The sequence below is a fragment of the Rhinopithecus roxellana genome, chromosome 14 (genome assembly GCF_007565055.1).
Source record: "Rhinopithecus roxellana isolate Shanxi Qingling chromosome 14, ASM756505v1, whole genome shotgun sequence".
NCBI classification, from domain to species: domain Eukaryota; kingdom Metazoa; phylum Chordata; class Mammalia; order Primates; family Cercopithecidae; genus Rhinopithecus; species Rhinopithecus roxellana.
The window spans coordinates 65,713,804-65,785,318 of NC_044562.1; the positions used below are offsets into that span (position 1 = coordinate 65,713,804).

General features: G+C 48.3%; 1 protein-coding gene across 1 annotated transcript; it reads left to right on the forward strand.

Moving 5' to 3' along the window:
• The first annotated feature begins 375 nt into the window (after positions 1-375).
• On the forward strand, positions 376-48,845 carry LOC104655184 (ephexin-1-like). The gene is made up of 3 exons (XM_030917061.1): positions 376-548; positions 43,285-43,638; positions 48,663-48,845. Exons 2-3 carry the CDS (start codon positions 43,359-43,361, stop codon positions 48,779-48,781), a joined length of 399 nt encoding a protein of 132 aa, XP_030772921.1. The 5' UTR covers positions 376-548; positions 43,285-43,358; the 3' UTR covers positions 48,782-48,845.
• The last annotated feature ends 22,670 nt before the right edge of the window (positions 48,846-71,515 follow it).

The following is a 71,515-nucleotide window of genomic DNA, read 5'->3' on the forward strand; positions in this document are numbered from 1 at the left end:
CCAGATGACCATGGCAGGAAATGACTAGAACCCTGGAGGACCCCAAAGCCTTTCCCAAATCTCAGATTTGAGGGCTGTGCAGCTGGCCTGGCCAACGCTTGAAGTTGGTGGGCCAGGTGTGCCATGGGCCCCTCTTGGTGTGACAATAAGCATTACCTAGCACTGGGTGGGCGGCGGGTATTCCAGCTATGCCCAGCCTTCCCCTCAGATAGCCCTTCCCTCCTGCACCACTTTTGTGTCAGGTGTGTGGCTGCCACCCTGGCTCAGCCCATGGGGCCCAGGAAGGTAAACACCCAGCCAGGAAGTGATCGTTATGGGCTCGTGGCCAGCTATGGGCCGAGGCAGGTCTAAAGGTCAGAAATGCTTCCCAGTGAGGCTTTTCCAGGAGAGAACAAAGTTTTTGACTGTGGGCTGTCTGGGACAGAATGGAGCACCTGTGGATTTAGCCGGGGACACACCAGCCTGCTTGCAGGTGCCTGGACACGACAGGGGACGAGAGAGGAGCACTCTCTGAGGAAGCCCAACCCCTGTGAGCTCCTCGCTGGCAGGTGAGAGAATGGTTTTGGTATTTTTAAAAAAAAATAAAATGAGATAAAACAGGAGATGGAAGAGAGGTTACTGCTAGGACAGTTAGGAGAGGAGATCGCCACCCATCCGTTCATTGAGAGGAGCCCCCAAGAGAAACAGCAGCCCTGGATTTCACCCGAGGGATCCTGTCTGCTCTCGGCTTTAGCACTGCCCCTCCTGGCACTCAGTTTCACCATCTGGGAATCAGGGTAAGAACTCCTTCCCCGCCCTCTTCCATTACGGCTGTGGGGCAAGTGAGATCAAAAACAGGAATGGCTGCATAATTGCAGGCCCTATGCAATATAAAAATGCAGGGCCCTTGTTAAAATAGTAAGACTTTCGAAATGACAACAGCAGCATTAAAGCAAGCCAGGGCACCTTCCAAGAACAGGGCCCTGTGACTGCACAGGCCCCACACCTCCGACGCCAGTCCTGATAATAAGTGTATATGTAAACGGAAGTGCCCTGATTCCTGTGGGCCATGGCTCAAATCTCAGGGTCAGGAAGTGCACTTGGGAAACAGAAGTCATAGCCGTGAAGTGACAGCCCACTGCACTTTAGCTCCCCCAGCACTGCCCCCTCCTGCTCAGGGGCCCCTTTCAGAAAGACAGAAGGCCCTACCCCTCAGAACTTTCCTGATCTGTGCACCTAGCTGGCCTCAAGCCACAGCACAGTGTGACTGAAATGTGTGGGGACACAGTTTTCTTGGATGTGAAGGTGGTAGGTTCTTATTGTCTATCTTGATTTAAAATTTGGGACAGTCACACAGTCTCTGGCTGCGTAGAAGTGGGACTTGTGATTCCTGTGCTTGTGACAGCTCTGCTAGCTATGTTCCATTTATTATCAATGTATTTCTGCTTTTTGGGAAAATCCTTAATGCAATAAGGTCACTGGTGGGAATGCTCCGGCTGGAACACTTGCCATGTGTCTTTGTCCTCCCCGCCCCTTCTCTCTCTCTCTCTCTCCCTCCCCCACCCCACCCCTCTTTCTCTCTTTTTCCACTTAGGCTTCCCCTTTGCCTGTGTCTCAGGCTGCCCCTTGGGACTGCTTAGCTTTGAGGAAGCAGAAGCCAGGATCCTCTTAGGGGTCAAGCTTTCTGGTCCATGAAGGGAGACCACAGACCACCTCTCTCCACCACACTTTCCTCCCACATCCCTTTCTGGAGCCCAAATTGCCATGGAACCCCTCCCAGGGAGGGGCTCCCCACAGGAAAGCCAGGGGTTGATACCAATGACCGTGTGAGTAACGTTCCACAGCTTTCCACCCCAGTAGGGCTGGGGACACAAATGAGGCTGGAGACAGGGGAAGGTAAATTGCTTTAAGAAGAGCTGATGCATGCCTGTAGCCTCAGCCACTCAGGAGGCAGAGGCAGGAGGGCCGCTTGAGCCCGGAAGTTTAAGACTGCAGTGAGCTATGATCATGTCACTGCATTCCAACCTGGGCAACCTGGCAAGACTGTCTCTGTTCCTTTTTTTTTTTTTTTTTTTTTTCATTGCTTTAAGAACTTCTCTTGGCCTGTGGGAGATCCGAAGTTTGTACCAGTAACAAAATAGCCCATAAGTTGTGGGGCCACCCAGAGCCTCTCAGAGGAGACCAAATCTAACCACCCAAGCCTGCTGGCTCTCCCAGGGGCACAGGAGCCACCAGCACCAAGTCAGACATCCCATCTCCCAAGACGATGTCCCTTCCCCATCTGCATGGGCCCATTGCCTCCTGAGTAAGGAGTCAGCTCTGATGCTCTGAACTCACCCCCCAGCATGACCCCAATGGTAAAAATTCCTTTATTCCTTCACAGATAATTGCTGTGCACCATGTATGTGTGAGGCTTTGAAGTGGGGCTGGGGACACAGATGGGAAAATGGTGGCCCTCAGGCTAGTGGAAATGAAGCAATGCTGTGTCCCACACCCCCGAGGCCAGGCTAGAAGCCCCGCTCTGTGAAATGAACACAACACCCCTCTCACCCCAACAACGGTGATAGGATCTTGAGGCTGAGAGGTGCCGTGGCCCGGCTAAGCAGGGGGTTCCATCTCTGAGCCTGGATGGACTGCCTCTTTTCAGACCCCCCTTCTCCCCGCCCCTAAGCCCCTCTGCCACCACGATGGCATCTTCAGGAGGCTGCTGGGCCTCAGGAAAAATTCCTTCCCTTGGCCTGGGACCACGTCTCCCCACCTCGGGAGAGGTCGGACCAGGGGGTGCAATTCTGCCTCCAGACTGGAGGACCCGCCCCAGGATGCTGAGGCCTTCAGCCTTACTCCTCCTCCCTTTGCTTGGCAGCCGTCCTAGAGGCCAGCGCCCTGGGAGACCACACAGGGTCTGAGCACTGAGGAGGGGCTATTTGCTGGAGCTCCCTCTGTGGGCTGCTTTTGGGAAACTAGCTCAGGTGGTTGATTAAGGACCTGGGAGCCTGGGTGAGGCCATCTCTCAATCTTTCTGTCTCAACTCACTTTGCCTGTGGACAAGGAAAAAAAAATCACATGTTCAAATGAGGAAGATGGAGACCATCAAAGGGATGGATGATCACCAAGGCCTGCATGGAGGAGGTGGCCTCTGAGCTGGGCATCATTCAACAATCTTCCATCCCTTATTAATGATTTTCCAGGAGGGGGAGAAGAACTGAGGGTGTGGTTTGATGTATTATAAAGCAAGACTCTCTACCTTGAAAATACGGTAGTAATTTTTTTCACACTCGCTCGAATTGGATGCTGCAAGTTCTTTAAACAGCATACATTCACAGATAGCACATTCCAGGTGAAGGCACCGCAGTGTTTTAGCAAGAGGGAGGAAACCCTGCAGGTAGGGGGCTGACCCAGTGGAGGCAGAGGCAGGGGAGACATGAGATCTGTTTAAAAGATGCCGGCCAGGCGTGCTGGCTCACACCTGTAATCCCAGCACTTTGGGAGGCTGAGGCAGGTGGATTACCTGAGGTCAGGAGTTCAAGACCAGTCTGGTCAACATAGTGAAACCCCATCTGTGTTAAAAATACAAAAATTGGCATGGTGGTGGGTCCCCTGTAATCCCAACTACTCGGGAGGCTAAGGCAGGAGAATCACTTGAACCCAGGAGGCAGAGGCTGCAGTGAGCCAAGATCACGCCACTGCACTACAGGCTAGGCGACAAGAGCAAGACTCCAACTCAAAAAAAAAAAAAAAAAAGAGAGAGAGAGAGACAGGACAGGTGGAGCAGAGGGAAGGTGGAGGGGATGGCCCAACCCAAGATGCCAGGACCCCAGAAGTCCACAGAGATGAAAGTGAGGGTCTGGGTGGCCAACACGTCCCACGGGAAATTCATCCCTCATTTCTACACCCTGCACCTGCTGGCTGTGCCTCAGTTGCCTTCACTTTGGGCTGCAGCTTCATGCACCAGTACCATGTCTCCCATAGCTAGAAGCTCTGACTGCCAATCATCCAGGAGTTTTACTTTTTTTTTCCATAGAGATGTGGTCTCACCATCTTGCCCAGGCTCATCCCAAACTCTTACGCTCCAGCAGTCCTCCCACCTCGGCCTCCCAAAGTGCTGGGATTAGAAGGGTGAGCCACTGCACCTGGCACTAAGTTGCTGATGAGTTTTAAAATGGATATATGAACTGGGTGCAGTGGTGTGTCCTGTAGTCCCAGCTACTCTGGAGGCTGAGGTGGGAGGATCACAAATTCAGATCCAGCCTGGGCAAAATAGCAAGATCCCCACCTCTAAAAATAAATAAATAAATAAATAAAAAGGATCTTTTGGCAGCAACATGGATAGAAGTAGAGACCATTATGTCAAATTAGATAAACCAAACATCGAAAGACAAATATCTCGTGTTCTCACTCATATGTGGGAGCTAAAAATGTGAAGTGGGTCTCATGATGACAAAGAGTAGATTGGTGGTTACTGGAGGCCAGCAAGTGGAGCAGGGATGCAGGGATGAAGGAGTGATAAAGGATATAAAGATACTTATTATCACTGAACTGCACACTTAAAAATGATGAAGATGGGCCGGGTGTGGTGGCTTATACCTGTCATCCTAGCATTTTGGGAGGCCAAGGTGGGCAGATCACTTGAGGCCAGGAGTTCAAGACCAGCCTGGCTAACATGGCGAAACCCTGTCTCTACTAAACATACAAAAATTAACTGGGCATGGTGGTGCCTGTAATCCCAGCTACTCGGGAGGCTGAGGTGGGAGAACTGCTCGAACCGAGGAGGTGTAGGTTGCAGTAAGCCGAGATCAAACCACTGCACTAAGCTGGGTCACAGAGTGAGACTCTTTCAAAAAAAAAAAACAGATGCAGATGGTAAAGTTTTTTAAAAAAAGGAAAAAGAAATATCTATTGAAAAACTAAAAAGAAACAGAGGTGCCAATTCATTATTATTTAATAAGTATGTTTCCTACCAGAGACAAATCCTTCAAAATATAAGCTCTCCAGAAGGACAAGCAACTTGGACAGTGCCTTTCAAGGGACGAGAGAACCTTTGGAACCACAGGGGCAGCAACAGGGGATAAGGAAGGCAAGCTGGGCCTAAGGCCCTTGACCCCCAGGTCCCACCCCAAAGTGGCCAGGTTCAGTCCCAAGGTGCTGACTTGGGGAGTGTTGCTCCATCTGATGTACAAGTTAGTGCAACCTGCTTGTATTGGTCTTTCAGGCTACATGGCAGTGAACTCCATGAAGGCCAAATCCCTCTGCGGCCTGTCAACAAGCAATTGGTGGGTGCAATTGCTCTCTGGGCCTAAAGTGAAAAGATGGCAAAATTCCCTGCTCCTCTCCCAAGCTCTCCACCATCGTTTCAGGCCTCTGCAGCTGCCTCCACACCCTTTACCACAACCCACATAAGCAGATTAAGAAAACTCAATTTCCTACTCTCAGCCGATACGCTCAGCATTGCTGAGCCAAAATAGATTCCCATTAAATCCCACCAATGCGCTGAAAATTTTCCAAGTATTTGAAGTTTTTAGAACCCTCGCATGTGGGCTTTATTTTTCAGGATGCTCTCAAGTCATAAATCTGCTCACGAGAGTGAGGACAAAGATCAAGACAGTTTTGCTCTCATCTGAGTGAGAAAAACATGCCTCGGTGGATTCTTGAGCGTTGGAGGAAAGCCTTCCTTTCTGCCAAGTTCCTTTTTAGGAAATTAGCTTTGGACTTTAAAAGGATTTTAAAGTTGTTTCTGGACTGAAAAGGGCATCTGGCACCTGGACAACTTTTCCTAGTGCCTGAGATATCAGAGCAGTCACTTGCAGCTTTCTACAGTTTTCTGGCCTCTTTGGAACCATTCCTAAATCAAGAGCAGAGTCATTCGCCATTGGCCACCTTGGGTTCCAAGTCAAGGGTAAGAAATGGAGCTCAGGGTCATAACGAAGCCATTTGGATGCTCAATCTAAAATCAACAGGCTCATCTAAGCTGTGTTTGGGAAAACATTATTACAGCTGATTTGTGTATTCATTGGAGAAATATCACAGAAATTGCCAAAATTAAGCAGCATGCACAGACAGCCAGCATCTTCTCATGTGAGCAGTGCTGGGGTCCTGCCAGGTTAAAGCCCCCGGTGTGCATCCTCCTCCCTTTCTCAGCCTTCACTAGGTACCAGTTTGCGCTGCTCTTCCCTATGAACTGTCCCCACTGGAGACCCATGACCAGCCTGAGCAGGGCTCAGACACTGAGCTACTTGGCGGCTACCTGGCGGGCCAAGGGGTTCTTCCTAGAAACCTAGGCTGGGCCATTATCTACCTTTGCTCCCGCTCCAAATTCCCTGGGAGATTTGAGGGTTGTAGAGGCTTCTGGGCTGATGACAGGTAAGCTTGAATGGCATCATCAAAAGAAGGAGTCACCTCCAAATAGCTGAGACCACAGATGTGTGCCATCAGGCCTGGCTAATTTTTGTATTTTTTGTAGAAATGGGGTTTCACCATGTTGACCAGGCTGGTCTCGAACTCCTGGGCTCAAGTGATCAGCCCATCTTAGGCCCTAAAGTGCTGGGATTACAAGCGTGAGCTACCATGCCTGGCCCAACATGTTTTAAATTAAAGGTGGTGAGAAACAGTTTAGAATTCATGCTCTTAAGCACTTTGCTGGAGCTGGACTGCCTGGGTTTGAATCCAGCCTCCATCACCTGCTGACTGTGTGACCTAGGATGAGCTGGTTAACCTCTCTGACTCACCATGCTCCCTGTCCTCCTCTGTCAAAGTGAAAGAAATAGGACAAGGACAGTAAAGATCATACAGGGTCGCCATGAGTGTTCAATGAGATGGTGCATAGAACGCTCTTGGCCCTTGCAAAATTTTAGCTATTATTATCCTGATATGCCATGAGAAAGAAAACGGATCACTTTTTCCAATGCAAAAGTTAACTTTCAGCAGCACTTATCTGTGAATGTATCAGTGCACACAGTTAGAGGATTGAGCACTAAACAGGAATGTGTACACAAGAACCCTCAAATATAAAGAGAATCGGCTGTCTGGGAAGATTTCACCAAACCAGCTCCACGTGCTCTGTACTTGGCTAAGTTGGAGGTGACTCCTTCTTTTGATGATGCCATTCAAGCTTACCTGTCATCAGCCCAGAAGCCTCTACAGTCCCCAAATCTCCCTTGAGGCGCCAGCACATTAGACCCAATGATGACTTCCCTCCAGTGAATAATATTGCTTGAGAAGTAAAGGCATTTTTTTCCAGCGAAACCCTGATGCTCCAATTTTTTCAAAAACTGGCTTGGTAAATGCTGGTGTGGAAAGAGTTTTAGGGAACGCAATAATGGTGAACCCCACAGAGCTAGAGTTCCATCAGTAAGAAGGGTGTGTTAGCTTTCAATTGCTGCTGTCACAAATTACCACAAACTGTGGCTTAAAACAATGCAGGCCAGGCTCAGTGGCTCACGCCTGTAATCCCAGATTTTGGGAGGCCAAGGTGGGTGGATCACTTGAGGTCACCAGTTAGAGACCAGCCTGACCAACACTGCAAAATCCCGTCACTACAAAAAATACAAAAATTAGCCAGATGTGGTGGCGAGCGCCTGTAATTCCAGCTACTTGGGAGACTGAGGCAGGAGAATCACTTGAACCCAGGAGGCAGAGGTTGCAGTGGGCTGAGATCGTGCCACTGCCCTCCAGCCTGGTTGACAAAGCAAGACTCTGTCTCAAAAAACCAAAACAAAACAACACAAAAAACAATGCGAATCTTACAACTCTAGAAGACAAGAAGCCTAACATGGCTGTCACTGGGCTGAACCTATGGTGCTGGCAGGACTGTTTCCTTCTGAAGGCTCTGGGAGAGGATCTGTTTCTTGCTTTTTCCAGCCTCCAGAGGCTGCCTGTACTCCTTGGCTTCTGGCCTCTTCCTTCATCCTCAAATCCAGCAGCATAGCATCTTCAAACCTCTCTCTGACTCTTCTGCCTTCCTATTATAAGGAGCCTTGTGAATATACTGCGTCCACCTGGATAGTCTGGGATAATCTCACCATCTCAAGATGCTGAACTTTTTGCCCCAGAAAGTGGCCTGTAAGCACACAGGCATCCACGCTGGAAGCAGTGGTCCTGCGGGTCAGGAAAGCCTCACCTTCCCAGCTGAGAATCTGGGCAGAAGTGTTTGGTAGGGTGGCTGCTTCCTACTGGTGCTCAGGGCCTGTGTTTTGGGGTTGTAGAGACAGCCCCAAGGGCACTGCTCCCCCACTGCACTCTCCGTGTGGGAACACATCTGAGGGGCGGCCTGGCCAGCTCCAGCCCTCCGGATTGTAACCATGGGGCACTCAGAGCCCCATAGCTGCTCAGACTGGGAACTTGCCAGTCAATATCCCAGAAATGGCACATTGGGGGCATCTATGTATTAGTGGTGATTCATGCTAATGGCTGCCTGCAGAATCTGTTGAGGACAACGAGACCCAATCTGTGTTGGAAGGGAAAGTGTGCTGTAATAGATTAGCAATGTCTGTCATGATGAAGGAGTAGAGAAAGGTGGTTCGTGTGTATCTGATCTGCCATTCACACTAGGAAGAAAGTCTTTTTTTTTTTTTTTTTTTAGTATAAATGTAGGGGGTACAAGTGCAGTTTCATCGCATGAATATGGCACAGTGGCAAAGTCTGGGCTTTTGGTGTAACCATCAACCAAATTTTGTACATTATATCCATCAAGCAATTTCTCACTCCTCACCCCGCTCCCAGCCTCCCACCCTTCGGAATCCTCAGTGTCTGTCAGTCCATACTCGACATCCATGTGTACACATTATTTAGCTCCCACTTATAAGGAAGAACGTGCAGTATTTGACTTTCTGTTTCTGAGTTATTTCACTTAAGATAATGGCTTCCAGTTCTACCCATGTTGCTGCAAAAGACATTATTTCATTCTTTTTATGGCTGCATAGTATTCCATTGTGTCTATAGACCACATTTTCTTTTTTTCTTTTTTATTTTTTATTTATTTATTTTTTTTTTTGAGACCGAGTCTCGCTGTCGCCCAGGCTGGAGTGCAGTGGCCAGATCTCAGCTCACTGCAAGCTCCGCCTCCCGGGTTTACGCCATTCTCCTGCCTCAGCCTCCCGAGTAGCTGGGACTACAGGCGCTCGCCACCTCGCCCGGCTAGTGTTTTGTATTTTTTAGTAGAGACGGGGTTTCACAGTGTTAGCCAGGATGGTCTCGATCTCCTGACCTCGTGATCCACCCGTCTCGGCCTCCCAAAGTGCTGGGATTACAGGCTTGAGCCACCGCGCCCGGCCTATTTATTTATTTATTGAGAAGGAGTCTCACTCTGTCGCCCAGGCTGGAGTGCAGTGGCGCTATCTCAGCTCACTGCAAGCTCTGCCTCCTGAGTTCACGTCATTCTCCTGCCTCAGCCTCCCGAGTAGCTGGGACTACAGGTGCCCGCCACAATGCCTGGCTAATTTTTTGTACTTTTAGTGTAGACAGGGTTTCACCGTGTTAGCCAGGATGGTCTCAATCTCCTGACCTCGTGATCCACCCACCCGCCTCAGCTTCCCAAAGTGCTGGGATTACAGGTGTGAGGCACCGCGCCCGGCCAGACCACATTTTCTGTATCCAGTCATCCAGGGATGGACACAGGTTGATTCCTTTATTGTGGATAGTGCTGTGAGGAACATGCAAGTGCAGGTTCTTTCTGATACGATGATTTCCTTTCCTTTGGGTAGATATCCAGTAGTGGGATTACTGGATCAAATGGTCGTTCTATTTTAGGTCCTTTGAGAAATCCTCATATTGTTTTCCATAGAGGTTGTGCTAATTTACATTCCCACCAGTCATGTATACGTGTCTGGGTAGCGAGGAAGATTTTATTAGCAGTCAGGTCCTTGGGAACCCGGGGGACAAGCTGTGCCTTATCTGTGTGACTCTGAGCAGGTGCACTGGTGGAGGCTCTGCTTCATCTTTAAAATGAGAGACACTGATCAAGTCCTTCCCAGACCCCTGAGTGGATGACAGGGTTGCAGATGGGAAGGGGTGCCACTTGCCACCTGTCACAAGCTGCCTGCATCTGTGGGTCAGAGGTCCAAGTGCCCTGGCCCTGAGAGGGTCCTTGTTTTAGTCACCCCTGCCATGGTGAGCAGTCCTGGACATCCTTCCACCTGGAGCAGGCCTGAACCTGCTTCCCCAACGGGCTCTGTTCTGCCTGGAGAGGATTCATCCACTTGTGTGGGGGAAGGGAGCGGGGAAAGGCTGGAAGAAAGTGACCAGGCTAGAGAGACCCCATGTGAAAGGGGCAGGTGGTGGCCACCCCAGTCCTGGGAGCAGGTATGGGGGAGGCGGAGCCTCTGGGATGGGACTCAGAGTGAGGGTCTGGGCTCTGGGGGTGGGAGGCAGCTATCAGTGGCACCCTAGGTACATTCATGGGTGAAAGCTGACAGCCCAGCACCCAGCACGCAGCTCACTCAAAATCACTGAACCAGTGACTTCAGGCCTGGAGGAAGGGGCCAGGAGAAAGCCTTTGCCTCAACCAAATGCCCATGCAGCCCCGAAGAAAGGCCCCCAGCAGGATGAGGAAGGGAAACTGAGGCAAATCCCAGCCTGATCCTCAGCGATGAGGGGTTGAGGGGAGAGGGAGCAGGAGGAAGGGGAAGGGAAGGTAGGGGCCAGTAAGGGAAGGGAAGGCCTTTTGCGCGGCTTCCTAAACACCTTAAGGAGTGCTGTGAGCATGGGTGTGACAGGACGCACTATGTGGTTTTCCACAAAGGACCAGGTTTGGGTGTTTTCTGGGGTTCCCAGCAGTCACCTCATCTTTCTGCCCTGATGGCCTTGACAAGCACCCCGCACTAGAATCTAGACGGGAAGAGGACCCTGGAGGGCAGTGCAGATTCCAGGGGCTGAAGAGCAGCTCCTAGCCCAGGTCAGCCTGGAGTTAAGGCCAAGAAGTGCTCCTGCTGTGACCAGGGGTTGGAGAACGGCTGGAGGAGGCCGTGAGAAGGCTGTAGCTGTCCCAATGACACACTCAGGTGTGCAGGTGCAGGTGGAAAGCGGGGAGCATGGGAGGGGTCATTGGGAAGCAAAGCAGAGGGAGGAGTCCCCAGAAGAAGGAAAGGGGTGGGAGAAGCCAGGCGGGCGCCTGCAGGGCTGCAGGGTCAGGGGCTGCTGGAAAGTTCCTCTCTCCAGCCTCCAGCTTTCTCAAGGACCTTGAGTACAAGGACAGTGAGGCAGGCGAGGTGGGAGGCTGCGGGTCCTGGAGAAGTTATGACGTGATTGTGGCAGAAAGCAAGGGGGTGCTTGCTGCGGAAATGAAGTCGGCTTGCTGGCCTGTCTTGCACAGTGACTGAATCGCTGTGACACCTGTCTGCCCTCACCCAGGCAAGGTCAGAAAATTCCACACGCATTAAATGCTGGGTCTGTTGGTTAAAAGGGCAATTCAGGGGCCACACAACAAGGACCAAGTTGGAGCAACAAGCTAGGGCTGGGGGCACAACCACCAATATCGGGTACGTGTGATTTGAATATCTGCAGTGTGCGCCAAGTTCTGGAACATCTAGGATCCCCATGGCTGGGACTCAGGGGGCCTCCTGGATGGCCTCAGCTTGGCACTTTTATGTTGTATTGCGACCATCTGGCCTGTTGGGCTGGGCCTTCGAGTCTTTGTTTCCCCAGGGCCTGGCCCCGGGCAGGTGGACGTTCAGTGAACATTTACTAGAAGAGAAAGGAGCCGATGGGTGAACAGACATCTCCATGGGCTTCAGTGGGGGTGGGAGGGCAGGGTGGTGGGTGTGTGGGTGGGAGGGCAGGGTGGTGGGTGTGTGAGTGGGAGGGCAGGGTGGTGAGTGGTGTGGGTGGGAGGGCAGGGTGGTGGGTGTGTGGGTGGGAGGGCAGGGTGGTGGGTGTGTGGGTGGGAGGGCAGGGTGGTGGGTGTGTGAGTGGGAGGGCAGGGTGGTGGGTGTGTGGGTTGGGAGGGCAGGGTGGTGAGTGTGTGGGTGGGAGGGCAGGGTGGTGAGTGTGTGGGTGGGAGGGCAGGGTGGTGGGTGTGGGGGTGGCAGGGCAGGGTGGTGAGTGTGTGGGTGGGAGGGCAGGTTGTGAGTGTGGTGAGTGGGAGGGCAGGGTGGTGGGTGGTGGGGGTGGGGAGGGCAGGGGTGGGGGGTGTGTGGGTGGGGAGGGCAGGGTGGTGGGTGTGTGGGTGGGAGGGCAGGTGGTGGGTGTGTGGGTGGGAGGGCAGGGTGGTGGTGGTGGGTGGGAGGGCAGGGTGGTGAGTGTGTGGGTGGGAAGGGCAGGGTGGTGAGTGTGTGCGTGGGAGGGCAGGGTGGTGGGTGTGTGGGGGGGAGGGCAGGGTGGTGAGTGTGTGGGTGGGAGGGCAGGGTGGTGAGTGTGTGAGTGGGAGGGCAGGGTGGTGGGTGTGTGGGTGGGAGGGCAGGGTGGTGAGTGTGTGGGTGGGAGGGCAGGGTGGTGAGTGTGAGTGGGAGGGCAGGGTGGTGGGTGTGGGGGTAGGAGGGCAGGGTGGTGAGTGTGTGAGTGGAGGGCAGGGTGGTGGGTGTGGGGGTAGGAGGGCAGGGTGGTGAGTGTGTGAGTGGGAGGGCAGGTGGTGGGTGTGGGGTGGGAGGGCAGGGTGGTGAGTGTGTGAGTGGGAGGGCAGGGTGGTGGGTGTGGGGGTGGGAGGGGGTGGTGAGTGTGTGAGTGGGAGGGCAGGGTGGTGAGTGTGTGAGTGGGAGGGCAGGGTGGTGGGTGTGCGAGTGGGAGGGCAGGGTGGTGGGGTGTGCGAGTGGGAGGGCAGGGTGGTGGGTGTGCGAGTGGGAGGCAGGGTGGTGGGGTGCGAGTGGGAGGGCAGGGTGGTGGGTGTGCGGGTGGTAGGGCAGGGTGGTGGGTGTGTGGGTGGGAGGGCAGGGTGGTGAGTGTGTGCGTGGGAGGGCAGGGTGGTGGGTGTGGGGTGGGAGGGCAGGGTGGTGATGTGTGGGTGGGAGGGCAGGGTGGTGAGTGTGTGAGTGGGAGGGCAGGGTGGTGGGTGTGGGGGTGGGAGGGCAGGGTGGTGAGTGTGCGGGTGGGAGGGCAGGGTGGTGGGTGTGGGGGTGGGAGGGCAGGGTGGTGGGTGTGCGGGTGGGAGGGCAGGGTGGTGGGGTGCGGGTGGGAGGGCAGGGTGGTGGGTGTGCGGTGGGAGGGCAGGGTGGTGGGTGTGCGGGTGGGAGGGCAGGGTGGTGAGTGTGCGGGTGGTAGGGCAGGGTGGTGAGTGTGTGGGTGGGAGGGCAGGGTGGTGAGTGTGTGCGTGGGAGGGCAGGGTGGGTGTGGGGGTGGGAGGGCAGGGTGGTGAGTGTGTGTGGGTGGAGGGCAGGGTGGTGAGTGTGTGAGTGGGAGGGCAGGGTGGTGGGTGTGGGGGTGGGAGGGCAGGTGGTGGGTGTGGGGGTGGGAGGGCAGGGTGGTGGGTGTGTGGGTGGGAGGGCAGGGTGGTGGGTGTGTGGGTGGGAGGGCAGGGTGGTGGGTGTGTGGGTGGGAGGGCAGGGTGGTGGGTGTGTGGGTGGGAGGGCAGGGTGGTGGGTGTGGGGTGGGAGGGCAGGGTGGTGGGTGTGGGGGTGGGAGGGCAGGGTGGTGGGTGTGGGGTGGGAGGGCAGGGTGGTGTGTGGTGGGTGGGAGGGCAGGGTGGTGGGTGTGTGGGTGGGAGGGCAGGGTGGTGGGTGTGTGGGTGGGAGGGCAGGGTGGTGGGTGTGGGGGTGGGAGGGCAGGGTGGTGGGTGTGTGGGTGGGAGGGCAGGGTGGTGGTGTGTGGGGTGGGAGGGCAGGGTGGTGGGTGTGTGGGTGGGAGGGCAGGGTGGTGGTGTGGGTGGGAGGGCAGGGTGGTGGGTGTGAGTGGGAGGGCAGGGTGGTGAGTGTGTGGGTGGAGGGCAGGGTGGTGGGTGTGGGGGTGGGGGCAGGGTGGTGAGTGTGTGAGTGGGAGGGCAGGGTGGTGAGTGTGTGGTGGGAGGGCAGGGTGGTGAGTGTGCGAGTGGGAGGGCAGGGTGGTGAGTGTGTGAGTGGGAGGGCAGGGTGGTGAGTGTGCGGGTGGTAGGGCAGGGTGGTGAGTGTGTGGGTGGGAGGGCAGGGTGGTGAGTGTGTGGGTGGGAGGGCAGGGTGGTGAGTGTGTGAGTGGGAGGGCAGGGTGGTGGGTGTGGGGGTAGGAGGGCAGGGTGGTGAGGTGTGAGTGGGAGGGCAGGGTGGTGGGTGTGGGGGTGGGAGGGCAGGGTGGTGAGTGTGTGAGTGGGAGGGCAGGGTGGTGGGTGTGTGGGTGGGAGGGCAGGGTGGTGGGTGTGGGGGTGGGAGGGCAGGGTGGTGGGTGTGTGGGTGGGAGGGCAGGGTGGTGGGTGTGGTGGGTGGGAGGGCAGGTGGTGGGTGTGTGAGTGGGAGGGCAGGGTGGTGAGTGTGTGGGGGGAGGGCAGGGTGGTGGGTGTGCGAGTGGGAGGGCAGGGTGGTGAGTGTGTGAGTGGGAGGGCAGGGTGGTGAGTGTGCGAGTGGGAGGGCAGGGTGGTGAGTGTGTGAGTGGGAGGGCAGGGGTGAGTGTGCGGTGGTAGGGCAGGGTGGTGAGTGTGTGGGTGGGAGGGCAGGGTGGTGAGTGTGTGGGTGGAGGGCAGGGGGTGAGTGTGTGAGTGGGAGGGCAGGGTGGTGGGTGTGGGGGTAGGAGGGCAGGGTGGTGAGTGTGTGAGTGGGAGGGCAGGGTGGTGGGTGTGGGGGTGGGGGGCAGGGTGGTGAGTGTGTGAGTGGGAGGGCAGGGTGGTGGGTGTGGGGGTGGGAGGGCAGTGGTGAGTGTGTGAGTGGGAGGGCAGGGTGTGGGTGTGGGGGTGGGAGGGCAGGGTGGTGGTGTGTGGGGTGGGGAGGGCATGGGGTGGTGAGTGTGTGAGTGGAGGGCAGGGTGGTGAGTGTGTGAGATTGGGAGGGCAGGGTTGTGAGGTGTGTGAGTGGGCGGGCATTGGTGGTGGAGTGTGTGAGTGGTAGGGCAGAGGTGGTGGGTGTGGGGTGAGTTGGGAGGGCAGGGTGGTGCAGTGTGCTGAGTGGGGGTCAGGGCAGGGTGGGGGTGTGTGCAGTGGGAGGGCAGGGTGGGTGAGGTGTGCTGGGTGGGACGGGCAGGGTGGTGAGTGTGTGGGTGGGAGGGCAGGGTGGTGAGTGTGTGGGTAGGAGGGCAGGGTGGTGAGTGTGTGGAGTGGCTTCTCAGGCCAGCCGAGGAACAAATGGGGCTGAGTCCTCCAGGAAAGAGCCTTAGAGGATATTAGCAAGGAGGGGGAAGGGGAAGGTGCAGGCAGGGCTGCTCCACACGGACAGCCGAGGGTCTGTCTAAGCTGCAAACCATCGCCAGAACCTAGTCAGGAGACGTTTGAAGGGAAAAGCCAAGAGAGGGAAACGGAGAATTCAGGAGGGATCAGAAACAGGCTGGGATCGACATTGGGGGAAAGAACACCCGGTGCTGCTATAGATCTGGGAGCAGAGGCCAGTGGCATGGAGGCTGGGCAGCCCCACCTGGGGCAGCCACCAGGCAGTCCCAGAGGCCTTCCTTGAGGTGGGGAGACCTCAAACACTCGTCAGAGCTGTCTTGTATGCACCAGGAATGCTCTGCCACCTCCCGGGAGGGTTTGGGTTATTCACGATTAATGCACATGGATTCCTGGGCATGGGCAATCATGTGTCAGCTAAACAGGACTGCAGGAACCTTAAGGAGCCGAGACCCTCTTGGGATTCGGTGAAAGGCGTGCACTCTCCCCCTGGACCTGAACAAACACACACTCTGCACCCGCTTTCCGTAGATGTGCAGACTCACTGAGGTCAGTGTAAGAAGGGTCCAGGCTTCTCAGAGTCCCCCAGGGGGCTTGTCACAATGATGCCTGGGCCCCACCCTCCAGGCCTCTAGGTATAGCCCAAGAATCTGTATTTCTTTAAAGTTCACAAATGCTGTTGCTGCCACTCACAGTGGACTAGTCTGGCATGAAGAGAGGAGGGAAGCCTTGGCTCAGAACAGAAACATGCTCTGGTGTCTGGCTCACCCAGGTCATTTCAGTCTAGTGTTTCCCGAACATCAATCAATTGCTTTCCACATTTACAATATTGTGTGTGTGTGTGACAGGGTCTCTCCCTGTTGTCCAAGCTGGAGTGCAGTGATGTGATCATAACTCACTGCAACCTCCTGGGCTCCAGGAATTCTCCAGCCTCAGCCTTCCAAGTAGCTGGGACTACATGCGTGCACCACCACCCCTGGCTACTTTTTTATTTTTGGTAGAGACAGGGTCTTGCTATGTTGCCCAGGCTGGTCTCGAACTCCCGGCCTGAGGTGATCCTCCTGCCTCAGCTTCCCAACGTGCTGGGATTACAGGCATGAGCCACCACATCTGGCCACATTTACAATTTTTAACATGTCCATGTACTGCCTGTCCTATTAATATTTTCTACAGATGGCCTTGAAATTAAATTTCTTACTTCATTTATTTTCATCCTAAGCTTTAATATCTGTGAAATCACAGGTTTGATGCGCAATTGGGTTTTTTTCTAGAATACATAAAATATTAAACTATTGATTTTTTGAACGTTTGACTCATGTCCCTCCTAAAATTACCTCACAGTCACTGGTTCAACTCCCATGCAGCTGGAAGGAAGACAGGAGGATCTAGGGTATACCAAAATCCTATGACTACTTTAGACGAGAGACGGATGGAAAAAACCACAGCCCCCAATGTCCCTGCCATTACTGCTTTCTTTCATTTTTTAATTTTATTTTATTTTTAAGACAGAGTCTCTCTTTCTGTTGCCCAGGCTGGAGTGTAATGGTTCAGTGCAACCTCCGCCTCCCAGGTTCAAGCAATTATCCTGCCTCAGCCTCCCAAGTAGCTAGAATTACAGGTGCACGCCACCACACCTGGCTCACTTTTGTATTTTTAGTAGAGACAGGGTTTCACCATGCTTGCCAGGCTGGTCTCAAACTTTTGACCTCAGGTGATCCACCTGCTTTGGCCTCCCAAAGTAGCTGGGATTACAGGCACACGCCACCACACCTGGCTAACTATTGTATTTTTAGTAGAGTCGGGGTTTCACCATGTTGGCCAGGCTACTGCTCATTTTTAAAAACACATCTCCCTCTTAAATAACTCACTCTCCCAAGCCAGCATAGAAATCCTGGCCTTTCTGCTTCATGGTCCACACGGCCTTGTCACCCTCTGCCTCCCTCTCACCTTCCGTTCTTGCTGGCTGTTCCCATTCTCCTCTCTGCCCCCCACCAAGGCCCCAGCACCCCCTACATGACTGAATCCCTGCAGCCCACCCCTGGGCTCACCTTACATCCTCAGGAAACCTTCCTCAGGTCTGAGTCACCTCCCCGCTACGTAGGGGCCCGTGGGGAGACTCACAGGCTCACATGAGGGTGTGCAAAGGTGCTTTTGATGCTTCTAGCACTGCACACCTGAGAGAAGTTTCCAGAAGGGAGAGGCCAAAGAGCCTATGTTGGAGGTGATGAGAGATGTTAGGAGTTGCCTCCTGCCTCCTCTGCTGGGCCTGAGCGAGAGGTCTGTCTCATGCCTGGGACCTGCCATGGCTGCACTCGCCACTCTTATCCTCATCTCTGGAAGGGGGAATCTGGTTAGTTCTGCCCAGCCTCTGGGTTGATTCCTCCTGGGCCAAAGCTCCACCCTGCTCTGGTCAGCTGTGGCCAGCGGGGTGGGGGGAAGTGGCATTCAGGGTGCCCCCTCCGGGGCTAAGGACAAGCCAGCTCCCAAGGAAGGGGCCCAGGAACAGGAAGGTGGGATGGCTGCCTCTGGTATAGCACTGGTTCATGGCGCCGTTTTGAGAAATCAGGTTAAACTGAAACTTTCCCAACCAAAAATCCAAGTGTTCCCTTCATTGCTTCTCCAGTTGTTACGGGCTAAATGTTTGTCTCCCCCTAGAATTCAGCCGTTGACGTCCTAACCCCCAGTGATGGTGTTGGAGATGGGGCCTCTGGGAGGCATGTAGGTTTAAACCAGGTCATGAGGGTGGGGCCCCATGAGGGAATCAGTACCCTCATGAAAAGAGGAAGAGGCTGGGCACGGTGGCTCACACCTGCAATCCCAGTACTTTGGGAGTGCTGCTCAAAGCAGGAGGATCGCTTGAGCCCAGGAGTTCAAGATCAGCCTGGCAACATGGCAAAACCCCATCTCTACAAAAAATACAAAAAATTAACCAAGCATGGCAGTGTATGCCTGTAGTCCCAGCTACTCAGGAGACCAAGGTGGGAAGATCGCTTGAGTCTGGGTGGTGGAGGTTGCAGTGAGCTATGATGGCACCACTGTCCTCTAGCCTGAGTGAAAGGCCCAGTTAGGTCCACAGAGAGAAGGCAGCCTCTGCAAGCCAGGATGGGGCCCTCACCAGAGCCCGGCCATGCTGGCTACCTGATCTTGGACTTACAGTTCCAAAACTGTTGGAAAATACATTTCTGTTCTTTACACCACCTAGTCTACAGTATTTTGTTATGGCAGCGTTAGCAGACTAAGACACCAATATTAGTCTTGTCATTTTTAGCCAACCTTTTTATAAATCTCCCTGACTGTGGGTTAATAAAGGACTTCACAGCAACCCCGACATGCAAATGACTCAATTACTAGAATTCAACAAAGAACCAGTGTGTCATGCAGGCCCCCGCACATAAATATCCCCACTGGGCTTTGGAAATGACGTTCGCCACTTTTACGTAGCGTCTGCCTTGTGCTGGGCCTGGGAGCTCAGCAGCCCTGGCCCCTCTCCCTCTGGCTGGGGTGGTAGACCTTGCCCACAGGCGGGAGCTTGCCAAGGGCGGAGGCTCACTGAGCCGCTCACCCTAGAAGGCGCAGTCCTTGTCCCCAGCTCTCTCCCTCTGGCTCATGCCCTGTCTGATGGCAAGGAAATGTGAGAGACACAGTCACAAATGGAGGCAGCTTCTGGACTTTACTTGAATAAAATAGGTGCTCCTCTCCTCTCCCACCTGGCTGAGAGTGGCTGCTGTCACCGGCATGCTGCAGAGGGGGCAGGACTCAGCAGTTCCGCCCACCAGTCCCCGACACAATGCAGCATCGATGTCACTTACTGGGTCAGAGACAACGGGAGGACTCTGACGGACGCTCAATTTTTTTTTAACTCTATATCCAATTTTTATATTGAGCATTATATACATTTTACAACCGTTGATTCTTTATACACCAAAAAGTAAAAACTATTTTAAAAAGTGGATCATTCACTTAGTTGCAAATAATAAAAACAGCAGCCTGGGAGGACTGCCATGGTGAGTGTCTGCAATGCCCAGCATCATAATCTCATTTAATCCCTGCAGTATCACTGCTCAGATGTGGGAAGTTTCCAGAAGGGAAAGAGGCCAGAGGAGAGGCAAGCTCAGGTTTGGAAAGATGGGGGATGTAGAAAATTCCCTTCTGCCTGCTGTTCGGGTTCCCAAACCAGGAGACCATGTCTGTCTCACGACCAGAGGCCTTGCAAGGTGCTGCACACAGTCAGGCTCATTGTGTGAGTGGGCAGAACCCACACCCTGAGAACCCCATATTGAACCTCATACCGTGAACTAGGAATGCAGCATCACCCTACAGATAGGACCAGAGGCTCCTGGTGTGTGTCGAGTGCACAGGGAGACCTGGCCTCGAGTCCTGCTAGGACATGCTGGGAGGGAACACCTTCCTGGGGTCTTAGACATTAGAAGAAGAGAGATGACTGGCCCAGCACCTACAGGGCTGCACAAGAAGCAGGAGACATCCACCCATCCGCCACCACAGCCACTGTGGGAAAGACACCTGCTCCTGCTTTGAGCCCCTGTCCCCAAACTGCCCAGGGCCCCCTATGTAGAAGGCTCCACCCAGCATGGAGAGAGAGCTTTACTGAACAGACTGCAGCCCCCCAGCTGGTGAGTTCCTGGGGGGGGCCTCAGTTCCCCCGAGAGAGCCAGGCCTGCCTTGTCCTGGCCTCTGGTTCTGTCCCTGGCTGCGCTGTCCCTGGTCTTTGCTCTTTGACTGGGGCAGCCATGCTTCCTAAGCACATATGCCATGCTCCACCTCACAGGCAGTCTCTCCACCTCCCCTGTGCTGATGCCAGTCATACCTTTCTTCTGGGACCTGGAAGAGCCTGGTTTGAATCCCACCTCAGCCTCTTACCAGCTGTGTGATCCTGGACAAGTTATTGAGTGTCTCTGAGCTGCAGATTCAATAGTAGCCACCCCACTCCAACCCCTTCCCCTGGGGTTGTTGTGAAGATCAAATGAGCTCGATGGAAAGTGCCTATCTCAGCACCGAAACACAACCACTGTGGCTTTCCTCTGGGAAGAGGGGGATGAGCGTCTGCTGCTCAGGGCAGTTCCTCTCCAGGAGGGTTTGTCTCCACCACCACCTTCTGGCCTGGGTCCCTGCTGCTCTTCTCGGGCCTGTGACCTGAGTCCTCTCCTCCTCAGAAACCATGGGGTAGGGAGGGGCTGCAGGTGGCCGAAGCCACCCCTGTCCTATTGGGGCACTTCTCCCAAACATGGCTGAGGACTTGTGGCGAAGCTTGCCGGGATCACCCGCGGCCACCTGTGGGTGGGCCTGCTGGTGGCGTTCAGTGACGCCAGGCAGAGGTGTGGGCTGTTCGACATACAGAACACAGGGAAGGAACGGCCATCTAAACAGAGCCATCAGCTAACGCCCCGGAGCAGGAGAGATTCCAACAGAGGGAAAGGACAGAGGGTGGGCCCTGGGAGAACAGAGGGCGGAAGACAGCAGCACAGCAGCAGGGTGGCGGGGAGCAGTGGGGCGGCCAGGTTGCCGGAGCCTCGCCTGAAGCCCTAGGGGACGGCAGACATCAGAGGGAAGAGGGAGCAGGCAGGACCCTCGGCAGAGCCCTTTCTGAGGGAGAATGGGGAGTCGATTGGTGCCGTGGGCAGAAATCTACGGTGGAGATTTCTGTGTTCTAGAAATCACAGCTTCACCTCACTTCACTTACAGTTTCACTGCAGAGGCCTGTGTCACCTCAGGACCCTGCCCTGGTCTCCACACCACCCTGTCCCTCCAACCCCTGTGAGGCGTGCTGCCCCTTAGCGACTCCTGAAAGCAACAACAACAACAAGGGCAGGCTCCTTTTCCAGAGAAAAGAGAATTCTCACGGTGTGTACCCCAGTCCCAGCCCCAGCGGCAGCATCTGAGAATGTATCAGAAATGCAGATTCCCAGGGCCCATGTCAGACCTCCTGAATCAGAAGCTCCGGGCCCAGCATTCTGTGCATGACCCTCCCTCCTGGTGATCCCCAGGCCAGTGCCAGAGTGAGAACCACTGCCACAAGGCACTGAGAGCAAACCATCTACGAGGACGCAGCGCTCAGCTAGGAGGGTGCACTGAGGAACGACTCTAGGCACAAGAGAGAACGTTCAGAACGATGCCAGTTCCATAAACTGTTAGAAGTCAGAGGTCACCCTTGGGGGCAGGGAGCAGTGACTTTGAGTGGGTGTTAGGACGCTTTCTGAAGTGGCAGTAAAGTTCTCCTTCTGCATCTGGGTTCAGTTTGCAAACATCCAGCAATCTGTACACTTAATGTGGGCTCTTTACATATCCTGCTAAAATCTTAAAAAATATTTTAACCATAAGAAAGGGTAAATGAGTATATGCAAATACTACACTATTTTACTTAAAGGACTTGGACATTCATGGATTTCAGTATCCATGGGGGTCCTGGAACCAATCCCCCCATGGATACTGAGGGAAGACTATATTTAACAAGCTCTTAAACATGTGAGAATCACTGCATGCAGCTGCCTCTCTCATAAGAGCCCTTGGTAGAAATCCCTGCAGCCTTAGCACTAACACATTTTCCCAGCAATTGGTCAGTTGCTGTTGCTGCTGTTGTTGTTGTTGTTGTTGTTATTGTTGTTGTTTTGAGATAAAGTCTCACTCTGTCACCCAGGCTGGAGTGCAGTGGCACAATCTCGGCTCATTGCAACCTCTGCCTCCCAGGTTCGAGCGAGTCTCATGCCTCAGCCTTCCGAGTAGCTAGAATTACAGGTGTGTGCTACCACACCAGGGTAATTTTTGTATTTTTAGTAAGACGGGGTTTTGCCATGTTGGCCAGGCTGGAATTGGTCAGTTTTTATACCTAAATGGAATCGAGTGAGTCACTGACACATTTCTCTTTTTCATGTTGACTGCCAGGAAGCTTAGGGAAGTTTGAGCCCATCCACAGTAGACACTAGAGTCTTTGTAATACGAATTTCTTAACCTTATCCCCCATTCAGTTTTATGCTCTCACCCTTTTCTTCTTTCTTTTGTCCTCTTTTGGATTTATGCTGTGTTGGATAAGCGATATATACACATATCCATAAATGTATTATAGTGTATGTATTATATGTGTATATACATACAACATATTATACTGTATTATACATATGTACAGTATGTATATGTATTATACATATACATATATGTATACTATATACATATATGTATTATACATATTTATGTAGTTATGCATATATGTATATGTGCATGTAATACATATGTGTGTATTATATGCATGTATATATCATATATGTATATGTGTATGTATTGTATTTGTGGATGGAACAGTATCGTTTGTGTTAATTTGTGTAATCATGCATAAAGAAAACAGCTCCCACATGCTGAGTGCCAGCAGTGTGCGACCTCACATCAGTACCAAGAGTCGGATTACATTTGTCCTCCCTGCAAGACAGTGGAGCAACAGGAGACCCCAAGGGAAACCCACATGCCCAATGCATTCAGCCAGCGAAGGTTCGAACAGGGATGACAAGCCACACCTGGCCAGCTCCACTCCCCGCTCCCAACACCCACAGTTTCCCCGGTGTCATACAGCAAGCTGTGGGAACCACCAAATTCTTTCTCAAAATATTCTGTGATTTGAAGAAAATATTTAATGCTTTAATTCCTTTGGAGTTTACTTAGGAAATTTATTATGAAGGCTTAAGTTGACAATTCCCCCAACTGTTAACCAGTGTTCAAAACTTCTATTGATATCCCTCCTTTTTTTTTTTTTTTTTTTTTTTTTGAGACGGAGTCTCACTCTGTCACCCAGGCTGGAGTGCAGTGGCACGATCTCAGCTCACTGCAAGCCCCGCCTCCCTGGTCCATGCCATTCTCCTGCCTCAGCCTCCTGAATAGCTGGGACTACAGGTGCCTGCCACCACGCCCGGCTAATTTTTTGTATTTTTAGTAGAGATGGGGTTTTGCATTGTTAGCCAGGATAGCCTCGATCTCCTGACCTCATGATCCACCTGCCTCAGCCTCCCAAAGTGCTGGCTTGAGCCACCATGCCGGGCCAATATCCCTCTATTTTTTTAATTTTTTTTTTTTTTTTTTTTGAGACAAAGTCTCACTCCGTTACCCAGGCTGGAGTGCAGTGGTGCAAACTCGGCTCACTGCAACCTCCACCTCCCAGGTTCAAGCGATTCTCCTATCTCAGCCTCCTGAGTAGCTGAGGTTACTGGCAGCCACTACCATGCCCAGCTAATTTTCTTATTTTTAGCCATCAGAAATGCAAATAAAAACCACAAGGAGATACCACTTCGCACCCACTAGGGTGGCTGTTAAAAGAAAGACGGACGATAATAAGTGCTGGTGAGGATGTGAGGAAATTGGAATCCTCATACACTACAGATGGGAATTTAGAGATGGGGTTTCACCATGTTAGCCAGTCTGGTCTTGAACTCCTGATCCCAAGTGGTCCACCCAATTCGGCCACCCAAAGTGCTGGGATTACAGGCATGAGCCACTGGACCCAGCCTAATATCAATTTTATCAGGATAAATTTACATTTCACACAATTTACCCATTTATGGTGTACAACTCAATGTTTTTAGTATATTCACAAAATTGTGCCATTTTAGAACATTTTCTCACCTTCCAAAAGAAATCCCATATCCATTTGCAGTCACTCACTCTGTCCTCCCACAACCCACCCAGTCCTGGGCAACCACTCATCTGCTTTTAGCCTCTGTGGAGTCTCCTGTTCTGGACATTTCATATAAATGCAGTCATATAATATGTGGTCCTTCCTGACTGACTTCTTTCACTTAGCAAAATGTCTTCAAGCCTCCTTCATGTTGTAGCATGTATGAACAATTTATTCTATAGCTTAATAATCTTTCACTGTATGGATAGATCACATTTTACTTACCCATTCATCGGTTGATAGACATTTGTGGTGTTTTCGCTTTTTGCCAGTTATGACTCATGCTGCTATAAACACGTGTGTACATCTTTGTGTGTGGATGTATGTTTTCATGTCTCTCGGGAACATACTTAGGAAGAGAATTGCTGAAACATATGGTAACTCTATGTTTAATCTTTTGAGAAACTATCAGACTATTTTCCAAAGTGCCCCAACCATTTTAAATTACCATCTGCAGTGCAGGAGGATTCCAATTTCCCCACATCCTCACCAGCACTTATTATTGTCTGTCTTTCTTTTAACAGCTACCCTAGTGGGTGTGAAGTGGTATCTCATTGTGGTTTTTATTTGCATTTCTGATGGCTAATAACGTTGAGCATCTTTTCATGTATTTATTGGCCATTGGTATATCTTTTGGAGACATATCAATTTACTATATATATGGGCAAAGGATCTGAAAATATATATGTGTGTATATGTATGGGCAAAGGAGCTGAATATATATATATATTTACCTATTTGTGTGTGTGTGTGTGTGTGTATACATATACAGGTAAACGTGTACTTGAGGCAGGGTCTCACTCTATCACCCAGGCTGGAGTGCTCACTGCAGCCTCTGCCTCCTGGATTCAAGCCATCCTCCCACCTCAGCCTCCTGAATAGCTGCAACTACAGGTGTGTACCACCAGCATCCAGCTAATTTTTGTATTTTTTGTAAAGAGGGGGTTTTGCCATGTTGCCCAGGCTACTCTCAAACTCCTGGGCTCAAGCAACCCTCTTGCCTCAGCCTCCCAAAGTGCTGGGATTAAAGATGTGAGCCACTATTCCCAGTTCCATATTTTAATTGGGTTATTTTTTATTATTGAGTTGTATGAGTTCTTTATATACTCTACATACAAGATTCTTATCAGATATATGATTTGCAAATATTTTCTCCTATTCTGTGAGAATTTTCTTTCCTTCTTCTTTTTTTTAATTGTGTTTTGTTTTGTTTTGTTTCAGACAGTCTCACTCATCCAGGCTGGAGTACAGTGGCATAATCTCGGGTCACTGCAACCTCTGTCTCCCAGGTTCGAGTGATCCTCCCACTTCAGCCTCCCAAGTAGCTGATATTACAGGCATGCACCACCATGCTTAGCTAATTTTTGTATTTTCAGTGGAGACAGGGTATCACCATGTTGACCAAGGCTAGTCTTGAACTCCTGATTTCAAATGATACGTCTGCCTCAGCCTCCCAAAGTGCTGAGATTACAGGCACAAACCACCATGCCAGGCTGAGAATTTTCTTGATGGTGTACTTGGAAGCACACAAGTTTTTAATTTTGATGATGTCCAATTTATTTTCTCTTGTTGCTTGTGCAGTTGGTGTCATATCTAGGAAACCAATACCTACTCCAGTGTCAAGAAGATTTAGGCCTAAGTTTTCTTCTGAGAGTTTTGTGGTTTTATCCCTTACAACTAAGTTTTTTATTTATTTTGAGTTAATCTTTGTATATGATGTGAGGTAGGAATCCAAATTCATTCTTTGGCCTGTGTCTACCCAGTTGTCCCAGCACTAGTTGTTGAAGATGACTATCCTTTTCTCATTGAATGATCTTAGTACCTGTCAAAACTCATTTGACCATAGATGTATGAGTTTATTTATGGATACTCAATTCTATTCTCTTGACCTATATGCCTATCCTGTGCCAGTACCGCACTGTCTTGATTACTGTTGCTTTGTAGTAGGTTTTGAAATCAGAAAGTGTGAGTTCAACTCTGTTCTTTTTCAAGATTGTTTTGGCATGAGTCTCTTGAATTCCCAGACTGATTTTATGATCAGCTTATCAATTTCTGCAAAGAAGCCAGTGGGATTTTAATCAAGTCATATTGAATATGGAGATCAATTTAGGGAGTATTGCCATCTTAACAATATTAATTCTTCTGATCCATGAAAATAGGATATCTTTCTATTTATTTAGGTCTTCTTTAATTTTTTTCAATAATATTTTGTAGTTTTAGCATCTAAATGTTGCCCTTCTTTTGTTAAATTTATGCCTAAGTACTTTATTCTTGTTGATGATATTATGTATGAGTTTTTTAAATTTTTCATTTATGGTTTATTCCTTCCTACTATACAAAAATACAGTTAATTTGTGTATATTGATCTTGTATTCTGAAACTTTGCTGAACTTGTTTATTAGTTCCAATAGTTTTCTGGGGTTTTTTGTTTGTTTTTTACTGGATTCCTTAGAATTTTCTATATACAAGATTATGTTATCTGCAAATAGAGATCATTTTATGTCTTCCTTTCCAATCTGAATGACTTTTTTTTCTTGGCTAAGGGTCTTATAACCTCCATTATAATTTTGAATAGTAGTGGTGAGAGTGGGCATTCTTATCTTGTTCCTGATCTTATGAGAAAGTATCCAGTCTTTCACAATTAAATATGGCATTTGCTGTGTAGTTTTCATAGATGCCCTTCATCAGGTTTGAAAAAATTTTCTTCTATACCTGGTTTGTTGAATGTTTTTATTATGAAGGGTTGTTGAATTTTGTCAAATGCTATTTGATGCCATATGCCTAATAAGATGATCATGTTTTTGTCCTTCGTTTCATTCATATGGTATATTACACTAACTGATTTTGGCATGTTAAGCCCACCTTGCGTTCATGGGATAAATTATACTTGGTCATAGTATATAATCCTTTTCATATATTGCTGGATTCAGTTTGGTAGTATTTTGTTGAGGACATTTTCTTCTATATTAATAAGAGATATTGGACTATAATTTTCTTTTCTTGTGACTTTTATCTGGTTTAGTAGCCCTTCCATTTTTTATATTTGTGAGGCCTCTTCTATAAAATAACATTTTTAGAGATAAGAATTTATTTCTGGGCTGGCCATTCTGTTTTACTGATCAACTACTTTGTACCAATACCACATTCCTTTTATTATTGTAACATGTAACGATATTTGGGAGAAGAAGGCTCTCTTTATTATCTATATTGCTCAAAAAGTTGGAGCTAATTTTGGCTGTTTATCCTGCAGATGAATTTCATAATCATTTTGTCAAAACAGTCTGATCAGTTTTTTTGTTGGAATGGCACTAAAACTATAAATATTAACTTGTATTAAATATTAACTGAATATTTTTAATATTCCATTTTCCCATCCAAGAAAAATCCGTGCTTCTCTAAATATGCAAGCTTCCTTTCATCTCTCAATTTTTTCCTTCATATAGGTTGTTTTTATTTACTAATACAATTATACTGTGTTTTCTGGCTTTGTTACTATAGTACTATAATTGGAATCTCTCCACTTTCTAATTTGTTTTTGTTGACATGCAGTGAGTCTATCTTATTCAGGTCCTAGGCTGAATTATTTGTAAGTCTAGTAGTTTCAGTTGGTTCTTTGGAGTTTTCTAAATATACAAGTCATGTCACATACACATTATGATTACTTTAGCTTTCTTTCTGATAACTTATTTGTTTTATGTTTCATTATGCTCATCAAAACCTCTGGAAACATGTTAATAATGATGAGAGCAAGAACCATACTCTTATTGGAAGCATCTCTGATTTTTCACCATTACCGTGTTGAAACGTACACAGTCTCTCCTTTACCATGGTGAATTTTCCTTCTAGTCTCATCTTTAAAGGTTTTTCCTGGGGATTGATGTCTAACTTTGTCAACTGACCTACCAATGTGTTATGTGGTGTTAAGACTTTCTACTGATTATGAAATTGCCTCAATTTTATTAAGCTAAATCACTCTGAAAATATTTTGATAAAGAAATTAAAACATCTCATTTAACTATTCATCCTTATTCCATACCTGATTCTTTGGGAAACCCCAGTTTTTGAAAGTATATATATAAAACAGCTTTATTTTTCCCCATCATGGCCTCTAACTTCCCTCTGTCCACATTGATTTCTCTGCTGCATAGCAGGAGTCTTGGAGGTTTGTTGTCCACATCCTATAACTTCCCTGTCTCCTTTAGTTTTTAGAATAGACTTAAGGTTCTGTGCTAGTCATTTTTTTTCTCAAAAGATATATTTAATTTTTGAATATAGTAATACTCTGACAGTTTTTTTTTTTGTTGTTGTTTGTTTGTTTTGAGACAGAGTCTCACTCTGCTGCTTAGGCTAGAGTACAGTGGCACGATCTCAGCTCACTGCAACTCTGCCTCCCTGGTTCAAGCAATTCTCCTGCCTCAGCCTCCTGAGTAGCTGGGATTACAGGCGTGCACCACCATGCCTGGCTAATTTTTGTATTTTTAGTAGAGATGGGGTTTCACCATGTTGGCCAGGCTGGTCTTGAACTCTTGACCTCAAGTGATCCACCCGCCTCAGACTCCCAAAGTGCTGGGATTACAGGTGTGAGCCACCGCACCCGACCGACATAGCTTTAAGAAATAAAAATGTATTAAAAGGTATATACCTTAAAATCTTCCTCCCAGCCCTACTCCCCAACTAGCCAGGCTCCCTCATCTAATTTAATCTAATTTTAGATACGTGTGTATGTGTGTGAGTGTGTGTAACCATTGATAATAATTTTGATACTAATGTCTTATAACTCTTTCCAGAAGTTTTTAGGCACATTTGAATAAATTTGAATACATTTCCCTCTTTATACTGATAGAAACATACAAAACATACTCTTCTGTTCTTGCTTTTTTTCTTGGTGTACCCTAGTATCTTTTCCCTGACCAGCACTGTACATAGAAGCTTTGACAACTGCATCATCTCCCATTTGTGAAAAAGTTGAGAATTTTCTCATCTGTGTGGCCAGTTTCTGATGAAGAGACACCCCGGTTGCTTCCAACAGCTTGCCCTTGAACAATGCTGCCATGAGTCACTGGCTCCAGGATGATGCTGGAGTGAGTCACCTGTACCCAGGACACTCCCTACAGTGCAGGCAGATCCAGGGGCCAAATTCCTGCAGGGCAGATGGCTGGGTCAAAGCGTATTTGCTTTTTTATTTTGACAGGCATTGCCAAACTGCCCCATAGGGCTGCAATCCATGTAAACTCCCACCAGCAGGGATGGCGGCTGCCTGCTGCCCTTGGCTGCACCGATTACTCTTCAGACTTTTGAGTTTTTGCCAATGCAGCAAGTGAAAAAAGACATCTCAGTGTGGTTTGGATTTTCTTTCCTCTTATGAGGCTTGAAAATCCTTTCACAAGATTTTAAGGGTGATTTGTATCAACTTTCTGCGTGCTGTTTATATCCTTTGCACATTTCAGCCACGTTCCAATTTTCCAAAGTTCAATCTCATACTGTTCAAAGTTCTTCCTGCAGACTGTTTGGGGGGTGGCAAGGAGCTGGCCTGGAGCCACCCTCCCCACCTCCCCTCCTCCCCCAGTGGTGGGGGAGGGAGCAGGGATCAGTCAGCTAAGGCACCCCTACTTGACCAGCTGCGCACTGTGGTAGGAGGCATCCCTCTGGGGTCTTTGAGGTTGTCACACACACACACACACACACACACACACACACACACACACACAGGAGACCATCCCTCCCAGAGCAGTGGCCACATCTTCCTCTGGCCCTGGGGCACATGCATGCTTACAATCCCTTCTCCAGCTTGGGGCCTCCTATTGCTTGGCCCAGTGGCCACCTGGGCAGTCCCCAACCCCTACCACTTGCTGACATTTGGGTTCCAAGGACCCTCAGGGAACTCCAGGGTCTTCTTGTAAAGGGCTGCTCCAAAGGCCATAGAGAACAAAGACAAGGTTGAGGGGGTTCATTTTCTTCAAGGACACACAAGCCACAATCTCTTTGAGCCCCATGGAACAAAGTCTTCCAGCAGGTCCCTACCTTCAAAAATCCTCCAGCCCAAAGCCAGCTCCACTCCCACAGGCGGCGTATTCCCAGATCTCAGCATCATAACCCGAGGCTCTCAGAACCCTTTCCCAGGAGACTTTGGAATGGTCCCATGGGTTCCATAGCCCTGCGAGCTTCCAGCTGGGAACCTCTCCTTCCTGCAGGAACCCCTGGGCCTTTCCAGGGCTTCTTTGGAGCCAGCTTCCTCTTTGCATGGGCTACAGCACCCGCAAAGGGCCAAGCTCCTCCCTTCTTCCTCCTCTTCTTTTATCTGAGAGTGGGGACTACCATAGGGGGCACACCTACCTCAGTGATCCCTCGGGTTGCCGGCAGACCCAAGTTGCAGCAGAAATTTGGTTGGCCTTAGCAGCAATTCCAGAACATCAGAAAAAGTCCTGCTATGGCCGAGCACGGTGGCTCATGCCTGTAATCTCGCACTTTGGGAGGCTAAGGCAGGTGGATCACTTTAGGTCAGGAGTTCAAAACCAGCCTGGACACCATGGTGAAACCTCGTCTCTTCCAAAAATATAAAAAATTAGCCAAGAGTGGTAGCGCGTGCTGTAATCCCAGCTACTCGGGAGGCTGAGGCAGGAGAATCGCTTGAACCTGGGAGACAAAGTTTGCAGTGAGCCGAGATCATGCCACTGCACTCCAGTCTGGCGACAGAGTGAGACTCTGTCTCAAAAAAAAAAAAAAGAAAGAAAGAAGAAAGAAGAAAGGAAAGAAAGAAAGAGAAGAAAGAAGAAAGAAGAAAGAAAGAAAGAAAGAAAGAAAGAAAGAAAGAAAGAAAGAAAGAAAGGAAAGAAAGAAAGAGTGAGTCCTGCTCTGCATCTTACAATGCCTCCAACACTTGATTTATGCTTCTTGCTGTATATGTTTCCTCTCTAATTTTGCCTTTTGACTTATAAACTGTGTATATAATTTTAAAAGATATTTAATTGACAAATGTGGAATATGTTCAAGGTATACAATGTGATGTGATAGATATATACATTGTGTAGTGATTATCACAATCAAATTAACACATCCATCACCACCCATGCTATATGTTGGATCCCCAGAACTTGTTCATCTTAGAACTGAAAGACTTTACCCTTTGACCCACATCTCCCCTTCGCCAAGGACCTCCGGCCCTTGGCAAACATTGCTCTACTGTCTGCTTCTAAGAGTTTGACTTTTTAGATTCCACATATAAGATCATGCAGTATTTTTCTTTCTGTATATGGTTTATTTCACTTAGCCATATACAGAAAGCTCAACCAAGCTCATCCATGCTGTTGCAAATGGTGTGGTTTTCTCCTTTTTTGTGGCTTAATAAAATACCACCACGTATATGTACCACAATTTCTTTATCCATTTATCTGTAGATGGACATCTGGGTTGATTCCACATCTTGGCTATCAGGAATAATGAACATGGGGGTGTAGATATCTCTTCAAGATGCTCGTTTTATTTCCTTTGAATTTATTTCCAGAAGTGGGGTTGCTGGATCATATGGTAGTTCTATTTTTAACCTCTTGAGGAACCTCCATACTCTTTTCCATAACAGCTGTTCCAATTTACATTCCCACCACCAGCACACAAGGGTGCCCTTTTCCTACATCTTCTCTCACCAATACTTGCTCTGTCTTATCTTTCTTATAACTGCCATCCTGACAGGTGTGAGATGGTATCTCATTGTTTTATCTTTTTCTAATGATCAGTGATCTTGAGTGTTTTTTCATGTATCTGTTTCCATTTGTATGTCTTCTTTTTTAAAGAACTTTAAAGCAAAAGTCAATCTTCAGCAATGCTTCTACATTTTACTTTTTATTAGCATATTTAGTGGAAAAGCCTGCTGGTCCTACCATAAACTGAATTCTTTTTTTTTTTTTTTGGACAGAGTCTCGCTCTTGTTGCCCAGGCTGGAGTGCAATGGCGTGATCTGGGCTCACTGCAACCTCTGCCTCCCAGATTCAAGCAATTCTCCTGCCTCAGCCTCCCAAGTAGCTGGGATTACAGAAGCCCGCCACCACACCTGGCTAATTTTTGGGTTTTTGTTTTGTTTGTGTTTTCCTTTTTGTTTTGAGACGGAGCCTCACTCTGCCGCCCAGGCTAGAGTGCAGTGACACGATCTTGGCTCACTGCAAGCTCCGCCTCGAGGGTTCACACCATTCTCCTGCCTCAGCCTCTCGAGTAGCTGGGACTACAGGCACCTGCCGCCACACCTGGCTAACTAACTTTTTTTGTATTTTTATTAGAGACTGTGTTTCACCATGTTAGCCAGGATGGTCTCGATCTCCTGACCTCATGATCCGCCCACCTCGGCCTCCCAAAGTGCTGGGATTACAGTCGTGAGCCACCACGCCCGGCCTAATTTTTGTATTTTTAGTGGAGATGGGGTTTCGCCTTGTTGGCCAGGCTGGTCTTGAACTCCTGACCTCAGGTGATCCACCCGCCTCGGCCTCCCAAAGTGCTGAGATTATAGGTGAACCATGGCACCCGGCCCATAAACTGAATTCTCAGTGTTGCCTTCTAGCGCAGAAGTAGCACATTCCTGTGGTATGACTGCATTGGTATGATTTTAATGGGAAGTTGGGAACTGGAATTAACTCAAGCTGCCATCTCATCTAAGAGTTTGCTCAGGGCTTCCGACAATAAAGAACAAATTCCAGAACTCCCTATACATGGCAGAAGGAGAAAGGCAAGGAGCGCACGGCCAGGTATCAGGTGATGGGGGAAGGTTCTAGTCCTGGCTGTTGAAGCTCCGTGACCCCAGAAAGCCCCTGCCCCTTCAGCAAATGGCATTGTGGCTGGAGAGATGGCTGGGGGATCCTGAGAGCTGTCCCCAGTCTCCCCGTCCACTCTCAATTCCTTATTTCATTTCCTAATTTGCCTGCTTTTCATTCATTCAACCTCTTACACTGAGACCCTACTACGCGCAGATATGCAGATCTCTACATCGTTAACTTCTTCATCTTACACTCCGAGCTCTTTGGTTCCTTGAAGAGCTGGCTTTAGAATTCCATCATCTGCAGCTTTTTTGTAAATATAAAATAAAATGTTTAGCTTTTTAGAAGTTCCATTGTCTGAAATTTCCCTGCCCTGCCTAATGCCTGCCAAGCCTGCAGGCTCCTTCCCCAGAGTCCTCCTGATTTCTCCTTCCTCCATCACCCACATAGATGGCTCATTTGTGCTTCGCTTGCTACAGCTCATGCAGCTCATGGTTCCTCTTCTCAGTCACGTTGTCACTGGCCTTTTTTGCCGGTAGGAATGTCAAGCTTGTTCTTTCGCCTCTGGCTCTGCCTCTTCCCTAAAGGGCTCTCTTCATGTCACAGGTTATAGATACAAACCCATAACCTATAACTCTCTGGCACTGGACTTCCTTCCTGTAAAAAACAAATCGTCTCAAACTCTCTATACCACTCTCTGCTTCCTAGGTTTAAAGTTAATTTCAGGACGGGCACAATGGTTTACACCTGTAATTCCAGCACTTTGTGAGGCTGAGAAAGGATGATTGCTTGAGGCCAGGAGTTCCAGACCAACCTGGCACCATAACAAGACCTCCTTCCCTACAAAAAAGAAAAAAGAAAGAAAGAAAATTCACCGGGCCTGGTGGTGTGTGCCTGTAGTCCTAGCTAATGGGGAGGCTGAGGAAGGAGGATTGCTTGAGTCTAGGAATTCAAGGCTGCGGTGAGCAGTGATGGTGCTACTGCACTCCAGCCTGGGCGACAGAGTGAGATCCTGTCTGAAAAAATTAATTTCAGTGATTTCTGTCCCAGCGTCAGGAAAGGGCATGCCCTTCACATTTGATGTACCACTTCCCTTGCACATGAATCTCGTCAGAGTTTCTAATCCACTTCCCATTTTTGCGTGAACATTCCAGCCTGGAGGATGTAAAACTGAGCAGCAAGGAGTGGGAAGAGGTGGTTCTGGGGTGGAGAGGCCTGAACTCGGGGCCCAGCTGGACTGGTGGCAGCTACATGGGCTTGAGAACGTTCCTTAATCTCACCAGGTTTCAGCGTTCTCGTCTCTAAAAGAGATGTTGTTTGTATTAGAAACTACGATCGTTAAACTGGTATTCAATGAGTTGTTCCTGTAATTCATACTTAACCTTCCAGGTTAGTCAACGGGCCATTTCCAAGTCCAGCTTCCCCCATAATCTTCCTCTGAGCTCAGGCTGGCTTCTCCGGCACATTCTTGCTTCCTCTCCTAGCGTGTTAATGAGTTCTGCAGCCTTAAGGAAAGCCAGGGGCCATTCTTACTTTTCTCCTTGAGCCAAGGCTCCCTGGCTTCCCTCCTGCAGGTGTCTGCTCAGATAGGCCGCCCCTGCCCTCTCAGCGAACCCTGCACCCCCCGCCCTACCTGCTTCAGGCGTTTCCATCCACAGGAGGGTCTCCATTCACCCCTCAGGCACCAAGCTGCTACTTTCTGCCTTCTGCCCTGGTCTTTGTCCCAAAAGGTCCCCTCCTCCTTCCCTCACCGCTCGGGGACCCTCCTCTCTACCTCCTGAAGCCGACGCTGCCCCCAAGTGGCCACGGAGTAGTAGGGGCTCCCCCCACCCCCAGGTACAGGACTTTCTAGGCTTCCTGGCCTTGCTCCAAGCTCCCCTTCTCCAACCCCTTTCCTGTTCCTGCCCCTCCCCACTGCTGGCTCCCCAGTTTCTGAACTTCCACTTAAGATTTTTCCAGGATCTTCTCTCCCTCTCACCTTTGTTCACGCTCAGAACACCAAAAATGCCCCAGTGGGCAGCCATCCCCAGGGCAGGGTGACAGCTGTCTCCCTGTGTGATCGGTTGGCTTCTCCACCTTTTCCACAACTGTCAAGGGTTCCATTCGAGACCCATGCCATGCAGGTCCTCCTCGGACACGGAGCGTCTTCTGGGGCCACCGTCCCAGCTCCCTCCCTTGCAGGGGCTTTTCCGCCAAACCAGAAACTTCATCTGTGCCTCCTTCCTCTGTCTAAATCTTCCGATCTCACTCTCCCCACTTTGATCCTGGAAGAAAAGAGTCCCAACGCTGCCAGGCGCAGCGGCTTGCTCAAGCCTGTAATCCCAGCATTTTGGGAGTCTGAGGCAGGCAGATCATGAGGTCAGGAGTTCGAGACCAGCCTGACCAACATGGTGAAACCCTGTTTCTACTAAAAATACAAAAATTACAGGGTGTGGTAGCCAGCGCCTATAATCTTAGCAATGCAGGAGGCAGAGGCAGGAGAATCGCTTGAACCCAGGAGGTGGAGGTTGCAGTGAGCCGAGATTATGCCACAGCACTCCAGCCTGGGTGATAAGAGCAAAATTCTGTCTCAAAAAAAGAAGCCCAAGACAAACCTGTGCCTCCTACCCAGGAAGAGGCTAAGGTACCAATTCAAGGACCAGGAAGGAAAGTGGAAATGATGTAGGTGACCTGGGATCAGCCAGTCCCTCTTTTAGGGGTGCTGGGGGGCCTTTTGCCTCAATAAGCCCCATCTTCCTGCCCCCTTGATGGTGCGTCCAAGCCCTTCTTGTCACAGCAAAGGTGCCACCATGCTGTCCCCCTGTCTCAGGTCACACTTCCTGGCCACCTGCCCAACACCTGGACCCTAACACACCCCACAATCTCCACAGGTGCCCTGTGTCCCCCCCTTGGAGAGATTGATGATGTCTCAGTGTTGCCTGCTGGGCAGCAGCTGCCCTTGTGCTGCTGGCGTGGGGCTGCCCATACCTCCTGCTGGGCTGAAGCTGAAATCCGAGGTCCCAGCTCCAAGGACTGACCTCCACTGAAGCTCCCCCAGGCCCAGTCCCCCAGGCTGCGGCCTCCCCTGTGATCTGCTCCTCACCAGTACCTCCCCTGCAATGCGCTCTGCCACTTCCCTCTCCCTCGTAGTCCTTTTTACCTATGGTGGCCCCAACGAGCTCCAAGGAGGCCAGGCCTGTCTCACTGAGCTGTCCCCAGCACTTAGAGGGGCCTGTTCCCAAGCAGGTGTATAAACACCCAATGGGTTCACCTTGCCCACTGCCTAGACAGAGCCAATTTATTCAGACAGGGGAATTGCAATGGAGAAATAGTAATTCACACAGAGCCAGCTGTGCAGAAGATGGGAGTTTTATTATTACTCAAATCAGTCTCCCCAAGCATTCGGGCATCAGAGTTTTTCAGGATAATTTGGCGGGTAGCGTCTTGGGAAGTGGGGAGTGCTGACTGGTCAGGTTGGAGATGGAATTATAGGCGGTTGAAGTGAGGTTTGCTTGTTCTGTTCCTGGATGGGATGGTAGAACTGGTTGAGCCAGATCACCACCTGTCTGGGTGGTGTCAGTTGATCCATCAGGTGCAGGGCCTGCAGAATATCTCAAGCACTCATCTTAGGTTTTACAATAGTGATGTTATCCCCAGGAGCAATGTGGGGAGGGTCAGACTCTTGGAGTCAGAGGCTGCATGACCTCAAAACCGGAATTTCTACGGGTGTAGCTAATTTGTTAGTCCTGCAAAGGCAGACTGGTCCCCAGGCAAGAAAGGGGTCTTTTCAGGAAAGGGCTATTAGCAATTTTGTTTCAGAGTCAAACCATGAACTGAATTCCTTCCTATAGCCTGGCCTATGCCCAGGAATGAAGAAGGACGGCTCAAAGGTTAGAAGCAAGATGGAATGGGTTAGGTCTGATCTTTCACTGTCATCATCTCCTCAGTTATACTTTTTGCAAAGGCGATGTTAGCTGCTTGGGAGACCCTCGGCCCTGGGGAGGAGACATCCCCCTTTCTCTTGTTTTCCACCTTCTCCTACCTCTACCCCTCCATTCCCCTAGGCAGAAGATGATAGCGAGGATGGCAGGGCTCCAGCTGCCCCTTCCCTACTGGCACCTGTCCTTCTCCAGATCAGAACTCCTGTTTGCCTCTGACCTGCGCAGGCACTCCATGTGCTCTAGACCTGGCCAAAGTGAGGGCCGCTGTGCTCGCCTGGGCAGCTTCTCCCTTATGCAACTGCTGAGGATGTGCTGGTGGCCATGTTCCCCTAGGACCTTGCCTGAGGGGGCTTTAGGGACTAGCGAACGGGAATGCTCTGATAGCTGTCAGACTCATACCTGTAATCCCAACACTTTGGGAGGCCAAGGTGGGTGGATCACTTGAGGTCAGGAGTTCAAGACCAACCTGGCCAACACTGTGAAACCCCACCTCTATTAAAAAAAAAAATGTAGTCAGGCATGGTGGCAGGCGCCTGTAATCCCAGCTACTTGGGAGGCTGAGGCAGAAGAATCGTTTGACCCCAGGAGGCAGGGGTTGCAGTGAGCTGAGATCACACCACTGCACTCCAGCCTAGGAGACAGAGCAAGACTCTGTCAAAAAAAAAAAAAAAGAAAGAAAAGAAAAAAGAAATGCAGTATCGGCCCCTACCCGGGACCTCCTGAGTCAGATTCTGTGATTTAACGAGAGCCCCAGATGATGTCTGCACTTAAATGAGTTCCAGTCTAGAAATCTCACCTCTCCCCACCCACCGTGCCCCTCTCCACATGCACTGTGCCTTCCTGCCCTGCAGCAGCTGGTGATTACTACAGCTGAGCCTGCAGCCAGCTCCCCACAACTCCCCAGCTCCTTGTCACCTTGAGTCCTGACCTCTCAGAACACTGATTCATGCAGCCCAGTGCTGGGAGGTGTAACAGCCACCTCGGCTCCTGGGCCTGAAGCCGCACAATTAACACGGAGACAGCCGAATAGAATCCCCTCCTGGCTCTGATTCTTCCAGGCCTGCCTTCAGCCCATAGTTACAACAGTATCTTTTGACCACATCACAGGTCCCTCCAACAAATGAGTCAGAGAGCTGTAGTGTGACCCCTGCCGCACCATTTGCCAGCCATGCGACCTTGGCCAGATTATCACAGCTCTGAAAGCAGCAGCTGCCTCATCTATAAAGTGGGGGTAATTATCACATTGACTCATGCGGAAGTTGTGAGGCTTGGCTAAGGTAACTCATCCATTCATCAATTGCTATAAAAAAAAAAAAAAAGATGCTTACAGAGTGTTGTTGTGTAGCCAGCATCAGGGACAGCAGAGACCCAAACAGACCAAGTCCTGTCCTGAGGAAGCTTATTAAGGAGGGAATGTGGACAGACATAGAATGAAGACGTGAGTCCCATGCCAGCAGGTGCTGAGGGGGTGTTCATGAATAAATGAATGAATGAATGAATGAATGAATGAATGAATGAATGAATGCAAGTGCACCATGCGCTGCACCCTCCTTCAGTCACAAAGCTATCCCCAGGCTCCTCCACCCTGAAGTTACCATGGAATAGAAAGACATGGGTCTAAAGCTGCAGAGGAACTCAAGGTAACATCAGAAGATTGGGGTGGGGGAAGCTTCTGGGTTTTCCAGCAGTTAATGGTTATAGATGAATCAAGGCAATTATAAAAAGCTTCCAGACGTAGAGCACATTTGCTTAAAATAGTCTATAATTGCAGCGGAAATAGAATTGTTTTACAGATAGTTTTGCAATCTCTTCGCGTGTGTGTGTGTGTGTGTGTGTGTGTGTGTGTGTGTGTGTGTAAAATCATCTCAAAGACGGTAAGATCAGGGAATACTTCTTCTCAGGGTTTCAGAGCCTCCTCCTTTCAGGGAGAACAATCCCCCTGACTCTTATTGTACCATGAACATCCCTCTGAGGACTCTCTGAGCCTCCCTGGATCACCAACTTTGAGAGCTAGAAGTCGAGAACACCCACCCACCCCATGTTTTCTGGACAGGAAACTGAGGCCCTGACTTGCCTGATGTTAAGCCCGTGATTACAGGCAGCTGGAAATGGAGATTCAAACCCAGGTCCCCTGACTCCTGGCCCAGTGCCCTTGGTGGTATACAGTGTGGGCGTCCTTGCATTCCTGACACAGCACAGTAAACGCTGGTGATCAGCACTGACACAGGCAACATCGACCGAGCAGCGAACACAACACAATAGGCTACAGAAGCCAGACACCCAGCCTGGGCAGCATGGAGAAACCCCATCCCTACAAAAAATACAAGTATTAGATGGGCATGGTAGCACACACCTGTGCTCCCAGCTATTCAAGAGGCTGAGGTGGGAGGATGGCTTGAGCCCAGGAGGTCGAGGCTGCAGTGAGCCATGGATTTGATGAGCCTTTACTGCACCACTGCACTCCAGCAAAGGCGACAGACCACCAGCTCCACCTTCACAACAGAAAAGAGCAAACCAAGACTCTAATTGGTGGTTGCCGGGGCTGGGGGCGTGGCAGGGACTGACCTCCGCAGGCACAAGGGGACTTTTGCCTGGTGAGGGAGCTGTTCTGTATCTTGGTGGTGGTGGTGGTTACATGCACTGAATGTGTTTGTCAAAACTAAGAAAAAGAGTAAATTATGCCTCAAGTTTTTTTTCTTTTGTTTTGTCTTGTTTTTGAGGCGGAGTCTCACTCTGTAGCCCAGGCTGGAATGCAGTGGCGCAATCTCGGCTCACTGCAACCTACACCTTCCCGTTTCAAGGGATTCTCCTGCCTCAGCATCTCAAGTAGCTGGGATTATAGGCGCCCTCCACCATACCCAGCTAATTTTTGTTTTGTTTTGTTTTGTTTTAAGTAGAGACAGGTTTTCACCATGTTGGCCAGGGTGGTCTTGAACTCCTGACATCAAATGATCCCCCCCTCCCCGCCTCGGCCTCCCAATGTGCTGGGATTACAGACATGAGCCACCACGCCCAGCCCCTCAAGGTTTTAAGATGCAGCCTAAAATAATGATTATAAAAATAATGATAAAAAATGATAATGATAATAAACAATAATGATAATAAAAATAACCTTGAAAGACAAAAAAAAGTTCATGTCAGGATCACAACACAGAGGCCTCGGGGATCCCCTTGTCAGAGCCGGAAGACGCCTGTTAGCAACTCAGTCCAGTGTCAGTTAGGGATTTCTGTCCACAACTTTTCTCCTGGGAGATTCCTCAACCCAACACTGCAAAACCGGTGTGCTCTGACCTGAACCTGGCTTCACTCCTGCTTCCCAGACCAGGAGTAGCACTCAACCAGGCACCCAGGCCCACAACAAACATGGGTCCAGCTCCCTCGTCTGCTGCTCTCAAAACCACCACAAGTCACTGACCTGCGATTCCTCCCATTCCTCCCTGCAGCTCCGACCTGGCCAGGTACTCACCTGTGTGCCAACCCCCTCAGGACGGGCTCTGTGTCCCCCACCACCCTGCCTTGTGCCTCCCTGGGATCCTGTGCCTCCTGCTCAGGGCCTGCCAGGCCCTCTGGCCACAAACAGGGTTTACTGGGTGAGCTCCTCGGTCCAGCAGTCAGAGGCCTCCACAGACTGGCACCAAACCACAATGAATGCCTACATCATCCACTCCAACTCCCACCCCACGGACCCCTGGCCATCACTGTCCACAGGTCCAGCTCTTCGCTGAAAGCAGCCTCAATGCAAGGCTTTGGGTGAGGTGGTAGGCATAGGGGCCGGGGAAAGAAGAGAGAAAGCAATGCCAGGGGCAGGCAGGCCTCACTGCACTCAAAACCCTCGACGGCCCCTCCAGCCTCCATCTGTACACCTCCCATAACAGGAACATCAGCCCCCAAAGCAGCCCCTCCAGCTTTGGGGAGCTCCGACACTCACGGTCTCTGCCTTACACTGAGCTCAAGGCCATCTTTGTCCTTGGTTCTCATTCTGCCCCCAGGCCCCCAGAGGGCAGATGGGTGACAATGGTGACCTCATCCCTCCCAAGTCTCTGCCTGTCCCTACAGCCACTTTTCTGGTGGATCAGGTTCTCAACTGGAGCAAGCGCAGGGGTCCCTGTTCATCTGGCCAGGATGGAAGCCTCTCTCTCTTCTTGCTGGCTCAAGAAAGGTTTTGCTCTTACTGCAACCTCATCCCCTCAGTGACCCAGGTTAAACTTGCTGTGAATGAAAATCACCCAATCTTGCTGGAGCTGTGGGTTCCTGGCCACATACATGACAAGCGTCATCCTCCCAGGCACTCCCAGGAAGGGTGCGTATTAATGGTCCATCCTAAGTGTGTCCTCCCAGCCACTGCACAATCCTCTCTGGCCACCTGAAATAGCAGCATTGCTTTCTAGCTGGAAGAGGCTTCACCGACCCCATAGTGCACACTCCAACTTCATGGATCAGGAAACCGAGGCCGGGACCAGAAGGGTCAGGTATTGCTGGGCCCCCCAGCCGACCGTGGTGGGGAAGGCACTCCCCAGGTCCCCATGAGCTCAGGTGGTGCCCCTGCACGTGGCCCAGCTGCTCTGAGGCAACCTCTGAGTACGTTAATGTTCATTTCTGCCGGGCTGATAATTTATAGGGAAGGTGGTTAACAGAACAGGACCAGCCCTGCAGGCAGGTGGGAAAGGGGCGCCATCCTAGGGCAAACCTTCTGATACAAACCAGTGTCGGAAGTAGCTGGTTCTAGGAACCAGAGTGGCCTTCAGTCTTCAAATCCCCTTACCCAGAAAGTCCCAATTCCTATCTTAGGTAAACAAAGGCATTCTCAGCCTGGGGTAGGGGAAACCCGATCTCCTGTTCTACCCGACCACCTGCCCTGAGATCAATAGTGTGGAGCTGGCTGGTGGGTGTAGAAGGTGTTTGGGAACTCAGAGGGACTCCAGAGGAAGAGGTGTGGGGAAGAAGGGGGTACCGTGGGAAAGGAGGCGTCTGAAGCCCAGCCCTCCATCCTCCTCATTTCACAAAGGAAGACACAGACAAACGCTCCTGATGAATCGTAGAACACTGGTTGAGCTGGATGTTTGTGGAAGGGAGCAACAGAGTGTTTCACGCGTCCGTGTGAAGAGACCACCAAACAGGCTTTGTGTGAGCAACATGGCTGTTTATTTCACTTGGGTGCAGGCGGGCTGAGTCCAAAAAAGGAGTCAGCAAAGGGAGGTGGGATTATCATTGGTTCTTACAGGTTTTGAGATAGGCGGTGAAGTTAAAAGCAATATTTTGGGGGCAGGGGGTGGATCTCACAAAATACATTTTCAAGGGTGGGGAGAATTACAAAGAACCTTCTTAAGCGTGGGGGAGATTACAAAGTACATTGACCAGTTAGGGTGGGGCAGAAACAAATCACAGTGGTGGAATGTCATCAGTTAAGGCTATTTTCACTTCTGTGCATCTTCAGTTACTTCAGGCCATCTGGGTGTATCCGTGCAGATCGCTGGGGATGTGATGGCTTAGCTTGGGCTCAGAAGCCTGACACAGAGGAGGCCTGGAAGCATTTTTTTTTTGAGATGGAGTCTGGCTCTGTTACCCAGGCTGGAGTGCAGTGGCAAGATCTCTGCTCATGGCAACCTCCACCTCCCGGATTAAAGCAATTCTCCTGCCTCAGCCTTCTGAGAAGCTGGGACTACAGGCATGTGCCACCACGCCAAGCTAATTTTTATATTTTTAGTAGAGACAGGGTTTCTCCATGTTGGCCAGGCTGATCTTGAACTCCTGGCCTCAAGTGATCCGCTGGCCTCGGCCTCCTAAAGTGCTAGGATTATAGGCTGGCGCCCAGCCAAGTCTCCGACCATTTTGAGAGTATGATAGAATCTCTGGACCTATAGGCCAGAAAAATATATATGCTCACACACAGCCTCAAACCCCTAAAACCTCCATAGAATCCATAGGACCCCAGGTTTCAAGCCCTCGGATGAGTGGAGAACTGAGAAGAATTCCTAGCTCGGCTTCTCTGCCTAATATGCTGTCCCACTAACTTAGACCCACTCAGAGGCCCAGACAGTCCCTCACCCTGAGCACCCCTACCCTAGAAGGAGGTCTGTGTGGGGAGGGAGGTGGGATTTGTTCTTGTGGTATCCCCCTTTTCCTGTGAAAATTGTGCTAGTTCAGATGATGTGCTATATGGTCACCCCAGAGGGAGGTAACTATTCTGTTTCTCCAGCCCATGGTGGGGTGGCTGTGGGATGGGGGGGACCTTATTCTTCCACCATGGCCGTACATTGTTCCATCAGAGAGGTCACTAATGCACCCACTAGACTTGGCCGCCGATGGCAAGGTTTGTCGCCTTGGGGATCAACCTTGCCCATGTCTAAACTTACCATTGTGAGACCTCGCACCAGCCGGCAACCCTTTCTCATCTTCCAAGACTTTCTTTTCCTGTCTAGACATTTACGGTCCCTCTCCATGCTTTCCCGGAATTCCCTCACTATTTCTGCTACTCTTTTTCTCTGGAATTATTTAAGAAGTGTTTATTCGAATGTAGTTTTGCAAGCCACTTTAAACATTTCCCACTAAAAGTGCATCCTATGAATAATATAAACAAACGGCAATTATAAAATGATACATGAATGCCTCCAAATTGCAGAGATTAAGCTGTAATTTTCAGCGGCGAAGACGTGGATACCAGGATATACAGATTATCCTGCATTTCATCAAATTCGAATGGGAGTGGAATTCCACAGTCTGAATAGAATACTTAACCTGATGACTCTAACTGAAAATTGTTTTCTGTCTATTCTAAAGCACGCACACCAGTGAAGCTTGGGAAAGTCATTGACCTCCAGTTGTTCTGCTGAGAAACAGCTGGCTCTATTTCCATGGAGACCAAAGAATCTGAAGATTTGGAAAAGACCCAGAGGAAATCACGAGTGATTTCCACGAGTGATCAATGGAACATTGATGATGAACCAGCTAAGGTGAAACCTGAGTTACTCCCAGAAAAAGAGGAGACTTCTCAAGCTGACCAGGATATCCAAGACAAAGAGCCTCATAGCCACATCCCAATTAAAAGAAATTCCATCTTCAATCGCTCCATAAGACGCAGAAGCAAAGCCAAGGCCAGAGACACCCCCGAACGGAACGCCAGCTGCCTGGCAGGTCAGTATCAGGGACAACTGTCACAGCTGTTTCCTTACATCCAGTTGGAGTTATCAGCGCTGAAAGGTCCTCATTAAATGAGAAAGGGTAAGTGGCATTGAAAAGTACCAAGGACAGTTTCAACAGGGTAGCACATTTTAAAACCATTATCTGAAGAACCCAAATTCCTCCGCTATGATGACATGTGTACTTAGGAGAAAGGGTTGACCCAAGTTAGACAACTAGACTGGCTTCTATTGAAATGAGATTTCTTGTTCTAGAATTCAGCAAAACACTCCTCGCTGTACATGCATTCTAGGAGGGAGACTTAGAGCCATCCACATTAGGGGTCATCTGGGAACATGAATTTTCTCAGTGGTGAGGTTCTGCCCTGTTCTCTCACTGTGACTGCCACAGCCAAAGCTTCTGCTGCCCTGAAAATAAATGAGATTAAAACCTTGGGAATAGATTTGCAGCAAGACTTCTTAATCATTTAGACCAGTGCCTAGCATATTTTATCTGCTCAAAATATATGTATTGAGCAGAATAAAGTTCAGAAAACTTTACTAATGGGGTGTTGTGCTACAGACTCTTTTCCTTTTGATGTGCTCCTGTGGCTGACGGGAAGCCTGCTGGGGGTGCAGAACGTGTGACAGTTTCCCAGCCCTGGAGGCACAGCAGCTGCCACCAGACTGTATGTGCTACCCTGAGTGTGCCAGAGTGACAACCCCTGCTAAATCCAGAGACTTCATCAGTGCATTCAAAAACATTCATTAAACCCTGTATTGGATAGCTGTTTGCCACACATTAAACTCCCCTCAAAATATAGAGACTTAAAACAACAATATTTATTATTTCTCATGATTCTGGGGGATGGTTTAGTGGTTCCTGTGTCTGGACCAGTTTGCCTAACCTCTGCAGTCAGCTGGCGGCTCTTCTGGGTTTGGAAGGTGGAGGACAGCCTCACTCATCTCTCTGGTGGTCTGTGAACTGGGACTGCCTGACTCTGCTCCACGTGGTCTCTCATCCCCCAGCAGGCTGGCCCAGGCTTATGCACATGGCAGTCAGGTTCTGAGAGAGCAAGAGCAGAAGCTGCCTGGCATCTTGAGGCCTAGACTGAGAGACTCAGACCTTGCATAGTCCCTTCCACCATATTCTGTCAGTCAAACCAGCCCACAAGGCCAGCCCAGACCAAAAGGGGTGGGGAAATTGACTTCACCACTCCATGGTGGTAGAATTTGTGGCTGTTGCCGTCCGCCACAAACACTAACAAAATCATGTATCAAGCACTGAGTTAAGCAAGAAAAATACAATGATTGAAATGCTATCTGTCTTAATTTAATTTAATGTAACTTAATTTAGGAGAGCTAAGTAATTAAACATGAGGCCAAACTACATAAGAAAGCGGCAGCCTTTTATTGCAAATATGCACACACTCTCAGGCGAGGTTCTCTGGTCCTCAGGTGTGGGGGGCCAGGGAAGTCACGCCGGGCTCTCGGGTGAGGCTCTCCGGTCCACGAATGTGGGGGCCGAAGAAGTCACGCCAGATCCTGCCTGCAGCGGACTTTTATGCATTGGTACTGGAAGGGGGAGGGCAGTGGGCGGGATAAGGGTGTGATAGGGGCGTCTCCATAGGCGAGGCTGGGTAAGTTTGGATCTCTTCGGATTGACGTCACCTGGTGCATGCTTGGTTGATCTGCATCTTCCCAGGCGTGGGCTGCATTTTCCCGCGCACGGGAAAGTTGGTGAGGAAGAACCCGGAAGCAACATGGATTGTGCCTTCTTGTTCACCTTCCTCCATCTTGTCCTTTCTCCTTCACCCAAACACTATCGTCATGGAAGCTCAACTTTTCCATATGTTTGAAATTTCCCGTATACTAAAAGCTAAAAGCACACTCTCACACACAAGGAAGCTGGACTCTCTGCCTTTGAGGAACCCACAATATTGTAATGATGTCATTTTACTGCAAGCCATGTGTGAAAGTTTACAGGAGAGATAAAGGCAAAGCACTAGACCCTTCTGCTGGGGTTAGGAAAGGGCTTCCCAAAGAAGATGATATTTCAGATGGGTCTTGACAAATGGGTAAGGACGGCTGGGCGCAGTGGCTCACGCCTATAATCCCAGCACTTTGGGAGGCCAAGGCGGGTGGATCATCTGAGGTCAGGGGTTCGAGACCAGCCTGGCCAACATGGTGAGACTCGGTCTCTACTAAAAATACAAAAATTAGCCGGGCATGGTGGTGTATGCTTGTAATTCCAACTGCTCAGGAAGCTGAGGCAGGAAAATCGCTTGAACCCGGGAGGCAGAGATTGCGGTGAACCAAAACCATGCCACTGCACTCCAGCCAGGGCAAAAGAGTGAGACTCCATCTCAAAAAAAAAACAAAAAAATGGATAAGGACACGGCTGGGGAGAGAGTGGGAGTGAACTTGGTTGATTTCATGCAGGTACCCAGTGGCTGTGCTAGTGTGCTAGGCAGACATTTCAAGGGTATTCTTACCATACCCATTTTACAGATCAAAAATAAACAACTGAGGCCCACGGAGATTGAGCCACTTACCCAGAATCACACAGCTATTGTGCAGTACAGATTGAGCTGGAGTTCAGATCCTTCTGGCTCCAAAGCCTGTGTAGATGGAGAAGGGGGTTACAGCAGCGCCATTCAACAGAAATATGCTGCACGCCACATACATCATTTTAAATTCTCCAGTGGCCACATTTAAAAAGTACAAATAAATAAGTGAAATTAATTTTAACAATGCATTGTATTAACCCAGCAGATGCAAAAGGTGCAATTTTATCCTGCAGTTAATAATCAATATAAAAACATCAATGAAATGGTTTACATTCCTTTTTTTTTTGCACGAAGTCTTTGAAATCTGTTGAGTATTTTATATTTGCAGCCCCTCTCAATTCGCATGCCAAATTTTCATTGGAAATACTTGATCTGGATTTAGATTGCATAAAATGTACAGTCATAAAAGTGGATTTACATACCCAAATTGATCCAAATACCCTTAAAAGTTTCCCAACAACAGAATCAATATGAGTTTGTACTTTTAAATTTAAATTACATTAAATAAAATGAGATATTCCCCTCCTCAGTCACATTTGCCTGCCACATTTCAAGTGCACAGTAGCCAGATGTGGCTAGCTACCACCTTGTTGGACTGGGCAGGGGTAGGGCATTGTAAGCAGACAGAAAAGCAGCTGCAGCTGTCAAGGTTGGGGGTCAGGGAGGTCTTTCGGGGTTGCAAGAAAAGGGAGGTGTAGGGCTGTTCTGGGATGAAGCTGGGGAGGGAAACAGGGCCGATGGGGAAAGAACCTCGAGTTTGTGACCTCCCCAAGCTGAGTCAAGGATGCTGACACCAGATAGACAGAACAGTGCTATCCCCAAAGGTGGCCTTTATGTCAGTTCATGAACATTTTCATCAGATTTGCAGAGGTTGTTTGTTTGTTTGAGACGGAGTCTCGCTCTGTCACCCAGGTTGGAGTGCAGTAGTGCGAGCTCAGCTCACTGCAGCCTCCACTTCCTGGGTTCAAGCAATTATTCTGCCTCAGCCTCCCAAGTAGCTGGGACCACAGGTGCCTGCCACCATGTCCGGCTAATTTTTTTTTTTTTTTTTTTTTTTTTTTTTTTTTTTTTGAGGCAGAGTCTCGCTCTGTCATCCAGGCTGGAATGCAGTGGTGCTTCTCAGCTCACTGCAAGCTGTGCCTCCTGGGTTCACACCATTCTCCTGCCTCAGCCTCCGGAGTACCTGGGACTACAGGCGCCCACCACCATACCCGGCTAATTTTTTATATTTTTAGTGGAGACAGGGTTTCATTGTGTTAGCCAGGATGGTCTCGATCTCCTGACCTCGTGATCCGCCCGCCTTGGCCTCCCAATGTGCTGGGATTACAGGCATGAACCACCATGCTCAGCCTAATTTTTGTATTTTTAATAGAGACAGGGTTTCACCATGTTGGCCAGGCTGGTCTCGAACTCCTGACCTCAAGTGATCCTCCCACTTCGGCCTCCCAACGTGCTAGGATTATAGGCATGAGCCACCGCGCCTGGCCTTGCAGTTTTATTTTTACAGTGACTTCTTCATGTCACCTCCTTGGAGTGAATTCTTTTGACTGTTCCATGCTTCCTGATCCAAGAGTCCAAGGAGAAAATGTCCTGCTTGACCTAGATGGTGAGAAAGAGCGTGGGGTGGGGGCTAATGGGACATTCTCTGTTTCATCTGCAAAATGAGTGCCCCTTCAAAGTCATAGCAGATCATTGCCTAAACATCCCACTCCCAGGTGAGCAGACTTTCTGGAGGAGGCTCACTTGACTCATTATTTAATATTGATTAGGACTTGGGAATTGTTAGATGCTAAAATATTGGCAAGTTGCCAGTGATTTTTGACCAGTAGAAATAACACCAATAGTTATGGCTTTGTTACCCTCTAAACATTAGCCAGGTTTGTATTCTTATTTCCAATATTTTTTTTCCACTGACTACGTATGTATGTTTATGTATACGTAAATGCATATGAAGTTGCTTATACCATCATTATAATTTTCTTTTTTTTTTCACCCAAGCTGGAGTGCAGTGGCATGATCTCAGCTCACTGCAACCTCTGCCTGTCAGGTTTAAGCAATTCTCCTGCCTCAGCTTCCCAGGTAGCTTGGATCACAGGCATCTGCTACCATGCCCGGCTAATTTTTGCATTTTTAGTAGAGATGGGGTTTCACCATGTTGGCTAGGCTGGTCTCAAAATCCTGACCTCAGGTGATCCACCCTTCTCGGCCTCCCAAAGTGCTGGGATTACAGGTGTGAGCCACGGCACCCGGCCCATAATTATAATTTTCGTAGGGATGGCATCCCAGGCCATCTGACACAGCATGAGGTGTGACAAACTCCCCTTCAAGGAGTGAGGGGAGGGACAGCCCTTCCCACTCTGTGTCCTCCACCTTCTAGCGTGACTGCTGCTACTGTCCTAGGCTTGCAGAGAATTGCCTGAAAAGGGTTGATCTGTATCTTCTAACTTGCTCCATTTCTGAAATGTCACAGATTCACAGGACAATGGAAAATCTGTAAATGAGTCCCTGACCTTGAATATCCCCTGGAGCAGAATGCCTCCTTGGAGAACAGCAGTGCAGACAGGCCCAGGAGCCCAGAAGATGAGGTAAGAGATGGCAGATCATGAGGAATGCTGGTCTAGGAAAGATGCACCGGAGGTCACTGCTGCAAAGACTTGACAGGGTTACAAGGGTATCATGTTAAAAAAAATGGTAACTTTTGGTTGCCCATGCTAAAAAAAAATAAAAATAAAAACTCCATAATTTCAAAAAAAAACACTATTGTTTCATACAGTAATTTTTTTTTTTTTTAATATTTGTGGGCCGTGATGGGGTCTTGCTATGTTACCCAGGCTGGCCTCAAACTCCTGGGCTCAAACAATACTCCAGTCTCAGCGTCCCAAAGAGCTGGGAGTACAGGCACAAGTAACAGAAACACTATTGTTACTCATCTGTCACAAAACTAGGAAATTTTAAATACTACATACATCAAGAAATAGAATAGAAAAATCATAGCCCGGCGTGGTGGCTCATGCCTCTAATCTCAGCACTTTGGGAGGCCAAGGCAGGCAGATCACTTGAGGCCAGGAGTTTGAGACCAGCCTGGCCAACATGGGGAAACCCTGGCTCTACTAAAAATACAAAAAAAATTAGCCGGGTGTGGTGGCACTTGCCTGTAATCCCAGCTACTCAGGAGGCTGAGGCAAGAGAATCGCTTGAACCCGGGATGTGGAGGTTGCAGTGAGGTGAGATAGAGCCAGTGCACTCCAGTCCTGGTGATGGAGTGAGACTCTGTCTCCAAAAAATGAGGGAAGCAGGGGAAGGAGGGAGGAAGGGAGGGAGGGAGGAAGGGAGGGAGGGAGGAAGGGAGGAAAGAGGGAAGGGAAGGGAAGGGAAGGGAAGGGAAGGGAAGGGAAGGGAAGGGAAGGATAGTTCACTGTATCTTGGCCAGGCACAGCAGCTCGTGCCTGTAATCCCAGCTCTTTGGGAGACTGAGGCCAGAAGATCGTTTGAGCCCAGGAGTTTGAGGCCAGCCTGGGTAACATAGCAAGATCCCATTAAAAAAAAAATTAAAAAAAAAAAAATCACTGTACTACCACCACCCAGAGAGGTTTTGTTATGTTGTAAATGTGCTCCAAGTCTTTTTTCTATATGTTTATGCATACTTCCTTTTCATAAAATGAGATCTTACTATAAAACATTCTCTAGTATGACTGGATTGTGATTTCTTAATTATGCTCCTATTGTTGGGTTTTGGATGTTGTATCAGTCAGTACTGAATTCAGCTGCTTATTTTAAAACATAGCACAGCTTAACAAGGCAGAGATCTATTTGGCTGTTGTGTGAAAGAAGTCTAGAGGGTTGTGACTGCAGCTCCTTCATGCCTGCAAGGACCTAGGCTCTATCATTCTACTCTATCATCTGTCAAGGTGACTGCCAAAGCTCTAGCCATCACAGCCACAGCTCAGGTGGAGGCAAAGAGAAAAGCCAGTAAGGGAAGGGCGTGGCACCAGCCAGGTCTGCCCGGCTCTTAAGGAGATTCCCTGAAACCCCAACAACCATTGCTGCTGATATCTTATTGGCCAAAACTGGGTCACATGGCACCTCCACCAGCAAGGGAGGCTGGGAAACGGGCGTGTCATTTAAAAGCCAGGTCTGGGCCAGGCACGGTGGCTCATGCCTATAATCCAGTATTTTGGAAGACTGAGGCGGGTGGATCACTTGAGGTCAGGAGTTTTGAGACCAGCCTATCCAACATGGTGAAACCCCGTCTCTACTAAAATATACAAAAATTAGCCGAGTGCTGTGGTACACACCTATAGTCCCAGTGACTTGGGAGGCTGAGGCAGGAGAATCCCTTGAATCCAGAAGGCGGAGGTTGCAGTAAGCCAAGATCACGCCATTGCACTCCAGCCTGGGTGATAGAGCGAGATTCCGTCTCAAAAAATAAAATAAAATAAAGTAAAATAAAATAAAATAAAAGCCAGGTCTGGACCGGGTGCGGTGGCTCACGCCTGTAATCCCAGCACTTTGGGAAGCTGAGGTGGGCAGATCACCTGAGGTTAGGAGTTTGAGACCAGCCTGACCAACATGGAGAAACCTCATCTCTACTGAAAATACAAAATTAGCCAGGCATGATGGCGAATGCCTACAATCCCAGCTACTCAGGAGGCTGAGGCAGGAGAATCTTTTGAACCCAGGAGGCGGAGATTGCGGTGAGCTGAGATCGCGCCATTGCACTCCAGCCTGGGCAACAAGAGCCAAACTTCGTCTCAAAAAAAGAAAAAAAAAAAAAGCCAGGTCTGTTTCTGCCCTCAGCAAATGGGTTCCATCAGTGAGGAAGAAGGGGACAGTGGATACAGGGGAGGCAACAGCAATCTCTGACCCAAGACAGTTTCAAATTTTTGCTGTTTTGTAAGCCACACTCTGATAAATATCATTGTGGCAAAACCTAATGCCCAGCCCTCATTATTTCTTTGAGCTAAATTCCTAGAAGCTTCACAATCTCTACAAATCCCTGAATGGCTACAGGGAAATTGTATCACTATATCTGCTCTGGGGAATTGTGAACCAGGCAGAGAGCAGAATCCTAAGACAAGATGGGGAGGCAACATTTCCTTCCTGAGGTTGCTTTGTCCATTGATCCTTGATCACACACACACAGACACACACCTACTTTATTTGCATGTAATTAGATATTATGGGTGGATTAGGCTGTACTTGCATTGCTATAAAGAAATACCTGAGGCTGGGTAATTTACAAGAAAAGAGGTTTGCACTTTGGGAGGAAGAGGGAGGAGGATCACATGAGGTCAGCAGTTTGAGACTAGCCTGGCCAATATGACAAAACTCCGTCTCTTCAAAAAATACAAAAATAAGTCCAGGATGGTAGTACATGCCTGTAATCCCAGCTACTCAGGAGGCTGAGGCACAAGAATTGCTTGAATCCAGGAGGCTGAGGTTGCAGTGAGCTGAGATCATGCCACTACACTCCAGCCTGGGTGAGAGAGTGAGACTCTGTCTCAAAAAATAATAATAATAATAATGAAGAAAAGAGGTTTGACTGGCTCACAGCTCTGCAGGCTATACAGGAAATATGGCAACATCTGCTTCTGGAGAAGCCTCAGGAAGCTTCCAATCCTGGTGGAATGCAAAAGGAAAGCAGGTATCTCGTGTGACGGGAGCAGGAGCAAGGGAGTGGGGTGAGAGGTGCCACACACTTTTAAAAATCCAGATCTCGTGAGAACTCACTATCACAAAGACAGCACAAAGACATGAGGGATCCACCAAACACCTCCCACCAGGCCCCATCTCAGGCGTTGGGGATTACATTTCAACATGAGATGTGTGTGGGGACAAAAATACAAACTATAGCAATGGACAATTGTTTCCTGCTGTCTCTGATGTGGCTTAAGCCCCAAGAGCCAAGAACAACACTGTAAATATCTGACCACCTACCTGGGACACAACATGCAGTGAAGCCGCCTTTGGTCCCCACCCCCACTGGAGGGTATCAACAGAAGTGAGAGTAAAATAACTGACAACCAGGACCCAACGCCAGAGCAAGAGTCCAAGGGGCCAAGAAGGGGCCCTGGGAGTGGAGAGAGAAGGGGTCTCAGGACAGTGGCTATCTGCCAATTGGTACATAAAAATGTTTTAACACAGATATTTCCACATTTTAACACTAGATGAAAGGGGGAGTGACGGGGCTGCCTACTGGGTTTTGTTTAGGGGAAGTTGTGAGTTGTCAGGGTGCTGTGAGTTTCCAACCCTTCCCCATGGGAGCCTTTCCCCGTAGGTCAAATGAGGAGGGCTTTAAGGGATCCACTTGGAAATCTCTGGAATCTGGGGACAGGACCCTGGTTCACACCCGGAAACATCCAGAGCCGAACTGGCTGAAGCAGCCTGCAAGGAGAGGAGGGCCAGGGCTGAGCAGGGATGGGGCAAGCATTTATACCAAAGGCAAGGCAGAGAGGTGTGATTTCTCAGAGCCACGTGTGAGTCTCTAGGAAGAGAGCCAGCTGTGAACTGATTTGAAAAGGAGTCTACTCAAGAGCACTTCCTGCTGGAGTCCCGGCTTAAGAGCTTTGCACATGCCAAGGAATTGTAGTCAGAGAACTCCCGGGAAGTATGTCTAAGGACCCCCACAGGCCCCCACTCTGAGGGCCCAAACAGCAGCTGGGGGGTGGGGAGAAGATGGAGCAAGAGATAGGGGCTTTGGCTGTGGCAGGGTCTGCACCTGGAGAGGGAGAAGCAGACAGTCAGGAAATCGCTTTGGGCTGCTCTCTTTAATACCCAGCGAAAGAGACCATTTGCTTATAACTCCCAAGTAGCCAGCAAAGCTTTGCACGTGGCCTGCCTGAGGTTTCACACAAGGCCCAGGCAGGTGGTGCCAACCTACAGAGCAGGGTGAAGGGGGGAATCTGGAGGAAGAAGTGAGCCCCTTCCTGTTTGTGCCCCACCAAGTCCAGCTTGCCCATGAACCTGTGACCTTTCTGACTTGTGGCTTAGTGAGCACAGTGGTTTTGGTGAGCACATTGATGTTGACTGCCTCTGAAGCAGGAACTGCCAACTCCACTGTGCCACGTGTCACTATTACATTCTCTGAGCTGGATCTCCATGGCGAGATAAGTCATGATACACCTGCTGTGAAGACATTTTCTAGACAAAAGCCTCCGACGGGCTGTCAGGTTCGGAGGGCTTTGAGTTACTGCTTTTAGAGGTAAAGTCCAAAATATGCATTTCTCCTGGGCATACTGCATTGACCATCAGTGAGCCCCTCCATCTCTGCTTGTCTGATGTGAGACTCCCAGGGTCCTCACCCATTCTCTGTCATTTGCTCCCGGCTTCACTTGCTCCATAGCATTCTGAGTGAGGTCTGTCATCCCAATAACTGATGTCATCCACATCCCTGCTCTTGCCCACATCTCTGTGTCTCTGTCTTCTCATACTGGTTCCCTGATGCAAAGTGTCACCGCTGATTTTGAGCATCTCTGGTTCAGTTTCCATAGTCACCTTCCCAATGTCTTTATCCATTCCTGTTGAAGTCCATTTTGCTCTCATACAGCAAAATCATTCTCTGTCTCCTTACCTGAGTTGTGCATAGAAAGGCAGATTTAATCATCTAAATTTAGCAGAGGAGAAATACCAACAGTAACAGCAACAACAAAAACCCCTACATGGCAAAAAGATTGGTAACAATTAAAGAGAGACTACAGCATTTATCTCGGAAACACCCCAAATATTTCATCTCCCTGGTTTGTGTTTGGAATCGTCGCTGTCGTTAGTGTATTCATAAAGGTGATTTAAATAATGCTTTATTGAAGGTCATCTTACATTACAATAAAATGTTCAGATCTTGGGTCTATAGCTTGATGAATTTTTACACAGGTACTACACCTCCTTGACCATCAACTGGACCAAGATATAGAACATTTCCATTGCCCCAAGAGGGCCCCTCAGGGCCCTTTTTCAAGTCAATATCCAACTCTCAGACGTAACCATCTTCTAACATCTATCACCAGCAGACTGGTTTTGTTGGTTCACACAACAAATGGGATCACACAGTGTGTACTCTATAGTCTGACTTCTGTTACTCAACGTAATATTTTTGAAATTCATCAATTTTTGTGTACCAGTTTGTTCTTTTTTTTTTTTTTTTTTTTTGAGAGACAGAGTCTCACTCTGTAGCCCAGGCTGGAGTACAGTGGTGCAATCTCAGTTCACTGCAACTTCCACCTCCTGGGTTCAAGTGATTCTCCTGCCTCCCAAATAGGTGGGATTACAGGCGCCTGTCACTACACCCAGCTAATTATTGTATTTTTTTTTTTTTTTGAGACGAAGTCTTGCTCTGTCGCCCAGGCTGGAGTGCCGTGGCCGGATCTCAGCTCACTGCAAGCTCCGCCTCCCGGGTTTACGCCATTCTCCTGCCTCAGCCTCCTGAGTAGCTGGGACTACAGGCGCCCGCCACCTCGCCCGGCTAGTTTTTTGTATTTTTAGTAGAGACGGGGTTTCACCATGTTAGCCAGGATGGTCTCGAACTCCTGACCTCGTGATCCACCCGTCTCGGCCTCCCAAAGTGCTGGGATTACAGGCTTGAGCCACCGCGCCCGGCCAATTTTTGTATTTTTAATAGAGACAGGTGTTTCACCATATTGGCCAGGCTGGTCTCAAACTCCTGACCTCAAGTGATCCACCTGCCTCAGCCTCCCAAAGTGTTGGGATTGCAGGGGTGAGCCACCATGCCCAGCCCAGATTACTCTTTTTTATTACTGAGAGGTATTGCCACAATTTACTTATCTACCCTTCTGTTGATGGATATTTGAATTGTTTCCAGTTTTCAGCCATTATGAATAAAGTTGCTATGAACATCCTTAGACAATTCTTTTTGTGGATGCATGTACTCATTTATCTGGGGTGTATACCCAGGAGTGGACTTGCTAGGTCTTAGGATAGATGTACATTTAACTTTATTAACAACAGGCAAATAATTTATCAAAATGGTTGTACTGTTTTACACTCCCACCAGCAAGGCATCAAGGTTCCAGTTGCTCCAGATCCTTGCCAGCTCTTGGAATTGTCAGTCTTTGTGTCTGTCTTACTATATTGTGGTTTCTCACTATGGTTTTAATTTGCAGTTTCCTGGTAACTAGGGATGTTGAACACCTTTTCGTATGCTTATTGGTCATTCATGGTGTGTGTTTAAGAAGCCTAACCATTTTGTAGTTTTTATTATATTTTTAATTTGTAGGAGCTCTCTATATATCTTGAACACAAGTCTTTGTTCAGATACGTGTACTGTAAATATTTTCTACTAGCCTGTGACTTACTTGTCTGTTAAGTTTCTTGTCTTTTTTTTTTTTTTTTGAGTCGGAGTCTCGCTCTGTCGCCCAGGCTGGAGTACACTGGTGCGATCTTGGCTCACTGCAACCTCCACCTTCTAGATCCAAGCAATTCTCCTGCCTCAGCCTCCCAAGTCACTGGTATGACAGACTCCTGCCACCACACCCAGCTAAGTTTTATATATTTAGTACAGACAGGGTTTCACCTTATTGGCCAGGCTGGTCTCGAACTCCTGACCTCAGGTGATCTGCCTGCCTCAGCCTCCCAAAGGGCTAGGATTACAGACATGAGCCACCGTGCCCAGCCAAGTTTATTGTCTTTCAATGAGCAGAAATTTCTAATTTTGATGAAGGCTAAGTTAGCAATTTTTTAATTGTTTGTCCTTTTATATCCTAAGAAATATTTGACTACTTCAAAGTCATGAAGATACTCTGCTACGTTTTCTTATGGAAGTTTTAGACTCTTCATTTTCACATTTGGGTCTATGGTCCATATAGATCTCTAGTGGCTCTAGCACTGTTTATTGGGAAAGCTTTTTGTTCCATCAATGAACTGCATTGGTACTTTTTTCAAAAGTCAAATGACTGTAGACATGTGGGTCTATTTCTGAATTTTTATTCTGTTTCATTGATCTAATTGTCTATCTTTATGCCACTACCATCGTGTCTTAAATACTGTTGCTTTGTGCTTAATCTTAAAATCTGGTAGTGTAAACCCTCCTACTTTGTTCTTTTTAAATATAGTCTTGACTATTTTAAATCTTTTGCATTTCCATACATACAAATTTTGGAATTGGTTTGTCAATTTCTACCAAAAAAAAAATCTGCTACAATTTCAGTTGAAATTGCACTGTCTCTACAGATAAATTTCAGGTTTAATGCATATGTTAACTCGCTTGACTTAGCCATTCCACAAGGTGTATATATTTCAAAAAAACATATTGCATACAATATATACAATTTTTGTCAATTTTTTAAAAAATTAAGTGAGCATTGACACCTGAATATTAGCAACTTAAATTGTTCAAACTGTGAACGTGTCCTAATCTTGCATTTATGTAGATATTCTTTAAATTAATCCAGCAATGATTTGTAGTTTTTAACGTAACGGTTTTACACATATTTTAAATAAATTTGTTTATAGGTATTTCATGTTTTTTATCCTATTTTAAATGCCAGTGTTTCCTAATTTCATTTTTCAATCATTTTTTGGTAGTATATAAAAATAAAATTAATTTTTGCATGTTCACCTAGTATCCTGTGATCTTAATAAATTTGCTTATTCGTTTTTTTTGAGATGGAGTCTCACTCTATTACCCAGGCTGGAGTGCAGTGGCGCCATCTCGGCCCCCTGCAACCTCCACCTCCTGGGCTCAGGTGATTCTCCTGCCTCAGCTTCCCAAGTAGCTGGGATTACAGGTGCGCGCCACCACACCTGGCTAATTTTTGTTGCTGTTGTATTTTCAGTAGAGACAGGGTTTCACCATGTTGACCATGCTGGTCTTGAACTCCTGATCTCAAGCGATCGCCCACCTCAGTCTCCCAACGTGCTGGGATTATAGGCACGAGCCACCTCGCCCAGCCATATTTCTTTCTTTTCAATCGTCATGCCTTTTATTCGTTTATCTTGCCTTATTGCACTCGCAAGGACTTCAATCATAGTGCTGAATAGAAGCGGTGAGAGTAGATACCCTTGTATTATTTCCTGGCCAAGGCTGCTTTGATGACAAACATCAGAAGCCTACCCAAATTTGCTCAAGTAAAAGAGGGATATTGTAAGGGTGCTGGAATCCTGGAGACTCCAGGTAGACGAGATGAAACCCATCTTTCCATCTTTACAAGAATGAAGACGCCATCAAAAACCAGAGCCACTTTATCCTCTTCTTGGGGGCCATGAGGCCCCCTCCTCCCTGTTTCTGTCTGTGGACTGCTCTGTTGTCCTGCTTCTCGACTTTCAGCTGGCAGTTGATGTGAACGGCAGTCATTGCCACAGTGACCATTCATCTTGGCTGGCCACACAGTCACTGGGGACTCCTTTTTGTGTCTCTTAGGAAAAAGGAATTTCTAAGGGAAATAATCTGGTTGACCATTCTTGGGTCAGGTGTTTAATCTCTGGTTCGAACAGCTAAAAGAATAGGGGGCAAGATTAATGGAGCCATTCTCACCTCATCAGTGGGAGCTGTGCTTGGGGGAATTTTTAGACACGTGAAGGTGAGCCAGACAACCCCAAACATATATAGTGTAGTTAGAGTCTGGGTCTCACACATAAGAGAATGCCGAAAGGGCCTTGGGTGAGGTAAGAGCAGAGAATGGAGATAAGAACAGTTGGGGCTAGAGGCAGTAGATTAAAGATTTAGAGTCTTCAGAAGCCCTGAATGGACCCAAGAACCAGTTCTTCAGTTTTCAAGATGTGGGGTGGTGCTGATGTGGGACATGGGATGTTCTTCTTGGTAGTCAGTGCCCGTCCTCAGAGAGTTCATCCAAGGCTGCTTTGCAAGTCCTCTTCAGTATACCAGCCAGCAGTGAGTCATGGTGAGCTGGGCAGCATGGCAGGAGGGAAGCACAGTCACTGCAGAAAGGTGTTCTGTAAAGGGGGGCACAGGAAGCCAACTTACATATATCAAGCACCTTTACACTCACCGTCTCATTAAATTTTCTGGCCATTATCCCCATGTGTTGTTTTTTGAGATGGAATTTTGCTCTTGTTGTCCAGGCTGGAGTGCAATGGCACGATCTTGGCTCACTGCAACCTCTGCCTCCCAGGTTCAAGCGATTCTCCTGCTTCAGCCTCCCAAGTAGCTGGGATTACAGGCATGTGCCACCATGCCTGGCTAATTTTGTAGTTTTAGTAGAGACGGGGTTTCACCATGTTGGCGAGGCTGGTCTCGAACTCTGTGACCTCAGGTGATCCATCCGCTTCAGCCTCCCAAAGTGCTGGGATTACAGGCATGATCCACCACTCCAGGCCTAGACTCACACAATTTGGTGCCTAGCCTAAGGCTGCACAGTTACCTAGTGAGACAGCCAGACGGTGAACCCAGGGGCTCTGACTCCAGCCCCATTACCTGCCCTTTCCAGGCTGCCCGTGACGTATGGCCAGGGTAATCACGGCTGTGAGAAGGAGGGTGTTCATACTAATCCACCCACAGGAGGCAAAGTCCAAAGCCCCCAGCACATCACTGACTCGGTCCCTTGGGGTCCCCTCAAGTTCAGGTGTTGTACTGGGAGTTTATTCCTACAGGTGCAACGTCATGAATCAGGTTTCTTGTTCCAGAAATCATTTCATATAACAAAAGTGCCACATTGCTAAATATATGTATAAGAAAAAAACTTTAATATGTGCTTTTATAAGTTGATATTTAGTATTCAAAATTAGGCTACATCTAAAATATGTGGGGCCATTTTTCTGGATAAACTAAGCAAGCATCAGCCTTATTAAAGCATTAGCCCACTGGCCTTCCTCTTTTCCTGGCAACGGCCAGAGGGAATCGCAAGAGTGCATTGCTCCAAGAATGCTCAGCCTGCATTAAACATGGGAGTCACCTCCAAGGCCAACACTCAGCAGGGACAGCCCGGGACAGCCACACTAAATGTTAACAGCTCTGCTCTAACTGGTTGGTGCCATACTTGGTTAAACATTGTGACTATCATCCCCGGATCCACCTAAAAAATGGCCATTGTTCCCGGGCATAGTGGCTCACGCCTGTAATCCCAGCACTTTGGGAGGCCGAGGCAGGCAGATCACCCGAGGTCGGGAATTCAAGACCAGCCTGACCAACATGGAGAAACCCCTTCTCTACCAAAAACACAAAATTCGCCGGGTGTGGTGCCACGTGCCTGTAATCCCAGCTATTCAGGAGACTGAGGCAGGAGAATCGCTTGAACCCAGGAGACAGAGGTTGTGGTGAACCAAAATTGTGCCATTGCACTCCAGCCAGGGCAACAAGAGTGAAGCTCTGCCTAAAAAAAAGGCCATTGCTGTGGAATCGCCCATTGTCACCAATGGCTCATGCACAGCATGGTGAGTCTTCAAGTGCTGATGCTGGGCAATGTCCAGTTTCCATACTGTTCCTGTTCCTTGTATGTATTTCTATGAAAATGTACAGTCCGTGTTCAGTAAGCCTGGGGCAGCTTGTCAGGTGTTTATCGAAGCTAGCTTGGGTTGTTCTGTGAGAGTGTCTAAACACAGGGACAAACACTGAGTAAAACAGGAGCTGAAGAAATGCAGCCTGACTCTAATCAAGCCTCCAGATCTAACTAGGAATTTACAGAAAACACAGGGGAGAGAGGAACAGGTTAAACAACACCATGCAGACACCATCATCAAATCCAAACACGATGAATGCCCCAATTTCTCAGGAGAAAACTGCAAAGAGAAAAACAAGAAAGAGAGGAAGCAATGAGAAGAGACTAAAGAAATATCAATGGATTGCATTATGCAGATCCTATCTGAATCCTTTTTCAAACACACTGTGGGGAGGGGTGTTTGAGCCAATATTTGATCGTGTTAAGAAATTCTCAATAATCTCTTTAGGCATGCTAATGGTATTGCAGTTATTTTTAACCTATATTTCACTCTCAATATCTCATCGAAATACAGTCTGAAATATTTTGGCTGAAGTGATATGATGTCCGGGATTTGCTTCAAAATAATCCAGGCCCGGGGAGGAGTGGATGGGAGTGGAGATAAAAGACTGGCTGTGAGATGAGAACTCTTGAAGCTGGGTGATGAGTACTGGGGGAATTTATGATACTTTTCTGTCTGTTTCAGTATATGTTTGAAATTTTCCATAATTAAAACTTTAGGTTTTATTATGTTTATTTTTTAAAAGCTTGTTTTTTTTAAAATACAAAAAGACAGAAACTTGAATATAGAGACCCTTCAGTCTTGCCCACCCAGTTCTGGGAGGTTGGCAGAATCATCAGCTCTTACCATTGACCATGGTGGCCCAGGTGGCATTGACTGTAAGCTCCTCACACATAGGACCATGCCAAGTTTTGTTCCTTCCTGAGCAATTGGCACAGTGCAACACACCAGAGGGCCTCGATACTTGCAAATGATTGATGAACGAATGAATGCATGCATGCTGACTCCCAGGCAGAGGCTGAGATCTAGGAGCTCAACCACTGACCTCTTGAAGACACACCTGTGCAGACTGGTCCAGAAGCATCCTGGAACTGTGCAGACCAAGGCTCTTGCAAAGAGGTCACAGTGTCACCAGGTTAGATGAATACTCCATGCAGCTCTGGCAGAAGTACAGTATCTCTAACCCAGAGGGGTTTGCTGCCCGGCTGCCTTTTGGTGATGACCCATTTTTCCACCTCCCCTAGTAATATAGGAGACCAAGTACCCTCGGCAATAAAAATACAAATGGAGCATCATAAATTAATTTCCTTTTTGGCATCCCTTGCTTGGATGCCAGCTGAGGTCCCAGCACTGGCCTCCTAGTTCTGCAGAGCAGGAACACAGGACACTGGAGCATCGGGAGGATCTCAGGCTACGTGGACGCGGTGACTGAAGAGAGGTTTGGATTTTCTATCTGTGAAACCGTTTCTATTTTTACACTGTCTCAGAACAAATATAACTGTGACTTATGTTTCACAGTTTATGCAGCTAATTTCATATACTTTTGACAGCTCTATCTTATTTTCAGCAGTTCTAAAAGTTTTTCCCCTTTGAGAAGTTGAAGGGGTATATCCCACACCTCTCCATGGGCCTTGGTGACCGGGCTGCAAGGCAGGTGGCTCTAGGTATAACACAGCAGGAGGACACTAGTCCCAGCTCTCCCTCCCCTGCTGGGCAGAGGCCCACACCCAGACAGATGCAGAGACTTGCATGTGACTGAGATCTTATGGGATCATATGGATGATCTCTGGGACTTATGACTACTTTCACATTTAACATTAATATTAATAATAATTGAGCCCAGCATGGTCACTCACACCTGCAATCCCAGCACTTTGGGAGACCAAGGCGGGCAGATCACCTGAGGTCAGGAGTTCGAGACCACCTTGGCTAACATGGCAAAACTCGTCTCTACTGAAAACATAAAAGTTAGCCTGGTGTGGTGGCGGGTGCCTGTGGTCCCAGCTACTTGGGAGGCGGAGGCAGAAGAATGGTTTGAACCTGGGAGGCAGAGGTTGCAGTGAGTCCAGATTGCACCACTGCACTCCAGCCTGGGAGACAGAGTGAGACTCCGTCTCAAAATAATAATAATAATAACAATAATAATAATAAATAATAATAATAGCAACAACAGGCTCTGGGGGTCTGAGCTTGAAGTGTGGATTTTCTCTACCTATAATTACATCTTTAGTTTTTAAACTCTTGACATCTTCCCCCTTGTTAAATTGCCCATTTAGATTTATTTTGCCATATTTTGGTTATTCTAGCTTATCATACTTATTTTTAATTTTCAATCTTCCTTACTTTGCCCTTTTACCTTCCTTCTTATTTTCTATTTTAATAACCTTTTAAATGTTCTCCCTTTGTGTTTTAGCTTTATCATAATTACCACTATTAAAATTCAGTACTTCTGGCTTTAATTCTTAATGCTGAATTTTTTCCCCCCTTAATTCTGTTTTTATCTGCCTATTTAAATTCCTAAGCTTCTAGGGCAGGGTTGGTTTTTGATTTATTGTTTTATTTCCTATTTCTTTTTAACCATAGTCCTTCATATGCTCTTTTATTATTATTATTTTTTTTTTACTTGACTGTTTATAACTGTAACTTTTCAGTAACCTAATGTTTTTGTTTTTGTTTTTGAGATGGAGTCTCACCCTGTCATCCAGACTGGAGTGCAGTGGCACAATCTCAGCTCACTGCAACCTCCACCTCCTGGGTTTGAACGATTGAGCGGTTCTCCTGCCTCAGCCTCCCAAGTAGCCGGGATTACAGGCGCCTGCCATCACGCCCAGCTACTTTTCGTATTTTTAGTAGAGACAGAGTTTCGCCATGTTGGCCAGGCTGGCCTCAAACTCCTGACCTCAGGTTATCTGCCCGCCTCGGCCTCCCAAAGTGCTGGGAGCACTGCGCCTAGTCTAATTCTGGTTCTTAAACTCCTATTTTATTGGTTCTATCAATACTTCATGGATAATATTAGTTAGTGTTTCTTCTGTTAGTCACAATCTTATATTGCAGCCAAATCTTTTTCCAATTCTTTTGAATTCTTAATTTAAGATGTTTACATTATGGGCTGACTCTGGGGAGGTGGTAGAAGCTGGAACCGATGGACCCATAAGCTTGTTTCTCTCAAATTCTCTCAAAACCCCACCTGTTCTGACCTTAGCAGGACCCAGCCAGGTCCCCTCAGGGACAACCACTCGGAGTGGTTGAGCCCTGGATCCTCCTTACAGCAGCATATGGCCTTGGGTAAATAAGTCTTTGCTCTCTCCAAGCCTCAGTTACCTCATATGTACAAGGAAAGGAGTGGCATCTGAAACCAGAAAACACAGTACACAGGGCCCAGCACATACAAGCACACACTAAACTGCAGTTATGTTTGGGGGAGATCGAGGAAGGATATGTACAATACAGTTTCATTTCTGCAAAATTCAAAAACATGCCAAACTAACCAGGTAGCCAGCCCGAGATGCAAACCCTTAATCTAATATTAGAAAACACCAGAGAAGTCCCGATTGAGAAACATTCTACAAAATACATTGGTCTGAAATCTTCATGAGTGTCAGAGTCACAAAAACCAAGCAAAGGTCCTGTTTGGTGGCTCATGCCTATAATCCCAGCACTTTGGGAGGCCGAGGTGAGTGGATCACTTGAGGTCAGGAGTTCAGTACCAGCCTGGCCAACATGGTGAAACACCATCTCTACTACAAATACAAAAATTAGCCAGACGTGGTGGCACATGCCTGTGATCCCAGCTACTCGGGAGGCTGAGGCACAAGAATTGCTTGAACTCAGGAGGTGGAGGCCGCAGTGAGATCGCATCACTGCACTCCAGCCTGGGCAAGAGAGCGAGATTCTGTCTCAAACACAAACCAACCAGCCAACAAACAAAAACAAGCAAAAACTGAAGAACTGCTCCCAGTTAAAGGACAGCAAAGAACTGATCAGCTGGCTGCCATGACGATCCTGGACGGGGTCTTTTTACTCTAAAGGACATCATAGCAGACAATAGCAAAAAGCTGAATGGAGTCTGAGAGTCATTGGTGATGATATTTCAAAGCTGACTTCCTGGTTTTGATGGTTGTGTTTGGGTTATATAGGAACTAGCCTTGGTTCTAGAAAATACACACTGAAGTATTTGGGGATGGTGAGATGTCAGGTCGGCAGCTGACCTTCCAATGGCTCAGGAAAAGTTTCTAAAAAGTTCTTTGTACTGTACTTGCAATTCTTGGTATTCTTTTAAAATGCAAAAAAACAATTAATACCTTGAGGGAAAAAAGACTGCAGCCTCTGGAGGGAGACTCCCACGCTTGACCTTAGGCAGGTTATTTCGGCTTTCTCTGCCTCAGTGTCCTCATCTTAAGTTGGGGAGAGTTAGAGTATGAATAGGCATATTACAAAGAAAAAGTGAGCTGATATCTGTAAAATGCTGGGAACAGCGATCTGTCCCCAACATGTGTGACCTGTTACTACGTCTCGTGACCTGTTACTGTGTCTCCATGGTTGGAAAGTGTTCTCACCACAAGCCCTTTGCGCCTGCTGTTCCCCCACCCCCACTGGTGCCTGGATAGTTTCTATTCATCCTTCAGTTCTCACTTAGCTTCTTCTGCAAAGGCTTCCTAAACCTGCCACCCCTCCTTCATGCTCCGTGCCTCAGATGGCATTCGGAACCCCTCTCTTAAGCTCCCACAGCATCCTACAATATCTCATCACCAGGATTAACATATCATTTTCAGGCAACTTATCCGTCTTTTCTATTAGACAATAACTCCAGGGCTGGACCGATGTCTTATTCACTGTCATATCCCCAGGCCTAAGACAGTTAATGAATGAATGAAAGCCTGGATACCCACCTCCCCTGTCAGAGAGAATAGAATGAAGCACCTTCCTTTAAGTTGAGGGTGTGATTCCAGGGCCCAGCTCGAGAGGGTTCCATTCACAGTGTCATCTATGTAAAAGATACCCCTGTAGTTGGACAGTGCACACCCTGAGCCACCTGACACTGCAGCCTGACTCTAAATGCAGTTCCCTCAGCAGACAATTGGTTCTGTGATCCACATACCAATAGGAAGAAAGGATTTTTTTTTGTAGTTAGTAGCTCTAAAACAAAAATTGTTATTTTTGGCAAATGCTTCACCCCTGCAAACTTGAGGTATCATTCATTTATGAGTTCATTCATTTAACAAATATTTATCAATCACCTCCACTGTCCTGAGTGCCAGTTTCTATCAGAAAATGTCTTATTTGGTGGCTCAAGGAGACATTTAGCTACCGTTTCCCCTGGCAGCTTCCCAGGAAACTCCAGTGCGCCAAAGCCAGTGTTCCAGGAGCCTATTCCTGGACCTTACTCATGTGGCCCCTCTGCGTTCCTCCTGGAAAATGCTCCCGGGCCCCAGTCACCTCAGTTATGCTCCATGGAAGAAACCAGCATACATCCTGGAGCACCAGAACTGCTTTTCTGGGAGAAGACCCTGGCCCTGGGCAGATCTCCCCCTAGGCAGACAGCCGGGATACAGAGGGTTTGGATCCCATTTCCTGATTTTTATAAAGGAACGTCTATCAGTGTCATCAACAATGTATCTTACACTTTTTCTTTAAAAAAAAAAAAAAAAAGAATGTAAGTCAACTACCTTCTGGTTTTTCTTTTTATTTTTTGAGCATGTTGGTTGTGTAGGAGTAGCTGTCTCTTTTATTAAACCTGTCTGAACAATATCAAGAGGCAGATACACTGATCACTTTTCTCTTTCTTTCTTTCCTTCCTTCCTTCCTTCCTTCTTTCTTTCTTTCTTTTTTCTCTTTCCTTCCTTTCTTCCTTCCTTCCTTCTTTCTTTTTGACACAGAGTCTCACTCTGTAACCCAGGCTAAAGTGCAGTTCTGTGATCTCGGCTCCCTGAAACTGCTGGGTTTCGTGGGTTTAAGCGATTCTCCTGCCTCAGTCTCCCCACTAGCTAGGATTACAGGCACACGCCACCATGCCTGGCTAATTTTTGTATTTTTAGTAGAGACAGGGTTTCACCATCTTGGCCAGGCTGGTCTCGAACATCTGACCTGGTGATCCGCCCACCTTTGCCTCCCAAAGTGCTGGGATTACAGGTGTGAGCCACCAGGCCTGGCCCTGATCACTTTTCTTTTTTGTTGTCCTTTTGTTGTTGTTGTTGTTTTTTGAGAGGAGTCTCACTCTTGTCTGTATTCTTGTTGGAGAGCAGTAGTGCGATCTCGGCTCACAGCAACCTCTGCCTCCGAGTTCAAATGATTCTCCTGCCTCGGCCTCCTGAGTAGCTGGGATTACAGGCGTGTGCCACCACGCCCAGCTAATTTTTGTATTTTTTAGTAGAGACGGAGTTTCATCATATTGGCCAGGCTGGTCTCGAACTCCTGATCTCGGGTGATCCTGCCCGCCTCGGCCTCCCAAAGTGCTGGGATTACAGGCGTGAGCCACCGTGCCCAGCCCATTGATCACTTTTCAAAGGTAGATTGTTCAAGGCAATTGATTATGTTTCCAAGACTTTCCAGCAAGAGGATGGCAGAGTCTGAAAATAGATACCCTCAATATATTGTTTATTAAATAATAGCACTTCCACGTAGAAATTGATATGTGGAGTTAACACATCTAAGATGAGAAAAATGTAGTAACCACTGGGAGGATAATCAGTATCTCTATTAAAAGGCACTTGCTACTGGCTACTCTTATAGATAGATCATCTTCCAGAAATCCTGGAACTTACATCTACTGGTGGAGAAAACGATGTTCAAGAAAATGAAGTGAATGGCGAGCCGAAAAGTTCCTGAACTTCCTAAGTATTATCCTAACTCTACAAGGTTGCCAGGAGAATTCAATGAAAGAATGCATTTAAAATGGTTCTTGCCACGTACGTGCTCTGTAAATAGATGTCTGTTGGAGTCTGAATTTCCTCTACAATTCTTGCATCAACATGGTTCTTAAGTACTGTCCTTGGAATGTATATCCATATTCCCAGTTCCCATTGATATTACTCGGCCTTTACATCTGAAGATCCGCCTGAGTCACCATGCAGGGCGAGTCCATTCCAGGTCTCTGCCTGAGGTGTGACCCTCACCCCGTCTCCAACAGAGCCCTGCTAAGGCGGCTTGAAGGCTTTGCAGCCCATTTATCCGTTTGATGATCTGCGTTTTATCCCTGGGCCACACCATGCCTTCCTAGGGCTGTGTGCTTGGACTTTATCATTTTATACTTTCCCTTTGCCCTTCAACTGTGGCAGAAATGTCTCCACTGAGCTGTATTTTGATAGCATGCCCCTGGCTTATGTTAAGAAATGCTGTAAAAAAAAAATAAACCTGCCACTCAAAATTCCCTGTTACATTGACTGTAGCAATACCGCTGAACATGTCATTCTTCATGCAGTACAAGAACCCATGGGAGAAATTACTGGTTTCGCTCCTAAACAACATATTGGGGTTTCTTTTGCACAGGGGGAATGGGGAGGGCTTTCAGACTGCAGAGACAGAAAAGAACAAGTGATGTGCACTGAGGAACCCTGGTGGTTCCTAAGTGCAGCCAAGCCCTAAAAGGAAGTGTGAAACCTCTCTGATTCCCTTTCTATCTCTGACATGGGTCATTGGCGCTGGAGGTCCCTATAGCCTGACACTGCCAGTCGTGCAATTGTAAAACCTCCAAATTAAAACCTCGACTCCACAGTGTAGAATAATAGCATGCTCTATTTTGGCCAAGTTTAATTACTGTGCCAAGACTCAGGTCTTCCCAGGTTGCAAATTCACGTGTCTGCAGAGAGAAGATTGTTGTGCCTTGGACTGGGGAGACAGCTAAGAATCTTCGGGTGCACAGCATCAGTGGGATGGCTGGATCCGAGTTCAAGGCAGAACATCAAATGACAGGTGGTTCGCTTTACAGAGGGAGGCTGTGATATGGAAAGGGGACCGTACGATGCACATTTGAAAAGCCCTGGACATAGAGGTGGCATATGGCCACCAGAGAGGCTAAAGGCAGATGGTCCTGGTGTCTGCCCATCTTGAAGTTGTTGTTCCGGTGAGTGCCACACTCACAAAATGGGGCAGTGGCACTGGTTGTCTTCACACCTTTCCTGGCAAAAAGCTGAAGGAGCCAACCTCTAAGACGGTCCACTGATTGTTTCAAGTCAGTAACAGCCAGATGCATGCTGGACGCCGCTGGGTCTGAGGCCTGATCATCTGTCAGGACTCGGAGATACTGTATGCTCAATAGCTATGCATTGAATAAATAAATTACTGAGCGGTTGGCAGTTAATGTACATTCATCAGCTGTTCCTCTTCCATGTTTTTTTCTGAAGCATGTGTTGAAGTCAACCATATGTTAGCGAAAAAGACACCAAACTGACAGACAAGGCAAGTCTGGCTTGGAGGGTTTCAGATCAAACTCTCAGGTAGGGGTTGAGGGACAGGCAGTGGTGAGGGGACCTCCTGGAAGTGACCTGAAGTCATAGCAACTGTTCAGGACTGAGGAGCCTCCTTGCTTCCACCCAGTCCACGTGCACCTGGAATGGGGCATGTCCAAGGCCCAAGAGGAGGCCTTGCCCCTTGGTAGTCTTTTCTGGAAAATCAGAACACTGCTGTCTTGCCTGCCTGAAGGCAGGGGCTGGACCAAAAGCCCTGGGCGGCTCCTCTCTGCCCCAGCTCCTGGTCTCCTGGGACAGGGAGAGTGATGGAGAGTCACACGCACCCATCACACAGTCCAGGGGCAAAGGGAGGCCGGGATGTGGGGGTGGGAGGCCCACTGCCACACTTAGCACCTATCAGCCTATCACTGATACTTTGATCTACATATCCTTTAGAAATAAGTTCCTTTCCCACAAAGCGGCCTGTGTTAAAAAATATACATATCCTCATACCAATAACACCCCATGCTGTATTCACAAATCAGTTAGAGAAACACGAACATTCCTGAAATTAAAACCAGCAAAACTCATGAAGAGATCATTCACAAAGAAAGAATAAAACAGGATGAACCAAAAAAATCAATTTCTTTTTTTTTTTTTTTTTTTTTTTTTTTGAGACGGAGTCTCGCTCTGTCGCCCAGGCTGGAGTGCAGTGGCCGGATCTCAGCTCACTGCAAGCTCCGCCTCCCGGGTCCACACCATTCTCCTGCCTCAGCCTCCCGAGTAGCTGGGACTACAGGCGCCGCCATCTCGCCCGGCTAATTTTTTGTATTTTTTAAGTGGAGACGGGGTTTCACTGTGTTAGCCAGGATGGTCTCGACCTCCTGACCTTGTGATCCGCCCGCCTCGGCCTCCCAAAGTGCTGGGATTACAGGCTTGAGCCACCGCGCCCGGCCAAAAAAATCAATTTCACTAGTAAAGAAAGAAATGTAAACTAAAATGACAACATTTTTCATTCATCAAACTGGTACTTTAAAAATTATTTCTGGCTGGGTGCAGTGGCTCATGCCTGTAATCCCAGCACTTTGGGAGGCCGAGGCTGGTGTATTGCCTGAGGTCAGGAGTTCGAGAACAGCCTGGCCAACATGGTGAAACCCTGTCTCTGCTAAAAATACAAAAATTGGCCGGGCATGGTGGCAGGTGCCTGTAATCCCAGCTACTCAGGAGGCTGAGGCAGGAGAATTGCTTGAACCTGGGAGGTGGAGGTTGTGGTGAGCCGAGATCGTACCATTGCACTCCAGCCTGGACAAGAGTGAGACTTGGTTTAAAAACACAAACCAAAAATTTCTAACACTGAGTACTAGAAAGAGTAGAGAGAGCCAGGCATGGTGGCTCACACCTGTAATCCCAGCACTTTGGGAGACTGAGGCAGGCAGATCACCTGAGGTCAGGAGTTCGAGACCAGCCTGACCAACATGGAGAAACCCAGTCTCTACTTAAAAAATACAAAATTAGCCAGGTGTGGTGGTGCATGCCTGTAATCCCAGCTACTCGGGAGGCTGAGGCAGGAGAATCCCTTGAACCCAGGAGGTGGGGTTTTGGTGAGACGAGATCGCGCCATTGTACTCCAGCCTGGGCAGCAAGAGCGAAACTCCATTTCAAAAAAAAAGAAAGAGTGCAGAGAAAGACACTGGTTGAGTATAAACCAGCATAATCTTTTGTAATTCCATAACATATGTGAACAGAAAAAAAAAATATTCCTAATCTTTGGCCCAGAGTCCTGAGAAGATACTCAGAAATCAGATAAAGATGTATATTAATATCACTGAGCTATTTGCAGTTCATTGAGTCAGATGACGAATGTTTACAGAGCGCCCACTATGATCCAGGCTTTGTTCTAGGTACTGGGGATTTAGCAGTGAACAAAAGGGACCAAGAGCTCCGCCTTCGTGGGGCTCCCGTTCAGGCAGGTCCTGGCTCCACAGAGCTCCCAAGCTGGGCAGTGACCGGCAAAGGTCTCTTCCTTCCCTTGGCCTCCGTGACATACCAACCTCAACATTTCATGCCAAACATCTGACTACATTTAAATTTGATTGGTTTTTTTTGCGGGGGGGGGAGGTTGGTTGTTTGTTTTTTGTTTTTGTTTTGTTTTGTTTTCAGGCGGAGTCTTGCTCTGTTGCCCAGGCCAGAGTGCAATGGCATGATCTTGGCTCACTGCAACCTCCGCCTCCTGGGTTCAAGCGATTCTCCTGCCTCAGTCTCCTGAATAACTGGGATTACAGGTGCCCACCACCACGCCTGGCTAATTTTTGTATTTTTAGTAGAGACGGGGTTTCACCATGTTGGCCAGGCTAGTCTCAAACTCCTGACCTCAAGTGATCTACCCGCCCCAGCCTCCCAAAGTGCTGGGATTACGGGAGTCAGCCACCGTGCCTGGCCAAACTTGATTGTTAATCCATTTATTTCCATCAAAGTGCTGCTTCTTTAAATACTTGTTTTCCCTTACCTCTAACTTTTTAAAAAGAAAAAATTTTAAACATACAGAAAAATCGAAAGATAGCACAATAAGCTCCCATATGGCCTCAATCTAGAGTCAAAAATTTATTAGTTTCTCGCATGTTGGCATTCTCTCTTTTCTCTTTCTCCTTCCTTTATTTCCCCTAAACTGTGTGAAACTAAATTGCAGACATCATTATTCTTCACCCCTAAATACCCAGCATACAGCTTTTCAGAATAAGGACATCCTTCTATATAACCACAGTGCCATTATCACACCTAAGAAAGTTAACAATCGTTCTATATTTAATATCCAGGCTGGTTGAGCATGGTGGCTGGCTGGCGCCTGTAATCCCAGTTACTCTGGGATTGTCTGAGGCAGGAGAATCACTTGAACCCAGAAGGCGGAGGTTGCAGTGAGCCAACATTGTGCACTGTACTCCAGCCTGGGTGACAGTGAGACTCTGTCTCAAAAAAATAATACTAATTACATATATATATACACACATACACACACACACACACACACACACACACACACATATCTCCAGGCTATATTCAAATGACCCCATGGCCCCCAATTGTCCTGAAAATGTCTTTCACAGCTGGTATTTGTGAATCAAAATTTAGTCATGCCACTTGGGCCATATTAAAAAGATTGAATCTAACTCTAAATGCCCTGACATTATCATTACACATTCTCCATAGGTAACAAAATATCACATGTACCCTATAAGTATGTGTCAATACCTTTTTTAAAAGATCTAGTCAAGTTTCAATCACTGCATTTGTTGGTATGCTGTCTTTAGATTCCTGTAATCGATAATGGTCTCTTCATCTTTCTTTTTCCATGACTGACTCTTTAAAAATACAGGCCTCTCACCTTGTAGAATGGCCCCATTGTGAATTTGTCTGCTTCTTGGTGTATTAACTTCTTCCTTTATTCCCTGTGTTAGTCTGTTCTCACACTGCTATAAAGATACTACTCGACACTGGGTAATTTATAAAGGAAAGAGGTTTAGTTGACCCACAGTTT

What these genes read in the sequence shown, in the direction of transcription:
- LOC104655184 (XM_030917061.1), top strand. Translation starts at nt 43,359, where the DNA reads ATGGAGACCAAAGAATCTGAAGATTTGGAAAAGACCCAGAGGAAATCA. An exon ending in GAACGCCAGCTGCCTGGCAG is followed by an intron (nt 43,639 to 48,662) that starts GTCAGTATCAGG and finishes GAAATGTCACAG; the next exon opens with ATTCACAGGACAATGGAAAA.